Here is a 72,089-nt window from a genome sequence, read left to right on the forward strand (position 1 = left end):
AAAGGAAAAACTAACACATTGGCTGATATCACTGGAGGGACATTCTTTCTAGAGAGAAATTTGTTTTTTGTTTTTTAATTTCAAGTTGTTATTTAAATTCTAGTTAGTTAACATATACAGTAAAATTGGTTTCAGGAGTAGGATTTAGTGATTCATCACTTACATAGAACACCCAGTGCTCATCACAAGTACCCTCCTTAATGACTGTCCCCCATTTAATCCATCCCCTTCCCACCTCCCTCCAGCAACCCTCAGGTTGTTCTCTATAGTTAAGAGAGCAATTTGTAAAAGAAATAATTTGTTTCAACAATATGCTTATCCTTTCACTTGCCTTAAGGAATTTTTCCTCCAACGAAATAATTGATTATGCTTGAAACTTATTTAATCCTATATTGTTTATCTCTACTATTTCTGAACATTCGTGGGGGAAAGTAAATGTTGAAAGAAGAAAAGCAGATAGGTAAATTGCTGTGCAAGGCAATTCAATTATATTCAACTAGTAAAATATCATTAATTGTAGACGAATATTTAATTAAAAAGTTTATGAGACACATAAATGAATCCATGATGCTAATTATGGTAGTGTCTTCTTTTGAAATTGTGATGCATATATTTCTATTATGAAAACATGAGATAGGCTGTATATGATTTTGTTTTTTGTTTTTTGTTTTTTTGTATATGATTTTGGTATTGGTTTATCTTTATTTGTTATTTTAATTCCATGGAAGTTTTTCTTGATTTTTTTTTGTTGTTGTTGTTGTTGTTGTTGTTTGTAATGATAATTTGTAAATTGGTGATTCCACTGTCATCTTTCTGGGAAGCTCAATTCACTGATTGTTTCTGCTACATCTTGGCCTGATCTGACTTTCATTTTAAAAAGATTATTCAAAAAAAAAATAAAAATAAAAAAATAAAATAAAAAGATTATTCAAGTACCACAAGTGGTATGGTTTCGATAAAGAGAAATTGGGCACATGGAGAACACTTAGAGCCCTCTTTAGGAATCCCTGAGGGAGGTAATGAGGATCAGGGATGTGAGCAGTGGGAACAGAGAATAGGGAAAAGCATAGTGGATCTAGATGGGCTGTATGAAGGAAAAGCCCATGACATTCACCTGGAAAACCACAGACCAAAGTGAACATTCAGAGAAATCTACAAATGCGGCAGCATAAGCATGAAGCAGAACCGATTTCTTCCCTACTAAAAACGCCAATCTCTGCTTATACCTCAGCTTTACTATCACAATTTAAAATTATAGGATTATTTTTGTCTTCAGTTACTCCGTCTGTGTTTAATTATATACCACTGTGATGATAGGAAAATAGCAGCTATTTTGAGGACACTGTACCTTTTCAGGCTCTATATCCCCTCTCCATGTGATACTGGAGTTAAAAAGAAGAAAATGAAACAGAAGAGGCGCAGGTGGTTGTGTTTATGGGCTTCAGGGAGATATGATTACCTCACTCGGCTGATTGCTACCTGAAGGAAGTCAGATTACAATTAAGACTGTCAGGTAAAGCACACAATTAAAGTTCATTGCAAATGCTGTCGACAAACTGGTATTAGCTGGGAAATGCACTCTGGCAAACAGATGTACCTTGGAAAATAGAAAGGGAATGTTTCCTTCTAGAACAAATCTACTTTATCAAATCTGACAACTTTCACTTGAGCTCTGGGTCCTGCGCTAAAAGGAGCTTCTCATTTGATTTAAGCAATTGGCACGTAACATGCAGGTTGAAAATGAGTTGACTCATTAACTTATTTTGCTTAGTAGGAAAGGTAAAGGTGAGAGAAAGCATCCTTACATCGCTACATTTTGCTCGTTGCTCTCCAGATTTGCTTAAAATCTAGAAATATTGCATTCTACTATGTTTATTAAGAGGTGAGGTTGTGGTTCTAGAATTGGAATATTCTTATCACAAAATGTTGGAAAAAATCATACCTATCTGTTTTTAAAAATTGGCTTTTAGTCATTCTAATGATGTGGCTATACCTGGCCCATGCATTATCAATCTCTTTAAGTATCTACTTACATTTATATGACACTAATAAGAAAGAGTTCCTATAGACAAATAGCAATTCTGCTATTTGACTTTACCCCATAAGTAACTATATATATCATTTGCTCTTAATAAAGTGGAGTATTCCCTCAGCTTGCACACATCACAGACATTACTGCTAATGGAAGTTATGCATGGGGACTGAGTCGAAACTACCGCTCCCACTCTCAAGCTTCCACTCTGTGTTTTCCTATAGAAATGATATTTTTCATCTAGCCAGTAATGGGGCAGTTGCTCTGGGGAATGGCTATCACAGAGAAATTCTAATCTAGGGCAAAGGGTTTGCTTTTCTCCGTAATACTAGGAACCAATGGTCTAGATCAAACCTCTTTCTATGAGAAGCTGCTTCTGACCACCATGAGAATCTCAGGAAAACACCCAAATTAGAAATGTAGAAAGTAAAGAAACACATAGTATTCTGGTTTAGGATGAGAAGAGTTTTATGGTATAACCACTGTCTTCTCTTTCTCATGGCACATCGCTCCCTTGGGAAAATTAACCTCTCCAAGACCTGGTAGTAAGCCCTCAAGGAATGAGGGTGTTCATCCTCCTTTCCTCAGAATCTTTGGGGTCCTGAGTGCACAGCCATTGGTCCCATGCTCAGTCTTTCTAGAAGACCCCTTCACTACTAACATAAGCTGTAGTGTCTATGGAACAGCCAGTACAAGGCCTGAGTCGTGTCTAGCTCTGCTATTGGCCACTAGAGGCAGTAAGCCAGTGTGTTCTGTGGAATTCAGAAGGTGCATTGACCTACTATATTCCTTCTAAAACGTGTTTTTTTGTTTTGTTTTTGTTTTTAAACTGCAGGTTTTTTAAAAGAAAAGATTTATTTATTTATTTATTTATTTATTTATTTATTTATTTATTTATGATAGACATAGAGAGAGAGAGGCAGAGACACAGGAGGAGGAAGAAGCAGGATAGGATTGGGCTCCTCCATGCCAGGAGCCCAATGTGGGACTCGATTCCGGGACTCCAGGATCGCCCCCTAGGCCAAAGGCAGGCGCTAAACTGCTGAGGCACCCAGGGATCCCTAAAACTTGTTTTTAATTGGAGTAACCATTACTTACAATAAGGTCTGAAAAATGCACGAAGCTTAAGTGAACAGCCTGATATATTTTGGTCTATTTCTACATACCTGTCCATTCCTGTAAGCACCATCACCTCATTTTAACAAACTTTATTTCCACTTCTTTTAGTAAAATATCCAAGAATACCTCAGCTTCTACTTCCTTCAGTATATGAAAACATTATATTCCTACCTGCTCTTTTTTGAGGTGCTTTGGAATTATTGTTGCCCTCAGATATGCCCCACTTTTAGACTTCTGCTACCTGACAGGGAAGTTTGGCTATGGAAATGTAAAAAAAAAAAAAAAAAAAAAAAGCCACACCAAAAAAACAAAAAACCAAAACTCTTCCTAATCACCAAGCATTTATGTAGCAGTAGTAAAGACATTGTGATACACTCCAAAGCATGAGGGATAATACCTGCTTGTAATGTGTTCATGTTAGTCAAGGCAAGGGAAAATACAATGACACTAACATTGAATCTGTGCCTGTTCTGGATCAAAGGTTATCCTGGGTGGTTTACAGAGGTGTAACCTTTAACCTTGCAAGTATTTTCTGCAGAAAGCCACACTTAATACTCTCCTGCATCTCCATCATTTTCTTACTCTTCTAAACCCCTTTGTAGTGACTATCTTGCCACAGAACTATTCTTTGTAGGTATTGCCTTGTCCCTAGCCCTTATTTCTATCTCTCTCTCTCTCTCTCTCTCTCTCTCTCTCTTGTTTACACTCTCCCTTCATCTCTCTCTTTCTTCCAGTCTCTCTCTCTCCTCCCCCTCTCTCTGGCCCTTCTTTTAGCCTTACATTCCTCTTTGACATTCATGAGCTTCCTTTCTTGTTTTCTTATCTTCTTTTCATCTCTATCCTCTCCACTGCACTCTGATATCTCAGATTGATAAAAATCCATCTGTTATGGATTCCTGAGAACACTAGTCCTCAATCTTGAATGCCTGGCCAGCTCATAAAGTGTTTTCTTCAGTCATCTCCCACTGGTACAGGGAGACTCAGGTTCCAAAAGTAACAGTTCTTTTGTGGAAAGGAGCATATGTTGCTTTACAAATTTGGCCACTGGTCCTAGCTGAGTCATTTCCCACCCTTTTTAAATGCCTGATTTCTTCACTTGATTCCAGTTTATCTCTCTCTCTCTCAATGGTTGTAGGCATCCTTCATCATTCTGAGCCAATATCCACATTAATCTTTTCTATTATGTTAATTATCATAATTCCTTAACATCCTGTTCAAAGCAATTCAAAACAATGAAATAACATCTTACTTGAATGGAATTACTAATGTTTCTCAGGAGCTCTTTCATTTCATTCTCACCCTACACTGTAATCTAGGAAAGGTGGATATTTATTATTTTCATATTTCAGAATATTGAGGAAAGGGACACAAGAGAACTAAATAACATGCTGTGGGTCACTTAGCCCAGCCTGCAATGAGATCTATGCTGGTTTTGCATCTTCTCTCTCCTCTACTACAATATAAACTTCAGAGGACACAGGAGTATATCTGTGTAGTCCACTTTTTTATTCTCAATGCTTATCTCATGCCAAGCCCTGAGAAAGTAATAGTGGCCTGTGGATTTGAACCTGGAGCTCCAGTCTAAAATTGTGCCATCGTGGGCAGCTGGTGTGCTGATACTGCTCATCTCTGAGATTTCAGTTTCTATTTCCCTTCATCTGAATTGTCCCTTATGACCTGTAAGCCTTTTGTTGATGTGCAGGTTTTCCACGTTGTAGCTGTCTCCAGTAATACTCCTAGAGTTATTGATACTTCACCTGTTTCGCTGCTAGGTCCCTTAGACATACTATCTCTTAAATATCCAGGTTTTCTTCAGCTAATCTTCATAAGCCTGGGGAAACCAGTACTCTATAGCCTGAATATGGCCACATGGCAGAGACTCTTTCACCTTATGCTCAATAGTATGGTTACTGGGGTGAAGAGACTATCCCTAGGGTCCTTTCTGATTCCTTTTATTCCTGGTTCTCCTGCTATATCTCTGTTCCTAGTCTCTGAGACCCCATATGTCTTAATTCTCCAGGGCTGTCATTCCCTTAACCCATATTCAATATACACAAAAACAATAATGGAAACAATGGCCCCCAAGAAATAACAATTCTTATTTTTGTAATATGTTTTCAAATTATGATGTGACTATGTGAATAAATTATCCTGAATAAGTTCTTTTCTGAAAAGCATTTTTAAATGAATCATATTGCTCTCTTTCTTTCTTCCTCCAGCCTCACTTGGGATTAATCAAATCAATCATCACCAGATTAAATTCATCCATAATGTCAGTAGAGTTTTATCATGTTCCAAAATTTCCGACGTCTGCAATTATCAGGCACCTAAGAAACAAATCAGCCCTTTGAAGAGCCCCATTTTGTATGATGTTCAGCTAACGAATAGGACAAGTACCTTTGGCTTTAGGATAAAAGTCAGGCTTCCCACCAGAGTAGACTTGGCCGAGCATTGCATACAACTTCAGTTAAACTCTAACTTGCAATATGATGGTAAAATGAGATTCAGTTAGAGTGAATTTTTTGAAGAACAATCATTTTGAAAGAGCAAAACACCTGTACTGACGTTTTAGAGCTGGAAGTTCCTCTGCCCCTCCCCTACAGGCATACATGCTCTGGACTCCTGGAGATGATTGTCAATGGATTTATTAGTGCTGTTGTATCATGGACTTGCCAACTCAACCAAGCACTAGACTTAGTGCTATGAAAACGAGGAATTCAAAATTTTAAGGATATGTGTTTTCCTTAAAAATATATATATATATAGGTGGAGAAGGAGAAAATTATGGAATCCAGGTTCAGTCTGAAGTTAACACTAGGTTGGGGGTCTCTGATAAGTCCATTCATGTGCTGAATATCTCACCCCTGGTTATACCAGTGCTTTGGATTCAGGCAGACATCCATGTGAATCTTGGTTCTTCTGGTTGTTGGCTGTGTAAACTTGTTTGTATTTCTCATTCTTTCTGAACCTCTGTTTTCTTGTCCATGAAATAGGGATAGGAATACCTCCCTTGTGGTCCTGCCCAGAGGATTAATTGGAATAATGTATATATGGCACTTCACACACTGCCTTCAATGAGAAAAACATAGCAAAGGCATTGGTTATTATTATTATTTTTTGTTCAACCTTTATTGCTTTATTCATTCAACAAATATTTGTTGTTCCAGGCACCTTGTGAAATGCTATGAATAGAGATACAAATAAAAACAATAAAAATAACAATCAGTGCCCTTCATGAGCTCATGCTCTGGTTGGAAACACAGGTAAGGAAATCCTGCAATTGTAGTTCAGTAACCTAAGTGTAACGATGGGGGGAAAATAGAAACTGGAACTTCTGTGTCCCCACAACATTGCACTTGCTGCAGGGAGGAAGTTTTCCCTCTATTTAGCACCATGCTAGGAACACAGAGTGTTTGCTTTCACTTTCACCTGCTGGCCCAAGCTGTACTTGAACCGCAACAGTGGGGGGCTAGCAATGCAACCCACACACATTGTTTGCTGGGCACAGGGTCAGATTTTCCTCCCAGAATCCATATTTTCTCTCTGTGCTTACTTCTTAACCAGTTGTGAAGAAGCACCAGTCCCCTGGGAAACTTTTATCAATATGCTGGTGGTGTCCATCTCTAAAACAAGGAGAAACTGGAAACCCAAAAGATCTTCTAACAATGTGTCTCCAGTTCTTTTATCTCTATAGTTATATCTGAGGCTAACCATAGCCCTCTTAAGAAACTGAGACTCAGAGGAGAAAGTTATTTGCCTTAGATGAGACAGCTAGTTTGGGCAGAGCCAAGACTAGGACCTAGGCCTCCTAACTCCTGGTATACAGCTCCTTCTATCTGCTAAATCTGTCAGAGCAGTGTGACAGAGCAGCACTGTAGGGGAGGAATCATGAAAATCAGTGTCATAGCAACTCTTAATAACAGCATCTAAGTATTACCAAGTGCCTATTTTGTATCAGGTACTGTTCAGAGATTTTGTATAGTGCTAATTTATTTGGGTCTTATAACAACACTAAGACCTAGATCCTTGTATTCATATTTTATAAATAGAGTAATAGAGCTATTAAGTAGTTGTCCAAGATCACATGCTAGTAGCCGGCAGGGAAAGGCTTTGAGCAGCCTGTCTGACTCTCTGAATGCCTCTCTGTACTGTTCTCCCTTGGTACTATTTTCTAAATGACCACTGCCAGCTCAAACTTGTGTTAGGCACACCTGGGTCAAAGGCATCATGTGACTCCTGGTCACAGGGTTTAATCATCACCTTCATAGTGGAAAGTATTAGTGACAAAATCAGAGCAGAGTCCCATTAGACCTTGAACTGCAAGAGCTGGTCTTTAAAAATATCAGCCTTTTTGTTAAAAATAAGGAAATGGGTTGGAAGCCTTGATCAGTAAGCTGGCTAGACCCTGATTGCTTCATTCTTTTAAGCATTTACTCAATTTATACTTGGAAGTATCTTATGGGGCAGCCCTGTGGCCCAGTGGTTTAGTGCCGCCTTTGGCGCAGGGCATGATCCTGGAGACGCAGGATCGAGTCCCACGTCAGGCTCCCAGCATGGAGCCTGCTTTTCCCTCTGCCTGTGTCTCTGCCTCTCTCTGTGTGTCTCTCATGAATAAATACGTAAAATCTTTAGAAAAAAAAGTATCTTATGAAGCAGGCACTGTCCAATGCATTGGGAGAGAGTTTGAGGGGACCAGACATACCCTGGCACAGTGAGTAAAGAAAGAGAACTATAGGGTCTTGCCTTTCTGAAATGCAGGGAATCCTGATATCTACATTTGCCCTCACTTATTTTTTTTTCTTCCTGAAATGTACACCTTCCTCTTCTGGCAAACTCCAATTTGTCCTTCAAGACCAAAACAAAATATTACCTTGTCATTTCAGCTTTCCCTACATTTATGGGGAAATTATTCACTGTTGTCTCTGTGTTCCCAAACCACTTTCTATATGCAAATCTTATAGCACCTGTTGCATTATATTTTAGTGATGAATTTGTGACCCCTTCCCAAATCCCAGCTGAAATCTTATGTTGTCATCATCATATTTCTAATACCCAGAATGGAGCTTGAATCATAATGGAGTTTTAGTGAATGCTTATATTCTGTGTATTAGTCCTATCATTTCTTTGATTCTTACCATTCTCATTACTCTTTTTGTTTGTTTGTTTCCTGGGTCCTGACTGTAGATACCTTGATGTATCTTGCTCCTTGTTTTTCCTTACTAAAGTGCTGAGTGCAATGCTAGGAAGATGGCAGTTAGCATCTAAGTGCCAACAGGTGAGTGAGGGATGATATGTATATTTTCAAGTTTAATTTCTCAGACTCTTGGGTCTTTAGAAGGTGGAAGTACTAGTATGCCTCCAGCTTGTTCAAAGCTTGTGTCAACAAAGATCCCAATAGGGTCCAATACTGCAGAGAGGATTCTGACATCCAGTCTTAGAAACCATGTGTCTGGCCTCATTTGTATATACTCAGATAGTTCTGTGTCCTTGGAAGTCTTTTGACACCTTCTCTGGTTGCACTATCTCTAGGTGAGCCATTCTTGAATTACCCAGGGTTTGGTAAGGATACAGCGTCTACTCATTCTTTTATATTCTATGAAAACAACTTCCTGATTATCTCCTAAGTGCCTGGCACTATCCTACACATCTGTAATGCATGAGTGAACAAAAGCAATAAAAAATTGCCAACCACATAGAGTTTACATAGTGAGGGGACATACACTAAATAATACATGGAATAAATAAATGTATTTTATAAGATGTTAGAAAAAGGATCAGGGTAAAGAGGAAGGAAAGAGTTCAGGGATAACTAGCAAGGTGAGACAATAACGATTTTAATTCTAACGGTTAAGGTAGGTCTTCTTCTGAAGATAACATTTAAGCCAAGACTTGACGGAGGTGAGGGGTTTAGCCCATGGACATTTTTGGGGAAAGAATATCAGAACAGAAGAAACTGCCACTGAAAAGGTAATCTATCTTTCTTTCTTTCTTTCTTTCTTTCTTTCTTTCTTTCTTTCTTTCTTCTTTCCTTCTCTTTCTTTCTAATGGTGTAACAGATTTTTATAATTGTGTGCCTGCCCCTATATCTCCCTCTGAGATTTCTCCAACATTTTGAAATATAAGTTAAATTAACAGGTTTTAAATGGTAGAGTCTGTCACGATTGATAGTAAAACCCCACAAGGATGAATACTACTGCCACAAATGAGGCTTAGTCCATTTGATGGTTACAGATTTGAACACATCAGAAGTCAGAAATTGTCACAGTTATTAACACATTCCAGCCTTAGGGAAAGAGGTTTCCATGCAGAGATCTGTTCAGGCTTGCCTCCCTTCAACTGCCTTGGGTAAAAGCCCTTTGGACCCCAGATACATAAGGGAACAGGGAGGTCAAAGGGCAGGTGGTGGGTCCCTGAGCCTGATTTATTCCTTTTACTACCCATGAGGTAGCCTGATCTCATTCTGGAGTCAGTTTTATAGTAAGAGGCAATACTGCCAGGGTTTCCCAAGAGGATTCAGTCACCCTCATGCTGTACATTGTTGTGTCTGTGTCTACTCTGCTTGCCATGTCTCTGAGTCCTGGCCTATGGTATGAGGGTGAGTGGGAGAAAAGGAGCTGCAGTTACAGCAATGAGCAAATACAATCTCTATTCAGAGTGAGTCAACAAAATACTATGGAAATAAGAATCAGTCATGTAAAGGTAGTCAACAACTGAAATTCCAAATTAAGATTCTAGAAGTCACTGATATAAGAGCTCAGAAAAGAAAGAAATCTTCATGGATCTAAGGCATCAAAGAGGGCTTCCTGGGGGAGGTGAGGACCTGAATAACACATGGAGAGTAAGGGGCTGTTGAAGGAAGATACTTCCAGGCTAGATTCAGTGACTGGCAGAGTAAGAACCTGCATGAGAATTAGAGGTTGGCAATGGAAGAAGCTATGAGATCATTTAAAAGCTTCCAAAGTGCCTAATAAGTCTCCTGGTCCCACTCTGCATCTGCTATGCAATGATTGTTGTAATAAGAATCATTAGCAACAAAAACTGAGGTGCAGTCTGGTAACAGAGATTGGAATTTGTCTTTAGAGCACCTGGTTAAATCCTGGAACCATCAATTCAATACCAGCTAACAGGACCAGGGATTCAGTTTTCTTACTTATAAAATTAGGACTACTCACAGAATTTTCAGTCTGTTGGAACAATTGTGGATTCCTTATAAAGTATTAATGAGGTACATATGCCTGCTCCTAAATTAGCACTATCTTGATTATGTCACATGGGTCATTGCCTTCCAGAAACTTCTAATTTAACCTTGAGATAGCTGATAATTTGATAAAGCAAATAGACAACAACAAAAATGTAAGTGAGGTCAAGTATTAAGCTAGAATGAGATCAGATTGAATTGACGAAACCTTATTTGCAAAGCATGGTAGGGCCTTTTGTCTATGGTACAGTTTCTAAACAGTTTTTGTGTTCTCCACAAGGGTACTTCAAGCTATCCTTCTGGTTTACTTAGAAGTCTGCTGCAGGAAAATAGATGTCTGTGGCTCACCTCTGCATGTCTTTTAGAAAGAAGGGAATAGTTAAGAGTTCCCATATAGTTAATAATCTAAATAAGGACATTTTTGAGAGTGAAAAATACTAGGAACTGGAATTATCCTAGAAAAACTGGGTTATTTGGTCACCCAGAGTACAGTTCCTTTGCTTTGATGAGTATAGTAATCTCAGGGGCTCTGAAATGCACCCCAGAATTACAGAGCATTGTGTTTATAGAATTGTTGCCACAGATCATAACTACCATTATTCTGGCTCTGATGAGGTCATCTCTGGGGAGAGACAGGAATGCATATGGCATATTCAAGGTTAGGGCTATAATCAATATCTCTCTACTGATTCTGCATGAACAGGCAAATATCCAAGGATTTCTAAGATAATCCTCTGGATGATTTATATTTTCAGTCTCTACTACATTTAGTTGCCAATCCTGTGTGTATATTGTGCTATGTAAAGACTTTCTGCTTTGTTGGCATCTAAACTGCCTTTGAATCTTGTGGGTTGCCACTTTCTTAATTTACCTCTCCATCCTGTTCATAGAATCAATGGGTCAGGTAAAAAAGGAAGGTGGATCTGTATCCATTTTAAAAGCAGAGAAGCTGGGGTTTCAAGTTCACACAAAGGTTCAGATTCTTGTTAACAGTCATGACTTCCAAATATTATCTCTCCCTCAAAGACTCCCTTGTCCAAGTATTGACTTGTTTTTTTGTGTGGACCTATTATACATTGGGTATGCCTTCCTTTTGGTAGTTAATGTTTGTTACTGTGAATTCTTCTAGATAATTAACCTCTAGAAAGCAGAGACTATCTGTAAATTAGCTCATATTAAATCATTCTGCATACTCCTGTTTTCTGTATTTGTTTAATGAGTGTGTCTCAACAAGCATTGTGCCTGGAATTACTTTAGTCTCATGGCTGGTGATAATACTCCAGGTTCTGAGGTCCCCTTGGAGATAAAGAACATCAAGAACCTGGTGCAAAACAGTAGATGTAGATTTAGATAGGAAGAGTTCCAAATGCTGATGCTGCTGAATCAATAATTAGCTGAAACCCGTAAGAATGGATAGATGTGTAGCATCTTCTCTCATAATGCCAATAAAAACCTCTGGCATGCAGGAAGCACTTAATCAGCTCTGCTCAATTAATTAATGGATACATTCTATAGTAAGAGAAGAGAACTGAAGTGTCGTGGAGTTTCAAGCCATCTCCACTGTATCCACTTATTGAGGTCAATTCTCTCCTCACTGGAAGACACTCTGATGAGGCAAGATGATGACCTGTCAGGGATGATGGGAGAAGGTGAAACCAGATGACAAATAAGGCTCCCTTGGGATGAGAAAATGTATGATTTAGGTACTATTTTTATTTTTTAAATTTCTGGCTTTTAAAATTTTGTCTTATGAAGACAACTAAAGTATCTTGACTCAGAGACATTTACCTGAGGGTTTTTCATTTTCAGTAATTTCCTAATTCATGTCATTGCTTATATTTTGCTGTCAAACCTGGACTGTGATCACTGAATAATGATGGTGGAGATAGATAGAGGAACATTGTTGGTGGAGGAAAGATGGATCTAAACTTTTTCTCTTCTGAGAAGTCTTTATCTTCCTCAACACTACCTTTTTGGGGTTAGTGGGAGGGGTATAATATTTTGATATTGCCAATTGTCTGTTCTAGATCGTTTGTCTGTTAGTGACAAATATAGAACAACCGTCTTAAATCAACAAAATTTGGTATGCCAGATAAGAGGTAAGATACATGATTTATCCCTTTCTATTTTACCCTTGTTAAACTATTGTGACTAATCTCAAAGTCTGAGGGCTAGTTTTCTTCAAAAGCCCAAAAGTAGCACAGTTGCTGAATGAGGGAGAAAAGAGAGAATCATGATGTAATACCCTACCATTCAAAACATTCTGCTTTCAGGAGCCTAGAACTGAGATGCGAGAGATGAAGTGTTTGACACTTCTCTCCAAGTTTACTCACATCATATGACTGCTATTATTGTTATTGTAATCATGTGCCAACATGATCCAGTGTTTTTTTCTCCTGCTCTACACTAGATAGTCATTGGACCTGAAGCTTCTGCCTCATTCTTTAAAACTGAAGATCATATCAAAATGTACAAAATCACAGGTATGTGAGGAGAAATATCTGAAGGCAATGTCTCTTATAAAATAATCATTTTCATAAACCTAACTTAATCATATCTGTAAAAGACTAGAACCCTGGATTCCTATTATAAATGTCAAATTATAAACATGTCATTGATTTAGAGTAGAGGCTGCAATGGAGATCCTGGAAGCAGCCTAAGAGCACCAGATAGTTGGTAGGGGTTTGGAGAAGGAAAGAAGGGCAGGTAGTAGCATAGAAAGTGTTTCTTTTTATCTAGGCCAAGTCTCTGTCATTTCCCCACCCAGGGTTTCACCACCACTTATAAAAGATTATTTCCCCATCAGGGAAGGGCAGAGATTTGTGGAGTTAGTAGCCACTTAGATAATAACTTCTTCATCATTTTTTTAAAGATTTTATTCATTTATTTGAGAAAGAAAAAAAAGGAGAGCACAGAGGGAGAGTGAGAGAAGCAGACTCCCCACTGAGCAGAGCCAGACATAGGGCTTGATCCCAGGACCCTAAGATTATAACCTGAGCCAAAGGCAGATGCTTAACCAAGTGAGCCACACAGGCATCCTGGATTAAAACTTCTTCTCTTCAGCTAAGTCAATATTCATTCTTCCAACCTCTGCAAAAATGCAGAAAGTTTTACACCTGGTTGCATTCTCTTTTATTAACTTTGTCTTCCTAAGATAATACAGGTTTTTAAATGTCTGTTGTAACTTTAATGGACTCACAGAGAGAAAGGAGATAAACAATGGTAAAATGAAAGTTATTATTTGGGCTTTCTTATTTTTAATATATCCTGCTTAGTGTTGAGGTAAACATTAACAAGTTAAAGCGTTTATATGGTGTTAGTGCATAGGAAATACTCTAATGATATCACCATCATTATTATTATCCTCCTTACTTGTATAGCCCTTCTATCATATATTCAATGTGTCTCTGATTTTTGCTCTGCCCTGTGGCCTCATACCTTTGTGCCCTGACATTATAGGCAGTTCATCTATTGGATCATAATACTTAGTTGTAAAGCCTAGCTTACACTTGGAATTTATGTCTTGGCTTTTCCCTTTTAAAACAATGACACCAGACAAGTCTTCTCCCTAATCATTGACAACTCTCCCAGGTTCCTAGAACCAATACCTGGAACCTGTGCACTGATTCCCACTGGCTTGGGAGTAAATGTCTTTTCCAAAGAAGCTAGCAATCCAGCATAAAGAAAGATAAGAACAAATAAGTAGCAATAAATCATACAATGCAAACTCTACAAAAAAAGCATGCACACATTATAGTGAAAATCCAAAGAAGGTAGCAATTAACTGCATGGAAATCTTAACCTAGAGAAGATTATTTCTTGAATTGCAAGTGTCTTCCCCCAAGATTATTCTTTGTCTTTCACCCCACAGTCTAATCTTTTTCTAAAGTCTCTCATTTTTTTTTTTCTGACATACTTTCTCTTACTGCCTACTTCTCCCCATTAACACTGTCCTTATCCCAGGCCTGACCTTCATCACATTCCTAGAGCATGATACTGTTTGCCAAATGGGACTGCTTATAACTATTTTCTCCTAGTCTAACATACCCTACATATTGCTATCAAGTTAAGCAACCTTCAATACTATTTAGATCATGATACCCTATGATTGGAAAGGTAGAATTTTTCCTGATTCTATTACCATGAAAGAGACTTCTAGTATGTTTCTAATATCTTCCTAACTTGCTCTCATTTGCTACTAAATGTTCATTCCTGTATTCATTTATTAATTCATTTGTTAAATCAGTTAGCAGTCAACATATATTTAATAGTTGCCTTCTACTCATGAAACCAGTGCCATAGCCAAATTTAGGCATTCAAGTTCATGCTGCTCCTTCCCTCCTTCCTCTTTCCCTTCTCTCCCTCCCTCTCTTTCTTATGTGTGCTTATTTTTCTCTCTTCCTCTATGTATATGTGTGTGTGTGTGTCTGTCTCTTTCTCTACCTCTGTGTAATGAGAATACTTCCTTTCCATTTTGCTGCCCACTTTGCCCAGACACATGGCATCCATACCTAGGTGTTCCCTGGTCTCTTCTGGCTGGCACAAAGGCAGTAAGCAGGTGGGTGTGTGAAATATGATGAGCCAAAAGATTCATTCCTTTATTTTCTTCTAACTGCTTCAGCCTTCATAAAATCCAGTTCTATAGGTTATTGATTTTCACAAAAAGAAGAAAAACGAGTGGGGGTGGAAAATTATGATGTTATGTCCTAAATGAATTTTTCAGAGAAAAAGAAGAAGAAGAAGAAAAACAACAACTATTCTCTGTCTTGGACAGTTGGTCAGAAATGAGGTTTGGGGTATGGAACAGGAAAGGCAGGAGTCCGTCTGTCCCCAGGGGAGAACAAGCATTGATCTCTTGGGTGATTGCCCTGACTACCTCTGAAGCTGAGAATTAGGTTCAATATGTTAGTGCTAACACTTAAGTCCTTTCAAATCTCCAGGGGCAGAATCTGCTTTCTCTCCCTCTACTTCATTTATGGTTAGGTGAAAACTGACTTAACTCTTTAGTTTCCAGGTATGCTCTTTATGCAGAAACTTAGGTGTCAGGAAATCCATGAAAGCTTTGATGGGAAGTTTTAATTATTGTTTCATGAGCAATATTGAAAACTGAGATAAATAAAGCCAAGTCTCTACCTCTGTAATAATTCACTTTCTAGCTAAAATAGCAGTAACAGACCCATTTCTTTTGCTCATCATCTATGAAGAACACTCAGCAGCACGGTGTTATAAAAAGCCATACATCAGAATCACTTAGGGAGATTTTTAAATGTGCATTTGCAGATGCAGCTTCAGACCTGCAATCTGAATCTCAAGTGTGAGGCCTGAGAATCTGTATTTTAGCTTTCTTATAGTTTACATTAATTGGCTCCTAGATATAAAACAACAAAGGCAATGAAGGCAGGGGCGGGACACCAAACTCCATGGAGAAAACTGCTACAGATCAAAAATTTAAAGCTGCTTTGCCTAATTTCATGAATATAGCACCAAAGAAAGAGCATAATAAGAGGAAAATGTTCAACTGCAGACTTCTAGCAACATAAAGATGTCCCCCAAAAGCATATTTAACGATCTATTGATCAGTGTTATGAGATCTAGGGTCAGGCAAGGGGTAAGGAAGAGGTGGAAAACAGTCCTGTGGAAAAATTCCTCAATGTCTCTCAGTAGTCAGCAGGGAAGGCTTGAGAAGAAGCATACCTACCAGCTATTTCTATCACCTAAAATGCAACTTGTTCTCTTAGAAGAAAATCTGGTGAGGGAGTGCATTGAACAGAGATTTTGTAAGCTAAAGGACTTTGATTTGAGCCACACGAAGCTAGTACATACAGGAACCTGGGTAATATGTGCCCTTGAGGCAAAAGATAAATCAGATTTGGCCTGAGGACGTTTGGAACAACAAGGTCATATAGAGGCTGATAAATACACCAAATTGTTCCCCTCCAGCTTTCTGAACAGGATGTTCCAGCAAAAGCCAGAGTTACTCAAGAAAGAATAATTTCAAGAGAAATAATTAGAAATAAGCCAAGAGGAAACCTATGAACGAAAACCAGTAAGCCATATTTTAGCCAAGTTAATGAGTTCCAAGGGAAAAAGAAGAATCACAAGCCACTGACACTGTGATGGGTGGGGTGGGAACATCTGATTTCTGTATAGAGAGCAAAGAGGTCAAAAGAAAAAGTCTTCAGCCTCCATATCCATAAAAGGAGAATTCATTTATTCACTCATTAATTTATTCAACTACTATCAATTGAATATATACTATGTGCCAGTCACTATTGGAGGATTTGGGGATATAGTGCTTCACAACAGAGATATGTCCCAGCTCTCAGAGAGCCAATATTCTAATGGAGGAAAGAAACAATACAAAAAATAAACAAGAAAAAGTGTTTTGGAGTCAAAATAACCTGGTTTCAAAGCTCAGCTCTGCTACTCACCATCTGTATTGTACTTAACTTTGTTGTGACTATTTTCTTCTCTGCAAAATTGATAGGAATGCCATCCTTGAAAGGTTTTAATGAGGATAAGAGAAAATTTGCGCTGCTGACTAGTATCTGGAATATAATAAGCATTTTATAAATGTGTTGGATGAAAAATTGGCAACATGTAGGAACCAGTTAAAAGAGAGAGAATGAAATTCAAAGCACAGTAGAAGAATGTACTCTTAAGGAAGTAAAAAAAAAAACTGACTGATGCACATACACACACACACACACACACACCTCTATATACACATAAATATGAATTAATATATCTATGTCTATAGGAAAGGCAGAGAGCCACAAAGGGACAGAGAGAGGCAGAGAAAGAAGATATATGGTTGAAGATATAGGTGAGGTGATTTGGTGAGTTTGGAACAGAGAGATGAGGAACTGGTGGTTTCCATTTCATCCATAATATGGAAGGTGAGGAAGGAAGAGCTAAATGTTTAAGGAGGGTAATTATGTTGAGGAGAATAGTTGTGTAAAAGAATTCATGACAAAATGGCATAGTGAGTTGAACAGAGTTTCACTTTTGCAGGCTCGGAATCCTAATTTCATCATATGGGAAGAATTCTATCTTTCAAAGATATCTATAAGAAGTTGTTGGAGACATAGGTACCTATCAATATGTACCAAGAAATCAGATGGTCACAGAAAAGTCAGAACTCATGGGCATAACCAATCTTTTACAATCTGAAGGCCTATGTGGGAAGCCAGATGGCGATCATGGAACTATCATAGTGTCTTACAGAATCTCAGAACACATCTGGCTAAGGTAGCTCAAGGAACACTCTTTGCACTTTTAGAGAAGGTTTTGTCAGTGGGACTAGAGCATTCTCTCCTCCACCTCATCTAAATGAATACTAGCAACATTGATTTCTCTGACTGTCCTGCTAAGCTTTCATGGAACCAACACTCGTTCTGGCCAACATAATCTTTCCTAGATATGTTAATACATTCAGTTAGTCTCATAATACCATTCAATTGACCTGGAAACCTTTCATTTTCTTTAAAGTAGCTTTGTGTAACTTTATTTTCTTATTTATCTATTGATTTATTAACTTAGAATCAAGTACTACAGGAAGAGTTTTACTGTTTTCTAAAGTAATGGGATGACAGAGCCCCCACTTTTTTTGAACCCCAGGAAGAAGATAGATTCTTCATTCACTAAGGAGTGCCATCAGGGAGAATTTCTAGGTCACATGATTAATAATTAGAAAAAATAAAAAGTGGGCACAGAATCTTCCAGAAAGTCTGTAATGTCTTACTGTTTGGAATCCTAAATTGAAGTAAGCTACGGGAAAGCCAATGGCAGGTTAAGGCTGTATTCATTCAGAAAGACTCACTCTCCTGTTTACTGTGGTTAAGATTTAGCCTGTTAACCTAAAAAGGCTCCTCCCACCACCCACCAATCTGTATTGTGGTATCCTTTATAATTTGCTCTTTAGTAATAATTCTAAGGTTTTCCTGATAGCATGACTAAGGGCTTTTTCCATCCAAGATTTGAGGGTAGGATTTTTGGTTCCCAAGATGCACCAATTTCACAGTCCCTGTCATTTCCCTATTTGTGAACTTTCATTCTTCCTTACTTTTCAGTTCATAGTGTAATGAATAATCTATGTGGCTTATCACCACAGTGATGCACAAGAGTGCAATTGGGAATAATCAGTGCTAAGTACCCTAATGGAGAGGTGAACTCACTCTACAGAATTCTAGGTACCAGTAAATGTTCAATCATACCAAAACCCATAAATATGTCCACAAAAGAGAATAGAATCCAGAGGGGTCTCTCCATTACAACTTCAGAAGGTCATTATAGATCCTGGTTCCTTAGAGAGCTATGCTCCAATTTAGGAAGAATTACCTTAAATTTCCAGAGAAGCTACTTTTCTATTTGAAATCATATGTCCCCGATGTGGCTAATAATTGTGTGTATAATTAGAAAAGAAGCTCTGACTCCCAACTAGATCCTTCCCAGACATTGACTCTTAGTAACATATGCTATTTGCATGATGATGGCTCACATCATGAGATTTATTTTTTTTTAAAGATTTTATTTATTTGTTCATGAGAGACACAGAGAGAGGGGCAGAGACACAGGCAGAGGGAGAAGCAGGCTCCATGCAGGAAGCCTGATGTGGGACTTGATCCCAGGATTCTGGGATCATGCCCTGAGCTGAAGGCAGACTCTCAACTGCTGAGCCACCCAGGCATCCCTCTCACTTTCCTTTCTTTCTTTCTTTCTTTCTTTCTTTCTTTCTTTCTTTCTTTCTTTCTTTCTTTCTTTCTTTCGACTTCTTTCTCTCTTTCTTTCCTTCTTTTCTTCTCATGCAAATCCCTCCTTCCTGTTCTTTCTCCTCTATGAAGTGCTTCCTTTTTTATCCATCATGGCTCATGGGTAAAGTGAGTATAAGGGAGACTGATTCATGTGTTAGGATGATGAGTTCCCACTGATTCTCATTAGAGAGCTGCTAATCAATCAAAACCAAACCTTTGTTAGGGTTTACTGCATTAAGGGAAAACATCTTGACAGAGCCTCAGTAGTGCCTGAACTGAGGAGCCAGAATTTGAGTATTTACAAGGATTTGGGGTCTGAGTTTAAGTGGTTAAAGGCAGATCTTAAAAGGTAGGAATTGACAGGGATTGGGTATACTTTGTAATGTAATTGGTTAGAATGGTAGACATAGCAGAGTGAAAGTCTTGAAGTGAGTCTTGATATGTAAACTGTGGTTAATAAGTAAGCTGTTACCTAGGTGTCTCTTATAAACTGACCTGTGGAAGTTCCTGAAGCAAGGTGTGAAATTATTTATCAGATTATAGCTTATGTTTTCTGGGCAAAGCTTTCTTGGAACAAATGACCAAATTATTTTTAGATCAGAGGCCTATACTCTTATCTAAGTTATTGTAACACAGATGGCCTCAATTCTAATGAACTAGTTGACAAGACAAGATATCACTGACGACACATGATGAGTCTTTGAGGGTTGGATATAACTCACCAGTGCAGAAGGAAACATCTTTCAAAAAAGGTGACAATAAATCCTAATGCACTTTAGCTAGGACTTAGAGAATGGATAGGATGTGTTTAGAGGAAAGGGTGGAGTATTTCACCTGGGGTTAATGATATCAGGAAATATATGGAGGTGACAATTATGTTCATGCATTCATGGAATTCTGATGTGATGTATCTGTATGAAGCAGAGGTTAAATTTGGAGAGCTATGCTAAATAAAGTCGAGTCATGATAACTCATATTATGAAAGGCCCAGAATTCTAGATAAGTTGGTTTGAATTGGTTAAGGTTATCATGGAGGAATATGTGTCATGGGCTTCCCTGTAGTCTTTTTGGCCATTTGAGACCACGTGGTAACTTTAAAGAGAAGGCCAATCTGTTGACAATTATTGAAGATTTTGCTATCCACATGAGACCAATGAATCCAGTAAGAAATAGACAACAGAACACCTCAAACTTCCTTCAAACATGTATTTATTTATAATTTACATAATTCCCACAATACAAAATCATCATTTTAATGATTTTAAGATATATAATTCAGTGGCATTTATTATACTTATGTTGTAAAACTATCATGTCTAGTTTCAAAATATTTTATCACCTCAAAAGGAAACTCTTTTCCCAATCCCCCCCTTTCCTTAGCTCTTGGAAACCACTAATCTGCTTTCTCTCTCTATGGACTTGCGTAGTCTGAAAATTGCATATAAATGGTATCATACAATATGTGACCTTTTGTGTCTTCTTTTCCCCCTTTAGCATATTTTCAGGTTTCATCTATATCATTATATGTATCAGCACTGCATTCTCTTTCAGAAATGAATAGTATTCCATTGTATGGATATACCACTTTTGTTTATCCATTCATCAGCTGATAGACACTTGATTGCTTCCAGTTTTTGCTATCGTGAATATTGCTGACATGAAAACTTGTGAAAATGTATACTTTTCTCCAAGTATTCTACAGTTTATGAAAGCTGCACTCCTTCATAATTTTAGGATATTTCTAACCTAACATGATAGCCATCTACATCATTTAACAAAGACCCTGAATGCATATGGTATCAGGATATACATAAAAAGAATTAAGACACATTTGCCAAATTAACCTTGGTTCTAGTAGATCATCTCCTGTTTTTCCCTTGAAAGTTCTTGGAATCTTTTTATTATTAATATCTACTCTAAAGCACTAAATAATCTAGACATATTAATGCTTGATGATTTCTTAGCCATAGAAGGCTGTCAAACTTACAAAAATCTTACATGTCAAGGGAGAAGATGAAAAAAACAGGGGTTCCCTGGGTATCTCATCGGTTTAGCACCTGCCTTCAGCTCAGGATGTGATCCTGGAGTCCTGGGATCAAGTCCCACATCGGGCTCCTTGCATGGTGTTTGCTTCTCCCTCTGGCTTGTTCTCTCTCTCTCTCTCTGTCTCTCTGTCTCTCTGTCTCTCTCTGTGTCTCATGAATAAATAAATAAAATCTTAAAAAAAGAAAAAAATAAATAGTATAATTAATGGATTATCAAAAGGTGACCCTGTTAACTAGCTAACTAATGGCAAGTTAAAGTTTACACTTACATTACAGAATGGTGCAAAGTTGTGATTTGCCTCATCTGGGAAGTTCTGACTCTGGAACAATGATGGTGAATGGGAGTGTCTAAGAGAAAATGATCTGAATCTATTCTGAGAGAACTGTTGGAGCTGATGGAAGATTTGGAGTATGAGAGCAATATGATAAGAATGATATTTTGATATCATTGAATGATATTTTGAAAGATGACTGATGTGCAACAGGATGGATTCATGAGTCAATTCTTAAAAAGTGTTTAAAAGACTACCTGGCATGGGGCTCCTGAGTAGCTCATTTTGAGCATCTGACTCTTGATTTCAACTCAGGTCATGATCTCAGGGTCATGAAATAAGAGTCCCATGTTGGCTTCCCACTCAGCAAGGAGTCTGCTTGAGATTCTCTCTCTTTCCCTATCCCTACCACCCTCATACTCTGTCTCTCTAAAGTAAATAAATCTTAAAAAAAAAAAAAGACTACCTGGCAGACAGCATTAATAATAGAAATAACAATAACAATAATAATAATATTGATAATTTGGAGAAAGAGGACAGACGAGGCAGGGAGAACAGTCAGGATGTCATGAAATAACACAAAGGCACTGATGCTTGTCCAAGGGTGTAGGTAACGAGGAAAAGTCAACCCAGTGCTAAAGCAAGATAAATTAGAAAGTCAGATAAAACACTGTGCCACTTTTTCTTTGCTTACCACAGCATTTATTAGCCATAGGCCTGGTTATTCAACATGTGACACAGCAGGAGCAATTGTTTCATCTGGAAGCTTATCAGAAATGCAGATTCTCAGGCTCCACCCCAGTTGTTCTGAATCTGAATCTGCATTTTAATAACTTACCTAGATGATTCTGTGCCTCTGATTAATGAAGGAAAATTCAAGTGTTTCCTGGGTGCAAAACGTATTTTCATTTATAAAAAGTTCATGGTCTTTATTTGTTTGCCCTCTTTGATGCCTATGTCCACAACCACTGACATTTCCCAACGTCAGAAAAGATAACCTCTTCACTCCTTCTTTTAATATGAGTATTTAAAAGACAAATTACAACCCTACTTAATACCCTTCAAATTCTAAACTTCTTGTACTTATTTACTCATTTATTCTATTAGTTTAATCAGAACAGTTTCCGTACAGATCTGTTGTTCAATGCTTTTACTCTTAAGACATTTTGAGAATTTGATAAAGTCTATGGAATTCCTTCACAGAAAAATGTACATAAATACATGCAAGGATTCTTTCCCCACACAACTTATTTTTGCATTGTAAATGTATTTCCTTCACATGTATTGACTATAAAAATCTTCATAAATATTATACCTCTTGTTTTTCATGCAAAAATAAATATCTTCTTCTTGGAAAAGGGCAAATAAACCCAAACCATACAAAATAAACAGAATATAAAACACTTTATAACTGAAAAGTAAATTCCAATGAGATGCCAACTTTGACATTCAACTGATTCTAACTTTCTGTTTTGAATCCAACAAGTGCCGAAAGCTCTTGACTTACAAAGGTAAGGATAAGCAGAGAGTATCAGAGTTCCCATGGCTCACATTGCAGATGAAAGTAGGCTGTCTTCAAGTAATAAGAGAATTCTTTAAAACCCTTCATGTTGAATCTATGTCCCAGTATTTTCTTTTCTTTGTCCTCAAGTCAACAGGACAATCTTAGGCAAAGCCTGAAACACTGATGTTATCTAAATAAGTGTGAGACAGGTTATGAATTTATTACTTCTCTGAATCTACCTAACTTTTAAAATTATTGAAAAGAACCAACCTCCAAAAGAAATTCTGTAGTTTCTTTGAAGGTATAACTGACTTCCAATTGCTGAAAAGCACACACACACACACACACACACACACACACACACACACACTTCTCTCATCTTGGCTATAGCCAATGAGCCAATGGAAGTGCTTCTTTTATAGCAGCACAATCTTTCCTTCCAGAGTGGAAACTTACTTTAACCAAGAAAGATTATAGTTTTGTTTTGGATTTTATTCTCCATACCCCTACACCAGTGGGAGTCATAACAATGATTTCTAGGTTATATATTAAAATATTTGTTTTATTGATAAGGTTAAATACATGCAGCACATAAGTGAATGATTAAAGAAATTCTTCCCAAATTGCCTTTAGAGGCAGTTAGAGGATTTTTTTTGGAGGCAATTATAGACAGATTTGTTTTTCTCTCTTTCTCTCTCACCAAAATGAAAAGAAAGAGGGAGGGAGAAAGAAAGAAAGAAAAATGAAGTTCATTCAAGTTTTAAGAATTCCCCAGTAAGCCAAATGATTTCTGTATGATACTAATATTCACATTTTACTCTAATTTCTTGAAAATTGTCTTAAATAGTAACGTTTCAAAGTCAGGCTGATAAAGATAACAGTTTGCATGACAATAAGCCAAGATTTCTTTAAATTAAATTATGTGACTCTAGAAAGCAATGAATAACAGTAACTTTCCTTCAGCAAAACACCAAAATCATGTATGTTGTACTCACATATTACCGTCTTTCCTAAAAACACATGGCCATCTAGAGTATCTTGGCCTGATTCGAAAGAATCCGCTTGGAAGGAAGAAATGCCACATGGTATTTCATTGGCTGATAGAGGAAGTCAGGAAGTCTCTTCTTTCTTAACTCAGAGATAAGGGCCTCCTTCAGCACATGTGAGTTATCACATCCCTCATAACTCCCTCTGTCTCCTCCCATTCACCCCATTTCCAAACCCTGCCCTTGTAGAATGAATGAAGAAAAAGCCTTTCATGCTCTTTTGTTTGGTTCCTTTATCTCACACTTTAATAATTCAAATTTGACCTTGAGATTCAAAGAAATAAATTACTTAAAGTTTACATATAGGTGGGGCTGGGTCTCATCCAAATAATCATATAAGAGGCACACTAAAGCAACTTTGTGAGACAAAGGAAGGAAAGACAAAGGAAGGTCACATGGAACTGTCATTGACCACCTAAAAAAAACCTAGAGAGAGAAAGTGGAAGGTATGAGACTTCTTCTCTGTTGAGTTCTTGATATCCTTATAATAATAGCAGCTGCTCTGACCTATTCCTTGTGGAGTAATAAGACTTTATATTCATGGAATTCTCCTTGTCAAAGAAACCTTTTCCTTGCTATCAGCCACTTTGAATCTCTAATGTGGTTACTAATAGAAAGTCATCCATGATTTATTGAGTCTATTTAATTGATTTTATTTTAGTGTATGATTTTTGAGTGATTATCGTATGCCAGATGCTGCATGAGTCAAGGAACAAACATTCAAAAATTTTTGACATAGGTTCAATGTTATCCCCATTTCATAAATGAAGAAACTGAAGGTCAGAAAAATTAAGTAGTGTGCAGGCAGAGCTAGGATTGTGTTTTAGATTTATTTTACTTCATAATCATCAGTCCTAACTGCTGTACTTCACTACCTCCCATGAAAACATGTGTTCATCTGGCAGACAAAATTCAGGAGCTAGTTGCATGCACCAGAGAAATCCGTGAAACTCATTCAATATGTTTTTGAAAAAAAAAATCTCTACAGTCGTCCCAAATGTATGCTCTCCCTAAGATATTCTTGGACTTTTAAATATTGTTTAAAACTTGAACAAACATGCAGATGTTCATGGTAGAGTTGCCCATGTGAGAAGCCACTAAGTCACACATCATTGCCTATAATTTAAAATATCTGTGCTTGTGACTTCCAGTTTAGAGTTAACACCGTTTGTTTTTCATGTACACGATATGTTATTATGTATGACTCTTCCCTCCTGGTTGATAATCGAAGAAACCTCTCAGTAAGCCTCACTTTTAGCTGCTCTGGTGGTAAGGGTGACTTAAGAGATCCTCCAGAGCACTTTCCCCCAAACTGAATGTCATGAATGCCATATAGTCTATATTGTAAGCCAAACGCATGCTCCATGTGTGATGCCAATTTATCCAGCTTTGGGGGTTGAAGTAGTATTAGGCAAAAATAATTTTATGTGCATTGCTACTAAGTGCTCTCTACATATTTAAAAACAGCAATTGTAAGAACCAAAATACCACTACCCTGATGTCTTCACAAAAGAGTCCAGGCTCTGTGTGGGCTTCTGCTCTGTAAGACTGGTAATCCCAATAATGCCCTATTACTGTTCAATGGGCAGAAATCAGACAGTCTGAAAGTAATTTTAGTAAATGAATCTTCTCATACAGAGGGAAATCCCTCCCCTCCTATAGCATAAATATTTCATTAAGGGACATGTCTTCTGCCTTCCCAACAAGGAGACTCAGGTAGTACAATTTCCTGGAGTACACATTTGATATGTTTCTTTTCTAACCTAAATCATAGAAACTTGCCTTGATGAAGGAAGTTTTTTTTTTTCTTTTTTTCTCCAAAGGGTTTGCCTGTCAAAACTGTTTTACCACTTTATAATTTTTCATTGCTTCAATAAGTTCCTCATGCCCCCTAGGGAAAGTCCAGCCAAGCTTGTTTGCTGACGTCAGAGACTTCAATACAAATGTTCCTTTTTGTCCGCAGGAAAAATAATGGACGTGGGGAGCCACAGCTACATCCAGGCATTAAGTCTGTTTACCAAAGACGGTCATTATTCTGTAATTCTCTCTGCTAATTTTGTGTGGGAACAAAGCCTTTTGGCTCCCTGATGCTAATGAGCTTAGGGCATTTCTCTTGTTTCAGTTCCAAGGCAGGGATTTTTCTTATTTTCCTTTCCTGTCACCTTCAGGTGAGCTAATCAGCAATGAGCAGCCACTGCTTTTGGAGCCGGAGATTTTCCAGCTTCCCTCCTTCATACTTCCATCTTTAGCCAGGTCCCTTTTCTTTCCCAAGTCATTTTTGGCTCATATATCCTTTATGTTTGGCCTCCCATGTGGATGCCTGATAGCTTTCCTCCTGGAAACTGCTCTGTGGGGATTTCTTTTTGTTTTCTGAACATGACTTTTAATTACACTTGGATTATTTGGCCATCAGCTGCTATGTAAAGCCTGAGTTAGTGCCATCTAACAGCATTAGGGTAGAGAATGGCTACTAGCCAGAAAGGTGGCCTTTGCTCTTTATTCTGAAATGGGCCATCTGTGGAAGAACAGGGGCTATGGAGATATTCCCTTATATACTTGATCCAAGCTCTGCACGTAGCTTATGAGTCGTACCTGATAGGCTTGGCAAGGAAAGACTTTAGCATATTAAAATTCTTTACTATGTTCTCACTCCTCACTATACTATCTACAGTTTTTAAATACCTCAATGGGAAATATGGAGCTGTGGTTACAATTGGCATCTTATATTCTGGATACATATTTGATTAATGGAGAAATTGTGCTTTATTCATTGATGTCTGGGTATGGTATGGCCTTAAATGAGTCTCCCTAATTGATTATATGAGTTCATTGATTGTGTGCAGTGGGATCTTGTCTCAATCATCTTAGAAGAGTCTTTGAATTTTCATTTCTTCTTAAAGTTCTTACATTCTAGCACACTAGCTTGATAACAATAGACCTTTAGAAGAAGTTTGCTAACAAATCAGTGATAAAGCTCATTAATAGTAATGCAAGGCTAAGAATGTTTGTAGGAAGCTCACTTTTAAAGATCACAGTCTTCAGAAGATAATTCTTTTTAAAAATGAATGATATAGTCTAGAAACATTTATAATAACTTTTTCACTTTATCTCTCATTTGGAAAAACTAAAAATAGTCTTGTTCCTTGGTGGAGAATTACAAAGGAAATTATCAAATGATCAAAACCTGCTATTTCATGTAACTTTTAAAATTATGGTCAAAACATCTTATTTGACAAGACATATTTTGGTGTTTGTTTGTTGCTGTTGTTGTTTTGAAGTACCTTTCCATCATTTAGAACCAGGTCTTAGTGCATCATTTACTTGTTTTATAGAAACATTTACTTCTAGTTCCTATTAAAATAAATTGTAGAAGAGGAAAAATATATGCAAATGTAGCCAGATTTTTAAAATCCCTTAGCATGCATTTTGTAAATTTATCATAAATTCTTATCCATTCAATTGTATAAGATGACAATTTATTTCCCTGGTAGTTCAAAAGATACGTCAGGTCCCCTTAGGAAATCCATACTCACCAAACAAAAGCAGTACAGTGTCACAATCCTGGAATAGATAGCACAGATAACAAGGAGAGGTAAAGGCAAACACATTTCTTTGATTTCCCTGTGGACACTTCTGGTCATGGTATTTAAAAGGAGCAGCCCAATGGAAAATGTTTTTCTTGCAAAACTCAAATATCTAATACTAACATTTACCTGGACCTGGATTCACCTTTGCAAGCTGTAACTGACTGATCTCATAAACTTGAAACATACCCAGTAAGTTCAAGGTGACATCTGTCTGCACACTCCTTCTCTCTCTGTCTCTCTAGGTAGTCTGTGTCAAGATCTTTTGTTATGTGGAAACTAACATGCCAAAGAAGCCAAGAGAATTGTTCATGTAGCACTAGTATTTTGGCTAGAACAGAAAAGAAGCTTTAGATTGAATTTTTAAAATATTCATTTGATCACTGGCATTAATGCAACTAAAATGGAGACTAAACTTGTCATTATAACTCTTTCTTGTACAATGAGCTAAGCTGTTCTTTTTTTTGCTAGATCATTTCACAAACTAGTATTGGCTTCCCACCATGTATTAGGAGCTGGTTGAAAAAAAAAACTAGATAAAATATATTCTCTGCTCTCAAGGTGTACACTGTCTGATGAGGGGGACAAACAAATATTTCCAAAACATTGTGGAAATGAATAGATAGCTCTATGTTGAAAGCACCACGGGAATGGAGAGAATAGAAGAAATGCAATGAAACTAGATGTCAGTATCAATCAAGACTGATTTTCTAATTATTTTCTAGGAAATAAATGCTCATTTTAACTTCAAAGAATAAGGAGGAATAAGTCATGTTCAGTTTGCTTATATGCAGTAGGTATGGGAATGGTCAAAGAAGCAGAGAAAAGATCAGGAGAAAAGAGACAAAACCTAAAATGACATGATGTATTAAGCAGCAAACAAAAAGATTGGTGTTGCTGGAGTATAAACTATATAATAGTAAGTTCTGAACATGTTGCTAGATAGATAAAACCAGCAATAGAGAGTTTTGTATATATAAACACTGTAAATATTATCCTGAAGGTTACAGTAAGGAAAAACCTTCAAATAAGGAATTGAGTCATCAAATTTGTGTTTTAGGATTAATTCTTCAGTGGTTATGTGGAGAGTGGTTGGGGGATGCAAGAAGATCAAATCAGGTAAGGACACTTAGGAGGTCCCAAATCCAGGCATGATGAAGAGGGTGTACCTAAACTAGAGAAAAGGTAGAGAGATGAAGAGAGGAAATGAAGAGCTATTTAGAAACCAAAACCAACAGAAAATAGTACTTTGATAAAGGTATAAAAGAGAAGCCAGAGGGAAGTTTTGATCTTATGTGTTTAGCTTGAGGACTGAATAGATAGATCTCAGTGATACAAATAGAGCATCAACAGTTTGCTAACGTCAGGTGCCTCAGTTTTATACCTCTGCTGAAATAACTGGCATTTAGTAGATGAAATACTTTCTCAAAAGGTGATAGTTGAGTGAGGCCTTCAAAGGTGAATATTGTTTTAATTGATGGAGACCAGAAATTATTTAGACTAGTGGAATTAAACCAGGTAAACTGGAGATTAGAACCTAATCTCCATTCAATTGTATAAGATGACTACTGAGTAGTAATGATGAGAGAAGACAGCAGTGCTGATCTTGAAGAAAGACCCATATAATGGCAAGCGATTTATAATCTATAAGTAAGAAAGTGGTTGTTTATTTAGGTTTCCATTATTTTTCCTAATCAATAGGGGCAAGATATCATGAAAGAAGTAGTTTAGGGAAGCTATCTTGTGCAATATCTAAGATGAGAGGACAGAGGCTGCTGTCAAGCAATAAAAATATGATACATTGAGATAGTGGGACAAGGGGGGCTTAGTTTTGGGGGGTGGTAATAGAAATGATGGGCAGGCAGAGCTGGTGGTTGAATAGAATTGGTTTCTTTGAGAGAGGAAGTCGAAGAGAGAGAGAGAGCGAGAGCGAGAGCTATTTCTTCTATTTTGGTAGTATTGTGCAAGCTTTTAGCAATCCCATCATAAGGCCCAAGGGTGAACCATATGTTAACTACATTTCCACAACAGAAACATCAATTGCTCTCTGGCAGTGAAGACTGGCTACTCAGATTTGTAAGATGCTTGAACACCCGTAACAGGACATCACCTGGAAGACACAGAGCTAGCCAAAAATACCTTTCTATGCCAGTTTCATCTTTTTATTCTAGTTTTCTTAATTGTGAAAACAATACTATAATATCAATAAGGGGGATTTTGAAGAAGAAAAACAATTCCTTTAAAATTTTATTTCCCTTATAAAAATTATCTTTCACATTATCTTCCAGTTAATTTTTCTGTCCAAATACTTTTTTGTGAAGTTCTATATGTATTACACACACAATTCTTTTGTTCCCTTTTCCACTGATACATGTATTCTACATATTGCCGTTTCTATCACCTGCATACCATGAATCACTTCTACATTGTAATGCTTATAGCCATTCTTTCTGAATGAAGATATTCTGAAAAATATTTCAGTTGTATACTGAAATGCCTACATCATGAGCTATTAAATGTATAATAGTAAACATCTTTATAAGCTTGTAGCTCCCCTTTTTTTTATTTTTAGGACATTTGTCCAATAGGAATAAAATGTAAAACACAAAGGCAAGCCGCACACACAACTTTAAATTTCCTAATAGCCACATTAAAAAGGTAAAAAGAGACAGGGGATATTAAATCTAATAATATATTTTATTTGAACCAATATCTTAAAAATATTTCATTTCCACATATGTCTAAATTAAAATTACTAAGATTATCTCCTATATTCTGTTTTTTTAAAAATTGTCTACAAAATCCAGTGTGTATTTTATTTCTATACGATAGCACATCTCAGTCTGACTAGCCAAATATCAGGCACTCATTGTGGTTTATGGCTACTGTGTCGAACAGCATGTTTTTAACATGTACCCTAAAGAGAATTTCATAGTCATAGAACCAAAGGTTCAAAAAGTTGAACTAAAATAAGACTTTTGCTTCATATAGTTATTCATTTTTTCCTAGTAAATCTATAAACTTAAGCATTATGTTTATTTTAATTGGCTAACTCAATATTTCCTATATATTGATCCTGAGCCAGATGTTACAGAAAAAGTCCTAGAGAAGAAAATGTTGCCATTCAACTCCAATATGAAATCATACAGAAAGGAAGGTTGAGATGCCACAGCTTTACTTCAGAACCAAACACAACCAAGTGTTATGTTGTAAAAGTAAAATAAACATATAAATACACTTGCAAATTTTAAAATTTGGCCACATAAACAAACTGACTCAAGAAATACATTCAGCATTGTTTAAAGTTCCTTATAAAAATCTATCCTCCTAATAATTATATGCCATTATCATAATAAAAAAAATAACCTAAGTCTACACAAACATAATCAGAGAAAAACTGTTCAGTATGGCCCATCCAAATAATTCCAGTCCACCCTAAATAAAACATGTGTCTTCATCCTACCCCTACAGATGGCTGGTGTCTATAATTCCCTCAGCAGCAAATACCACTTTGCCCAGGTAGATGTTTTCAAACAGCACATATCTGGGGCTGTTCCACTCCACAGGCATGAATTGCCAATCCTATCATAGCAGCTTCCGCGTGAATTTTCGGCTGTAATTGTTCACATTCTTGCAGTACTTATGCTACGAGGGCAACAGCATCAACAAACAGAAGCATTTGCAGTTTCTCTCCATCTACTGGGAAGCCGCCTTCCTAATCAATTCTCCTCAGCAAATGCTCCAGGACAGTGGAAAATTCCTTGGGCGAGAGATAATACCACCCAAGGGAAAATGCATTTATAATTGATGTGGTAAAAAGCTGTCAGACAGACATGGGTTTTCTCAACCATTTTTGTAAACACTGTTAGCAGCACTTCCTACAACAGCAGAAGTCTACAATCTCTCTACCTCTGGGTAGAAAATTGTCTGCAGCAAGGAAGAGCCCACATGCCACATCTTGTGCTGCTGCGTATCAGAGTCTCCCCCAAACTGAATAAGTACCGTAGATACTCATGGCTCACATTTACCCAGCCATACGTTTATTTTTAAAGTATGCTTTTAAATGAAATGGTTGATTTACTATTGAGTACATTGCCAAGGATGGGAAAGAAAGAGAAAAATGGAAAGGAGCTCTATCCAAAATTGAGGTTTCCTTCTTAAATGGTCTTAGAAGTTATCAGGAAAAGGACATGCTTTGTCATATTTTTGGGTTATAAAAGATTTCAGAGATCTGTGCCTTACATAAAGCCAGGTATATTCTGCAAGTGTCAGAGTTTTATAGCGCTAACAAGTTTAAATTATTTCAGCTATTGGATGTTAAAATCCCAACTGTATATACGGAGTCGTGTTCTATTCTTACCTCTCTTGTGTCTGCTTTCAGGGTACCTTAAAAAAGAAAACAAATAAATTTTTATTATATCTGCATAATATCAAAAGTCAGCCAAAATAACATACATATTACAGAACTAGGAAAAGCTTAAGTAGAATTCAAGGTGTTTTTCACCTTTCCAAGGACATTGAATTTTGAATTACTGTGTAGTTCTGCACCTTTGAGTACAATAATTCAAAAAACATGCAACATTGTGAGTCATATTTGGAGTTTGAATCCTAGTTTTCCACTCACATTTTGAGTCTGAGAAAAAAAACTTAATTAGTCTGATCCTCTACTCTCCACCTGATAAATGGGACTAATAATATCTACCTTTAAAGGATATGGAGAAAGTTAACAATAATTTGTAGGTAAAGTGCTTCAAATATAGTAGGCATTTAATATGCAGTGAGATTAAAATAATATTGAATTTATGGGTAATTTATGACCTGCTGTAGGATTTGAGTTGAGTATCCCATCAACTATATTGACTTCATGGGAGTCTCCTTTCCAAAGTTCCTTTTGTAATTAAAATTCAATCTCACTATTGGTTTTAGTTTGGGCAATGGACTGGCTTCAGTCTTGGAAGTGTCCAGTTGGGGTTTTGATCTTATACTATAGTTCTTTATTACTCCCTTGTCTTATGTTTTTAATTGTGTGATATCCTTAGTTTATCTTAAATCCATGTGTCTATCTCTACTGTTTAAATGCAAAACAGGCAATAGTAGAACCCAGAAGATCATATGAAAACCATGGCCAAAAGACATGAACAGAAATCTCACAGAGAAAGACATAGACATGGCCAACACGCACATGAGAAAATGCTCCGCATCACTTGCCATCAGGGAAATACAAATCAAAACCACAATGAGATACCACCTCACACCAGTGAGAATGGGGAAAATTAACAAGGCAGGAAACTACAATGTTGGAGAGGATGTGGAGAAAAGGGAACCCTCTTACACTGTTGGTGGGAATGTGAACTGGTGCAGCCACTCTGGAAAACTGTGTAGAGGTTTGTCAAAGAGTTAAAAATAGACCGGCCCTATGACCCAGCAATTGCACTGTTGGGGATTTACCTCAAAGATACAGATGCAATGAAATGCCGGGACACCTGCACCCCAGCGTTTATAGCAGCAATGTCCACAATAGCCAAACTGTGGAAGGAGCCTCAGTGTCCATCCAGTGTCCATCGAAAGATGAATGGATAAAGAAGATGTGGTCTATGTATACAATGGAATATTACTCAGCCATTAGAAACGACAAATACCCACCATTTGCTTCAACATGGATGGAACTGGAGGGTATTATGCTGAGTGAAATGAGTCAGTCTGAGAAGGACAAACATTATATGGTCTCATTCATTTGGGGAATATAAATAATAGTAAAAGGGAATAGAAGGGAAGGGAGAAGAAATGGGTAGGAAATATCAGAAAGGGAGACAGAACATAAAGACTCCTAACTCTGGGAAATGAACTAGGGGTGGTGGAAGGGGAGGAGGGCGGGGGGTGGGGGTGACTGGGTGATGGGCACTGAGGGGGACACTTGACGGGATGAACACTGGGTGTTATTCTGTATGTTGGCAAATTGAACACCAATAAAAAAATAAATTTATTATTTAAAAAAAAAGAAAACCATGGCCAAATGCAATACTTTCTCATAGTTCACTTTCCCCACACCCTTTCTGAAATTGATCTGATGATATTTAGCTCCTGGCAAAAAAGAAACCTTTGCTCTTGGTTTCAGCCAATGAGAAGAAATTGAAAGCCTATATTCATGTTAAAACCATTTATCTGGCTAAATTTGGAGACCCAGAGACAGTGTAGGGTAGTCATAGGAGCACAGATTGTAGATCCAGACAGCTCAGATTTGAATCCTAGCATGGCTACTCACTAGCTGTATGATCTTGAGCAAGTAACTTAATATCATCATGCCTCAGTTACCTTACTTGTAAAAGTTGGTGTCCAGGAAGTAAGATATGTGCTCAAAAGGGACAATTTAACAGAGTTTAAATGGAGGAATATTTACAAAGCCATGAAAAGACTTAAGGAAAACTAACAATAATACACTCTGACAATAGAAAAATCTTACCCTTCCCAGGTATGAAGGGGCCAGGGAGAGAATGGTTAATGGAATCTTAGGAGAGTTATTGCTTATAGAGGTGGGCCAGCTGTGGAGATTATGGGCTTGGTGGAGAAAAGTATCTATTGTCAGAATGCAGCCTGGCATAAAAGAAACTGATGGAGTAAAAATATTGACCTTTCTCTCCTCCTACTTTCTCACATATTTCTGGTATCTCTCATGGCTAGATTTAAGGACAAACCAGAGGGCAAGGAGCCTGAAGCAGATGAAGAATGAAGGAGACATGACATAGGGTGGTGAAGGGAGACTATTCAGTGGAGTAATAGTATCTATTTCATGACATTTGTATACAAGTTAAATGAGTTAACATCTATCAAGCTCTAGGAATTATACCCAATACACAGTTGGCATTATATAAGAGTTTTTTTAACACAACATTTACTATTAACTTTAGTATTACCAATAACTTCCTAAGTGATCAGATCTAAAGATAGCTCAAGATTCTATAAGAATAGGATTGTCTCATCTTTAGAAAAATTTAAAATCTTTATTATGAAATTTAGGAACAAGATGCTAGTCTCTGAGATACCAGAATGTGTGAGTAAACCTCAGAAAGGAAAAGCGTGCCCATTAGCATGCCCATATCTCAGCCAGGATTACATTAGCTATTTTAGCTTGATTTTTCTTTGTTTAATAACAGGTACTCACCCTAAAAGATGAAACTATAGTCAGGATGGGTAAAAGAAGAACAGGATGGAAATGCAGAAGTTACTGGACTGAGTTCCTCAGCTTAAAAGGAGAGCAGGGTCCTGGAGGAGATTGGTCAACTTTGCTTAACATGACATTAGCAAGAGGTTTGAGTGCAAGCATACCTATACTATTGATTCAGTTTTCATTAGGTAACTACATGCAGTCAATAAGCTACATGGGTCAAATATACATAAGATACCCCCAACACAGCCCCAGATCATCAGGTGTCATTATTTTGTTGGGGAGCAAACACAGAAAACTAACCATGCTAGAAAGACATAAAAAGACTCCTAATTATTGCTAACGAGAATAAGTGCTGGAGGATTTTGGCACCTGGACAATCTCCTTAGAGTAATGGGGTTAAAGGCTTAATGGAAGAATAGAAAATATAGTCTTGGGCACGGCTTTTATTACAGGATGATCTGTTTAGACAGGAAAGAGATGGAAAGGACATTTATGACAATGATGGAGTTGAAAGGTAAAGGGTTGCTATTTGTGGATACTGGAAAATATGCACAAAGAAGTACATATTGCAGGGCAAGGCAAATTAGACCAGTCCAACATAAATGTCTGGAAAGAAGACATGATGAAGTCTGAAGAGATAACACGGATCCAGAAAATGTAATATTTTTAGTACAGAGCCAAGAATTTTGTCATGTCCTATTTTCTATTCAGCTAAAGATGTAGCTCGAGGAGTTGATTTCCCTATTGGCTTTTAGATGTGGATACAAACACATTAGCTCTGGACTACCTATATCTGAATCAATGACTAACACAGAGAAATCCATGCATGCTAACCGGTTCATATACACTATGTATTTTCTGACTTGTTGTTTGGAATTTATTGATCCCTCTCAACTTTCTATCTACTCTGTGATAGACAGAGAAGTCAATGTAACTATATTAGAATTGATCTTGTATTCAAAAAGCTAACTTCGAGCCAATACTAATGGATTGGGGATATAGAACTGAAGCTGGACATGAGTGCCTGTCAGTCCTGCATTGGGAATGACATTGTTTGGTGTGATGAAGTACAAGACAAGAGAAGGCTGCAATCTTGTAGTCAGTCTTCTTGGTTAATACACACAGCACTTAGAACCTTTCAAATCAATAAATGTGGATGAGTGCTTATGCCTTGCTTCTCTCTTCCTGGTGGTTGGAACCATCTCAAATAATAGCATGAAACAGCAAAACAAAACATTCCAGTACCGTTTTTTCCAGTGGGAGATTATGTCAAACCTACTACCTTCCTGTGCTTAGGAGTTATAGGGTACAGCATAGCTCATACTGGGGATAGAAACAGACCTTGAAGAAGACAGACATTATTACAAGACAAAACAACCCAAGAGAAAAATAAGAAAAGAAAAGAAAAAGCATCACAAAATAGAAAATCTGAATGGATATAAACATGTAAAGAGTTGCCAAACATGATTAATAACCAGGGGTTGTTGAGTTACCATTCCATAACCGCAAAATGGATAACAACTGAAGTCTGAGAATTCCAGGTGTTGATGATGTTTTGAAGCGGTGAAAACCATCAGACACTGGAACAGGGGGTATAAATTAGTACGTTTTGAAAAACAGTGTGTTTTTACCAAACACCATTGAAGATGGGTGAATGCTATAACCCACAAATTTGATTCCTGGACATATATCCTAGAAAAAGTAATGCATTTGTTTTGTCTATTAGCAATAAAATAGGTAAAACAATTTTATTATATCCATATATCATAATAAATACTACACAGCAGCAAAACTGAATGGGCCATAGCTACATAAATTAAAATAGGTGAATCTCAAAAATACAATGTCTATTGAAAAAGTAAGTCAAAGATATTTAGAGAGTGTGTTCCCACTTAAATACAAATTATTATGAATATTGGAGTAAACAGTAATACTGTTTGGGGATATATATGAGGAGAGGCACCTGGGTGGCTCATTAGGTTAAGACTCTTGATTTCAGCTCAGGTCATGATCTCAGGGTTCTATGCTCAGAGGAGAGTCTGCTTCTCTCCTTTTCCCTCTCCCTTGGCCCCTCCCTCTGCCCACACTACTCTCTCTCTCTCTCTAGTAAATAAGTAAATCTTAAAGAATATATGATTAAACTATTTTTATAGAATTTTTTTTAATTTTTATTTATTTATGATAGTCACACAGAGAGAGAGAGAGAGAGGCAGAGACACAGGCAGAGGGAGAAGCAGGCTCCATGCACCGGGAGCCCGACGTGGGACTCGATCCCGGGTCTCCAGGATCGCGCCCTGGGCCAAAGGCAGGCGCTAAACCGCTGCGCCACCCAGGGATCCCCTGATTAAACTATTTTTAAAAAGCAATGGTATGATTAATACAAAACTCAAAGTAGCGGGATAAAGGAGAGAGAGATGCAATCAATGAGGGGCATGCTTGTAGTATATTCAGTTCCGCTAATGTTCTGTATCTAAAGTTGGGCAATAGGTAAATGATATTCCTTTTTAATTTATGATAGTCATACAGAGAGAGAGAGGCAGAGACACAGGTAGAGGGAGAAGCAGGCTCCATGCACCGGGAGCCTGACGTGGGATTCGATCCCGGGTCTCCAGGATCACGCCCTGGGCCAAAGGCAGGCGCCAAACCGCTGCGCCACCCAGGGATCCCGATATTCCCTTTCATACTAATGTGTAAATGCATTCTCCTCTCTCTCAGTGTCTTTCTCTACACATATGTACATTCATACATACAAATATATGTATATGCAAATGTAAATACATATAATTGCTTTTCTATGGAAGATATATTTAATAATAGAAAGCCTCTTACATTCATTACATTGAATCTAGACAATGGCTAGTTTGGGTTTGGATTTTGCCCACTTGAGGAGACGTACTTGCTTTAATTCCATTGGTATAAGTTGTCTACTTCCCACACAGAACAAACTGGAAAGCAAGGTTTGCCTCTAGTTGTCTTCCTATTCTCCTCTCTTTATCACATAAAATCTTGAGCTTTCCATTCTCTCTGGTTTTTTAACTCACTTCAATCAGATTTTTGTCGCCATATCACCACTGAAACTTTTTTTTCCTAATACCAATCAAGTCCATCAGCAACATGAATCATTATTTCTTAGTCCTGGTCTTATTTGATGTATCCATTTTAGGTGGTACACTAATAACCTCATTTTTTTTTGAAGCAAGATGAACACCCTGACCTCTGGACAGCTCTCAGTAATCATAATTTTCTGATCTATATTCTCAGTCTCCTTGGCCAATTTCTATTCAATTTGAAACTTCTTAATTTTGGAATGCCCCAGGTTTGGTCCTGAATTTCTTCTATATCTACACTCATTTTGGATGAATTCTCCACCAGTACCATTGTTTTAAATAACCATCTACATTCTGAAGGCTCTAAAGTCTTCTTTCCAGTCCAAAACACCAGACTTATAATCAAGTGCCTACTCACTGTATCTACTTTTCAATGCCATTCCTGCCAGTGTGCTCTTCTTCCTGGGTCCCCATCAGGACATGGTGCTACCATTAATTCAACTGTTAAAGCCAGAAACTAGATATTCCTTGATGCCTTTTTTTTTTACTCTTCCAGTATTCGATCCATCCTGTTGGCCTTAACTTCAAAATCTATCCCCAAGCTGATCATTTTTCACCATACCCAAGTTTCCACATCTCTTGCTTGGACTATTACTGTAGTCTCTTATGTCCCTACTCCTATACTTTCTTCCTTCAGTCTATTTTTTCACAAAACAACTGGAATGAATCCTCTAAAGGACAAATCAAATTATATCAACTTTATAAAACAAAACAAAACAAAAAAACCTTCCTAAGGCTTTTCATCATATATTGATTCAAATTTAAGGTCCTTAACTTAAACTAAGTGCTTCTGTTATTTGACCCTCTGGCTAACTCTCCAGCCTCATCACCACTCTTCTCTATCTCACTATACTCTAGCTTCATTGACTTTTTTCTCTTCCTCCATTGCAGGAAACATAATCCTGTATTAAAATTTTATACTTACTAATACTTTTACCTTTAATAATCTTCCCCTAGATATGTGCAAGACCATCTTCTTCTCATAGGTCTGATTTCTTCCTAAATGTTACATAGGCTTTCCTTGACCACCGTATTTAACAAAATGCCTGGTGAAACTCTTTATCCTTCCACTCTGCTTATTTTTTTCTTTAAGGAATTTACCATTACCTGACATAACACTAACTTCGTTTTTTGTTTGTTTCTTATTATCTGCCTCCTTCTAGAATTAATACTTCATGGATACATACTATTTTTGTTCATTGCTACATGTTCAATACTTAGAATGATGCTTACCATATCATAGGCCTCAATAAATATTTAATTGAATGAATGAATCTCTGGATGAAGTGAGTATATAGTTTAAAATTTCATTCCCAATTTTTACTATGATTTTTTTCTTCTTAGCCATTCTGAGAGGAGGCTCATCAGTTGCTTATAATATCTAGGTAACTTGTGTATTCTTGGCAAATATTAGTGGACAATTCTCTGGATAAACAATTCTAATAAATTCATGCTTAAGTGCTAAAATTATATTTGTTTCGTCCTTTGTATGTCTTGTATTCTTAAATGGCAAGAATTTGATCAGAACAGACTGAGTGGATTCTGACTCACCACTTGACACATGATTGGTTATGCGTCCCTCTCCTACAGTCACTATGAGAGTGTGATATACACAGTGATATGCAATATAATCTTGGGCTCCACTATGACCCATCTATGGCCCAAGATTACACATCATGCTGACTTTTTGCCCGAAATTACTTTGATGACTAATGATTTGTTAGAGTGTAGATGTAATTCAATTAGCTTTTTGATAGTTTATTCAAAATGATTTAAAATCTTGTTGAAGTTTTGGCAAGTCAACCCATTGCTGACTCTTTCAGAGTCTTTATTATCTCTATGAGATAATAAAATTATTCAACAAAATTAAATTGCCACGAAGTAAAGCTAGGTTTCCACAAGCTTATCTAATAACTATTAAAGTACTGAATACTGTAATGAATTTAAAACATATAAAATCACATTTAATTGTCTGGCAGCCTCTGTAAGAAACCAACATTTCAGATATTCTCTGAGATTAATCTTCCTTTCATTCAGTTATTAGGGCCAATGTTGGAACTGCTTGATGCTGTGCATGATGACTGAATCTCTCCTCCTTAATCCTCATGGTCCTTCCTTTTATTCTGGTAATGAAGGACCTCTGTAATCTTGCCAAATGGCTCTTTTCAAGATTTACCTGCTTTTATCTTCTGCACAGATCCTTTGCTCCCACTTAAGTGATCCCATGGTCTTCTACACAGGATTGCTCAGTTTGTCTTTAAAGTCTTCAATAATGATATTCCCAACTGATCTGGCTATATGTTTCCCTTTTACACAAACACACACACACACACGTGCACGAGCACACACACAAACATACACAAATACACGCCTGTGGTTTAAGGTAAACCTAATCAAGGCCTCCTCCATGGAACCTTGCCTGCTCCTCAGCAGGAAGGAATTCCTTCATTCTCTGAAATCTTAGAGCCTGTTTATGCATGAGCACCTATATATTTGACAGCTGATCAAACATATTATTACTTTGTAATGTTAATTCTCTCTACATACACAAATGTGCCTATGTTCTTGTGTGTATAAACTCCTAGAAGACATTTGAATTTTCTTGTTAACAAGGGCTATCTTTTAATTCCACAAAGTATTCATATAATTCATCTTCACAGGTTTTTGAACCTTTTTTCTAAAAAGCTTTCCAACATGCCTTTGCAACTTAAGAGACTGTTGTCTGTGTTTCACTTTGGAAATGAGGTATTCCAAGCTTATTGCTCCTCATTATCTTTGTGGTCTATGGCAGCTGACAAAGAGACCCTGTACTTGCTACATACAGCTTTTTATGACTTTGATGCATCCAGGGTGGGGCTCCGTTAGTTCAGGACACTCCCGGTTGCTTTGGTGGCAGATGGCACCACTCTTTCATTCCTTACATATCTGCCAAAATATTTAGAGGAGATGAAAACAGGAAGGCTAGGGATGATTAACTATCTAGTGGTATTAAAAACAAATAAACAAAAAAATATAAGATGTGGCAATCCCCCAAGTGGAATTGCTACAGAAAGAATGGTGTCAGTGGATTATCCAACAAGCAGGAGAATCTGCTAACCTTCCAGCCCTGATTAATAACACAGTCCCCAGGACACGTCTGCTTTCCTCACATCTGTCAGGATTCTGGGTTCACAAAGCATTTTTCCATGATCTCAAATTCTGTCACAGCAGCCTTATGAGTAAGAAAAAGTAGAAATTGTCCCAATTTTTATATTATCCCTATCAAACAATGTTTTCTGATTCAAAAATCCCTTTCCCTATCAGAAATGGTTTTTTCTCCCCCTTTGAAATCTTTTCTTATGAAGTCCTACAAGCCAGGAGTATGCCCATTGTGGCTTCTGAAAGCCTTCAACTGATTGGCTTGCCTCTCAGACCTTCTCCTGCTGTGTGCTTCTTTTCAGCACCAAATAAGTGTCAGACAATTAGAGATGGGACTGGAGATGTGTAAATTGTACTGTCGCCAGCAACAAATTAGTAATTTCGTGATAATACACTGTCCTTGTAACATGGTTAGAGTTAGCACAGTTACCTGCCTCTATTTGTGCTAAAAGGCCATGGGTAAGATTGATGAAGATCCTGTGTGGTAATTCATTTTCCTTCTTGACACTCTCCCTCACCACCCCCCTCCCAAGAAATGAGATGTTAACCAGCCTCTGGGAGTTGAATGAACAAAGCCTCTAACCTGGCTTTCCCAAACTCATCATGCTTTCCTTGTAGTCCTTACCTGGAAGGTATTGTACCACCCATGTTGAATGGGTGCAGGCAAAAAAGCTCATGACGCAGTGGAGGGAGTTAACATCCCACATCTCTTGATCTAGCCTTCTTTTATTCCATGATACCGGGGCCTTAGTGGGAACAGATAGTGGGTTCAGAAATCGCAGTTACTGCTTAAACTTGAAAGCTTATAAATATGAATGGAGGGTATCCTGGTCTTTGTCCTTCCTTAATAGGTAGATATGGGAATAAGTCCTCCACAGAGTTGCTGTTCCCAGGCCTTGACGCTTTCCAGCCTTGACCTTTCTGCAGGGGGAATTTGTGCATTTCTGAAAGGTCCTCCCATTGATGGATAGGTGCCTGCTCACTTGCCTTGTTAGCACTCTGATTGCTCTTCTAAGGAACAAGAGAACAGAAGTGGAACCATTTACTCTAGAAGGTCCCGGTTAAACTGTGCCTGGTGCTCTGATACAATTTAGGAATGAGGCAGTCTTATCAGTGGGATTGGTCATGGTGCTATTATAATATTGTGATTTATAAGAAATACATTCAGATGACCAAACATATTTCTCATATATATTTGGTCTTTGTCCACAGTTTCTGGCTCACAGCTCCCAAACCCTTGTAATTTCTGAAGTGTTAAGGTCAATAAAGGTATCTTTTGCTGTGTTAATGAAGGTGAGATTTTTATCTTGTCCTAGGCAGGGAGAGTGGGGGGCTTGTTGCCAGGAGGAAATCATGTGATTAGAGCGTTGGAACTTTCAGTCCCCCCTGGTTTCAGAACCCCAGGCCCTCTGGGAGGAGGAGAGGAGCTGGAGGCTGAATCAGCCAATGGCCAATGATTTAGTTAATCATGACCATACAATGAAACCTTCATAAAACCCAAAAAAGAGAGCTTCAGATTGGTGAACACGTGGAGATGCAGGGAGGAGGGCATGCCTGGAAAGGGTATGAAGGTTACTTGCCCTTTCCCCTACCTTGCCCTCTATATCTCTTTATGTGACTATTGATTCATAACCTTTATCATATCCTTTAATAAACTGGTAAAGGTAAGTGTTTCCCTAAGTTCTGTGGGCCACTCTAACAAATTAATGGAACCCAAAAGGTGTCGGTCATTAGAACTTCCAACCTGCAACTGGTGGGTTTGAAGTGGAGGTAACAGCTTAAGCTTGTAACTAGCATCCAGAGAATGGGATAGGTGGGCACTCTTACAGGACTAAATCCTTAACCTATAGAATCTGATACTAGCTCCAGGTAGATAGTATTGAGTTGAATTGTTGGACACCCAGCTGGAGTCTGCGAATTAATTGTGTGTGGAAGGGAATGGTTCCCCTATTGAAAACGGGCCTGGGAACCCTAAGAGAGCCATCAACACACTATTTGCTACCTACGTATAATTTTCTATACCTTTGTGGCAATGATTTGCCCATAATCATGATAAATTTACCACACACTAACTCCACCACAATTCCCACAGGAAAGTAAAGGTTCAAGAATAGCCAGGGAATTTTAAATAGGAAAGGAGAATGAATCTTGCTGTTTTTTAAAATTAGGATGTTACGTAGTTATACTAATGTGTGGCAATAATGTAGCAGTAACCAATATCTAAGGTGAAGAGAAAGAGAGTCAGGAGACTGACCCAGACATCTATAGGGAAATGGAATATGATTGGTCTAGTTACAAATCAGTTGGGAAGTGAACTGGTAAAATAAAAGTTTATGAACTAAGTAGAACTGGGAAGGAAACTTCAATCTCATATTCTCAATTCAAAACTCATAGCAAATATCAAAAATAAGACTACTTTTCTTCCTTCCCTCCCTTCCTTCCTCCTTTGCTCCCTCTTCTTTCCCTCCTTCCCTCCTTCCTTCCTTACCTCTCTCCCTCCTTCCCCCTCCCTCCCTCAGGTTTTTTCTTTTCTTCCTTTTTTTCCCTCTTTGTCTATATCTTTCTTTTCTGTTTCTCTCTCTTCCTTTCCCCTCTTCTCTCTCCCTCTCTCTGTATCATATATATTATGCATGCATGTATGTACCTATCCATCTGAAGAAATTTAGAAAGCATAATATTGAAGAATATAAGCCAGTTATAAAACAATATTTAAAATATGCACTAAGTATATACATATTTAAAACATATGCTAAAAGCCCTTGGTGTCTAATTAATAAAGTGTGTGTTTATGTACATATAGGTGAAGCAAATAGAGGGAAAAAAAACAAGCAGAATAAGCAACATACTAACAGGAAAGATACCCGTATATTTCATAATAGGGTGCACCTCGAGGGAGTCAGGACAGAAATGGAGCAATGGATATGGGACAAGGGATGATACTTATTCCTTAGGAAAAGTTATAGTGGATATAACACAAAAAGTTCACATTTCCTCTCTGAGCATTGGGTATATGACATATGTAATAAATATTTTTTCTCTATTTCAATAACGAGAGAAAAATGTCTCTGCTGACCTGCCAGCTTACTAGAATATATATTCTGAGTATTGTCCTCTAATTGGCAGGGCTGTGTTTATATACACACACATACACACACACATACAACCAGCCAGATTTAGGAGTATTTTCAAAGTCCACAGAATTCGGAAAAACAATCTGCTTTTACTCTAACTTTCCTAGTCACTTTGTCTTCAGAAGGAACTTACTGGGAGGAAAGTAAAGTGGCATTCATATATATTTCTCCTCTACTTTTAAAAAAATCTCTAATAAATCTTCGATAAATTCTATACCACCTCAGCTTTTTGATAAGGATATGGAAAAGTATTTAGATTTGCTTCACACTGAAGAAGAAAGGAAAGCTTTAGATCAAGCCTGATGAAAGCTGTGTGTGTGTGTGTGTGTGTGTGTGTGTGTGTGTGTGATGTGGCAGCTGGGATGGTGATGGTGGTGGATTGATGAGTGATGATAGTGATCAGAGGAGGAAGACTTGGTGGGAAAGCAGAAAGAGTCCTCTAGATTTTTCCTATAGCTACTTATCTGTTCAAGCCACGAAACTTTTTCCAGCTTTAAACCAAGCCAGAGACATTAACCCAATCTCTCAAGTATTCACTGGTGTTTATGTTGTTCATGGAAGGGGTGCAGCAGACGGAGGTTTGCTGAAAGAATAGTTATCAGAATTTTTGATAAATGGAGGGCAACATAGCAGGAGGGAAGTCTTTGTTGCTGAGTGTCCAGGAGAGGGGAGGGGAAAGCAAATATATTCTCCTGGATATGTGGAGGCAAAATGCCCAGTGTTCTAGAGACCAATTTCACTGACTTTCTCAACTTTAGCAAAGCCATTCATTTTCCTCTAAGTAAGAACCATTGTCATTTTCTGCATTGCAGGATAATTAACTAACATGGATAAAGAGCTATTGAAATGTTGAGTGTCATTACCCCGATGACTCATTTTTTAGAGTAGCTTTGGAACATGATTGGCGAAGTTTGTGAGTCATGGTAGGGAAAGTTTCCAGAGTAATAAAGCCCTAGATTTCTAACTATGCCGAACTCAGGGTGCAGGGCAGAAATAAAACTTAAGGGTGACAAGTTTGAAGCTTTTGTCACCTGTCTGAAGATATTAAGCTGCCTGTGGAGAAGCGCTGAAAATTCTAGGTGCTTCCTAAGATCGGCTGTTACCCCGACTAATGAAGCAGCTTCAGATCTAATCATCAGCAAATGATCTCACTCCATCCCTTTTTTTCCCCAGTAGGTGTGATGTGAATCATTTGACCATCAAAAATGAAATTTAGATATAAATACTCTGTTATTATTAAGTATTAACTATGGAAGTTAACACTTACTTATTTAAAGTATGGAAAGGTCAGTGGTCTTAACCTTCAAAATGTTGATTTTATTTGTACAGAAGAAACTATCTTAAAACAGAAAAGGACAATAGCACAATTTAACCAAGCATTTATATTTGATTTTTTAAAATGATGCCTGTGTTTTAATACAGACTGAGTATCAGAGAAGGATCTGCAGATAATGGACAATGCCCACATATGGGTAAGGAGATAAAAAGCAATTATTTCAGAAGTAGAAGCCCGTGATATAACATAAATAGTGAAAGCTTCCTTTCCCTCCATTTTCTTTATTTTCTCCACTCATGTTATTTTAGGAACTGCAGGGAATATGTAGTTGGATCATAAATGCTGTTCAAAGATCATATGGTTAATGTTGCAATTTTTTAAATATAGAAATGGCTTCGGGCTGGCTCTAATTGAGCAGTCTCTGCAAAACATACTAAACCACAGAGAACTTATGCAGAGAAGGAGTTTTTAATTTATTTGTATGGCCTCTTTGGTGTGGAGGCGGAGGCATTAACAACTTAGAATGGCATTTTTTTTTTTTGTAAAATCAACATAAATATGGGCAGTTGGATTAGAGGATTAATGGTGCCCTCATTGCCTGATCTTTTTTTTTTTTTAATATTCTTTTCAGACAGCATATTGTCCATAAGGGTTTCTGATTATCTTTCCTGTTACACTTAGCAAGAACTTTGAAAAACTATGAAATTGGACTCAGTAGGTGTTAAAAAAGTTTATTAAATGCTGATGGGAATCTGTCTAATTCTGGAGACTTTCCAGTTCTAAGGAAATTGCCTTATTTGCAGCATTTCCATTCCATTGTTAAGTGATTGTGTTTGTATCTTTTAAATATATGTCACTTGATAGGGAAAAAAATCAGAAAGACAAGTTATGACAAAGAATTATTACTGCCTTTCTCTGTTGCTTATTCCTTTGTTTGTGCATGTGCTATTTACCAGAGGACTGGACTCCTTTATAGGTCTCTGGATTAGTCATTAACACCTTCATGTGGGGGCGAGATACATGGGCATCCTGTGGGGAAGATAACGAGTTTGGGATTTTATTGCAGGGACTGCATTCCAGTTCCCAATTTTTTCTATAGGTCACTCATATTGCAAGTAATTCTTGAGCAAACCATTCCCCATCTGTTCAGATCTTGTTATAACAAAATCAGCCATGACAGATTATGGTACATAAAACAGAATAAACTTTGCCCAGCTGGATGTACAAAGTAAGGAGAGGAAGGATATACAGGGCCCTCTGGCTACAGAAAACTGCAATCAGGAGAACATTCTCCATCAGAAAGGGTGAAAGGTGTGAAAATGTTACGGGGAGAGAAAAGAAGGGTTGCCTTTTTGGAAAACCACTTCTCACTGCTAATGAGTGATGAGTGTAAACAGGCAAATTAGAGCTTTTTCTTTTAAATTTTATTTTATTTTTTTGTGGTAAGGACACTTAACACGAGACCTACTCTCCTAATACATTTTAAGTGTATAATATAGAATTGTTGACTATAGATCCATTGTTGTACGATAGATCTCTAGGTCCTATTCGTCCTGTTTAACTGAAACTTTATGCCCATTTATTAGTGACTGCTCATTTCCCTTCCCTTACCCCCAGCCCCTGGCAACCCACTATTTAACTCTTTGATTGTACGATTTTGACTATTTTAGACACCTCATATTTAAGTGGAATCATGTAGTATTTGCCTTTCTGTGACTGGCTTATTTCACTGAGCATGCTGTTCTCAAGTTTTATCCATGTTGTTGTGTAAGATTGGGTTTCCTTTTTGTTTAAGATTGAATAGTATTCCATTGTGTATCTATACCACATTTTCTTTATCCATTCATCTGTTGATGAGCATTTAGATTATTGCCATAGTTACTCCATGTTTTGACTATCATACTTAATGCTGCCATGAACATTGGAATGCTAGTATTCCTTTGAGATCCTGATTTCAGTTCTTTTGGGTAAACATCCAGAAGTGGGATTTTTGGATCATATGGTAGTTCTAGTTTAATTTCTGAAGAACCTCTGTACTGTTTCCTGTAGTGGCTACACTACTTCACATTCCTAGCAACAGCGTGCAAGGGTTCCAATTTCTCTCATCTTCACCTAGGCTTCTTGTCTTTTGTTTTTTGTTAATTACTTTGTCTTGCTATTCATGTCCCCAGGACCAGCCCTTTGCTCCCTCACCTCAAAAATGTGTGCATGGAGCCTGATTTCCTCAGTGGGCATATCCCATTTTAGGGAACATACACTAGCCACTCTGGCTGTAGTCGCTAGCAATGACAGAATTCCATCATCATGAGTTGAAAAATCTCTAAGGGATTCTAATGAAAAAGTCATTTTGTTCATGACTGATCTAAGAATCCCAGAGTCTGCCTCTGAAGATCTGCTTTCAACTTTAAGGCAGCCATGGGTTCACTTTGGTGGGGACTATTCTGGAGAGTAGGCTTGTTTATAATATTTGCTCTGAATTTTTCACCTTTAATGTGAAAGGAACAGCCTAAGTTATGGAAGTCAAACTAAAGGTGGCATTTCTGATGTCCATGTTCTTTTTTTTTTTAAGATTTTATTTATTTATTCATGAGAGATACAGAGAGAGAGAGAGGCAGAGACACAGGCAGAGGGAGAAGCAGGCTCCATGCAGGGAACATGATGTGGGACTCGATCCCGGGACTCCAGGATCACGCCCTGGGCCAGAGGCAGGCACTAAACCACTGAGCCACCCAGGGATTCCCAGATGTCTATGTTATTGAAGAAATTCTGTGCAGGCCACCCATAGGCCTCCCATGTCTCCCAAGTGCCCTTTTTCGGAGATAAGCTGTAGCATCTGGTTGGTGATGGTGTGACACAACCACTATTTCTTTCTAGTCCTAAAGTAGTGGGGCCGTTGGGTCTTTTTACATTGCTTTGGCAAGAAAAGCAAGAACTCCACTTTTCATTCCTTTCTCAGTTTGGTGGGCGTTTTTGATTCATAGACCTTCTTTAGAGAAATCCACTGACCCACTGCCTTCCTTCTCGCCCAAACTTTCCTACCTGTCACCAGGTTCATTCTTTAGTGTTCTTCAGAACCAGTCAAGTCAGTTGCTCCTTAAATCGAAAAACAAAAGAGCAAATAAATCAAAACCGCAACAATCAATCAGGTGCTCTGGCCTTTCCTCTTCTTTGCTTTCTTCAACTCACTGTCAGCTTCATAGATGGGGAAAGGCCAATTATTTGCTATTGTGTTTTCATAGTTATAGAGGTTATTGCTATGTGGTCCTTAGGTAGTTCTTTGAAGTGATCTAGAATATTTCTTTTGAGAGGTGTGTTATGCCTGACCAATAAGATAGGCTTTCAGGGGGCAAATGGGTGGCTCAGTTAAGTGTCTGCCTTCAGCTCAGGTCATGATCTCTTTGTCCTGGGATGGAGCCTGAGTAGAATTCCTTGCTCAGCAGGGAGTCGGCTTCTCCCTCTGTCTGCCCAATTCCCTGTGCTCTCTTGCTCTCTCAAGTGAATAAATAAAATATTTAAAAAAAATTATTGGAGGTCAATTTGCCAACATATAGGATAACGCCATTCTCATCCTGCCAAGTGTCCCCCTCAATGCCCATCACCCAGTCACCCCAACCCCCTGCCCACCTCCCCTTCCACTACCCCTTGTTCATTTCCCAGAGTTAGGTGTCTCTCATATTCTGTCTCCCTCACTGATATTTCCACCATTTTCTCTCCTTTCCCTTTATTCCCTTTCACTATTTTTATAATCCCCAATAGAATGAGACCATATAATGTTTGTCCTTCTCCGATTGACTTATTTCACTCAGCATAATAGCCTCCAGGTCCATCCACATCGAAGCAAATGGTGGGTATTTGTCGTTTCTCATGGCTGAGTAATATTCCATTGTATACATAAACCACATCTTCTTTATCCATTCATCTTTCGATGGACACCGAGGCTCCTTCCACAGTTTGGCTATTGTGGACATTGCTGCTATAAACGCTGGGGTGCAGGTGTCCCGGCATTTCACTGCATCTATATCTTTGGGGTAAATCCCCAGCAGTGCAATTGCTGGGTCGTAGGGCAGGTCTATTTTTAACTCTTTGACAAACCTCTACACAGTTTTCCAGAGTGGCTGCACCAGTTCACATTCCCACCAACAGTGCAAGAGGGTTCCCTTTTCTCCACATCTTCTCCAACATTTGTGGTTTCCTGCCTTGTTAATGTTCCCCATTCTCACTGGTGTGAGGTGGTATCTCATTGTGGTTTTGATTTGTATTTCCCTGATGGCAAGTGATGCAGAGCATTTTCTCATGTGCATGTTGGCCATGTCTATGTCTTCCTCTGTGAGATTTCTGTTCATGTCTTTTGCCCATTTCATGATTGGATTGTTTGTTTCTTTGCTGTTGAGTTTAATTAGTTCTTTCTAGATCTTGGATACTAGCCCTTTATCTGATACGTCCTTTGCAAATATCTTCTCCCATTCTGTAGGTTGTCGTTTAGTTTTGTTGACTGTTTTTTTTTTTTTTTTTCTGTGCAGAAGCTTTTTATCTTGATGAAGTCCCAATAATTCATTTTTGCTTGTTTCTCTTGCCTTCATGGATGTATCTTGCAAGAAGTTGCTGTGGCCAGATTCAAAAAGGGTGATGCCTGTGTTCTCCTCTAAAATTTTGATGGAATCTTGTCTCACATTTAGATCTTTCATCCATTTTGGGTTTATCTTTGTGGATGGTGTAAGAGAATGGTCTAGTTTCATTCTTCTTCATGTGGCTGTACAATTTTCCCAGCACCATTTATTGAAGAGACTGTCTTTTTTCCAGTGGATAGTCTTTCCTGCTTTGTCGAATATTAGTTGACCATAAGTTGAAGATCCACTTCTGGGTTTTCTCTTCTGTTCCATTGATCTATGTGTCTGATTTTGTGTCAGTACTACACTGTCTTGATGACCACAGCTTTGTAGTGCAACCTGAAATCTGGCATTGTGATGCCCCCAGATATGGTTTTCTTTTTTATTTTTTTTTTTTATTTTTTTTATTTTTTTTATTTTATTTTTTTTTTTTTTGGTTTTCTTTTTTAAAATTCCTCTGTCTATTCGAGGTCTTTTCTGATTCCACACAAATCTTAAGATGATTTGTTCCAACTCTCAGAAGAAAGTCCATGGTATTTTGATAGGGATTGCATTAAATGTGTAAATTGCCCTGGGTAGCATTGACATTTTCACAATATTAATTCTTCCAATCCATGAGCATGGAATATTTTTCCATCTTTTTGTGTCTTCCTCAATTTCTTTCAGAAGTGTTCTATAGTTTTTAGGGTATAGATCCTTTACCTCTTTGGTTAGGTTTATTCCTAGGTATCTTATGCTTTTGGGTGCAATTGTAAATGGGACTGACTCCTTAATTTCTCTTTCTTCAGTCTCATTGTTAGCGTATAGAGAGGCCACTGATTTCTGGGTATTGATGTTGTATCCTGCCATACTGCCGAATTGCTGTATGAGTTCTGGCAATCTCGGGGCGGAGTCTTTTGGGTTTTCTATGTACAGTATAATGTCATCTGTGAAGAGGGAGAGTTTGACTTCTTCTTTGCTGATTTGAATGCCTTTTATTTCTTTTTGTTGTCTGATTGCTGAGGCTAGGACTTCCAATACTATGTTGTATAACAGTGGTGAGAGTGGACATCCCTGTCTTGTTCCTGATCTTAGGGGAAAGGCTCCCAGTGTTTCCCCATTGAGAATGATATTTTCTGTGGGCTTTTCATAGATGGCTTTCAAGATGTTGAGGAATGTTCCCTCTATCCCTACACTCTCAAGAGTTTTGATCAGGAATGGATGCTGTATTTTGTCAAATTCTTTCTCTGCATCTATTGAGAGGATCATATGGTTCTTGTTTTTTCTCTTGCTGATATGATCAATCACATTGATTGCTTTATGAGTGTTGAACCAGCCTTGAATCCTGGGGATAAATCCCACTTCGTCATGGTGAATAATCTTCTTAATGTATTTTTGGATCCTATTGGCTAGTATCTTGTTGAGAATTTTTGCATCTGTGTTCATCAGGGATATTGGTCTATAATTCTCCTTTTTGGTGTGGTCTTTGTCTGGTTTTGGAACTAAGGTGATGCTAGCTTCATAGAATGAGTTTGGAAGTACTCCATCTCTTTCTATCTTTCCTAACAGCTTTAGTAGAATAGGTATGGTTTCTTCTTTAAACGTTTGATAGAATTCCCCTGGGAGGCCATCTGGCCCTGGACTTTTGTGTCTTGGGAGGTTTTTGATGACTGCTTCAAATTCCTCCCTGGTTATCGGCCTGTTCAGGTTTTCTATTTCTTCCTGTTCCAGTTTTAGTAGTTTGTGGTTTTCCAGAAATCCATCCATTTCTTCTAGATTGCCTAATTTATTGGCATATAGCTGCTCATAATAAGTTTTTAAAATCGTTTGTATTTTCTTGGTATTTGTGGTAATCTCTCCTTTCTCATTCATGATTTTATTTTATTTTTTTATAGATTTTATTTATTTATTCATGAGAGACACACACAGAGAGGCAGAGACATAGGCAGAGGGAGAAGCAGGCTCCATGCAGGGAACCTTGACGTGGGACTCGATCTCGGGACTCCAGGATCACACCCTGGGCTGAAAGCAAGGCTAAACTGCTAAGCAACCTGGGCTGCCCTCATTCATGATTTTACTAATTTGAGTCTTTTCTCTCTTCTTTTTAATAAGGCTGGCTAATGGTTTATCTTATTAATTCTTTCAAAGAACCAACTCCTGGTTTTGTTGATCGGTTCCACAGTTCTTCTGTTCTCTATTTCATTGAATTCTGCTTGAATCTTTATTAATTCTCTTCTTCTGCTGGGGTGGGATCTATTTGCTGTTTTTTCTCCAGCTCCTTTAGGTGCAAGGTTAGCTTTTGTATATGAGTTCTTTCCAGTTTTTGGATGGCTGCTTATATTGCGATGTATTTCCCCCTCAGGACTGCTTTTGCTGTATCCCAAAGATTTTGAATGGTTGTATCTTCATTCTCATTAGTTTCCACAAATCTTTTTAATTCTTCCCTAATTTCCTGGTTGACCCTTTCATCTTTTAGCAGGATGGTCCTTAACCTCCACATGTTTGAAATCCTTCCAAACTTCTTCTTGTGATTTAGTTCTAGTTTCAAAGCATTATGGTCTGAAAATATGCAGGGTATGATCCCAATCTTTTGGTATCAGTTAAGACTTGATTTATAACCGAGTATGTGGTCTATTCTGGAGAAAGTTCCATGTGCACTTGAGAAGAATGTGTATTCAGTTGCATTTGGATGTAAAGTTCTGTAAATACCTGTGAAATCCATCTGGTCCAGTGTATCATTTAAAGCTCTTATTTCTTTGGAGATGTGCTTAGAATATCTGTCAATTATAGAAAGCGCTATGTTCAAGTCACCAAGTATAAGTGTATTATTATCTAAGTATGTCTTAACTTTGGTTATTAATTGATTGATATATTTGGCAGCTCCCACATTCGGGGCATAAATATGCATGATTGTTAGGTCCTCTTTTTGGATAGATCCTTTAAGTATGATATAGTGTCCCTCTTCATATCTCACTACAGTCTTTGGGATAAACTTTAATTTATTTGATAAAAGGATGGATAACCCTGCTTTCTTTTGAGGACCATTTGAATGGTACATGGTTCCCCAACCTTTTATTTTCAGGTTGTAGGTGTCCTTAGGTCTAAAATGAGTCTCTTGTAGCAAATAGATGGGTCTTGCTTTTTTATCCAGTCTGAAACCCTGCGCCTTTTGATGAGGTCATTAAGCCCATTCACATTCAGAGTTACTATTGAAAGATATGAATTTAGAATCTTTAAAAAAAAATAGACAGGCTTTCAGGATTCTAGCCAAAAGAAAATGGGCTAATAACATTCTTTAATACATCGGTTATGTACATTATTTTTACGCAATGATACGCAATGATGAAGAGAAATGTGCATCTGAAATGTATATCTGCTATATTTATTTATTTATTTATTTATTTATTTATTTATTTATTTATTTATTTGAATTTCCCTATTTACTTACTGCTCCTGATCTTAGGACATTTATCTAATGGGATTAAAATGCTTAAAGTTATAAATATTTATACATTTCTTATTAATATTTATTACCTTAAATATTTAATTTAATGTTTTTATTTTTTCTGTTTGTTTTAGATTTTTAGGAAATAAATATTTCATTGTTAATATGTCAATATATTAATTAATTTATTTTTTTCTTTGAAAATGTAGTCACATTATTATGAAAATGTATGAAAATAAATGTACAGTATATTCGTTTGTTTATTTATTTATTTTAAGGTTTTAAATTTTAATTCCAGTTTAATTAACTTACTGTGTTATGTTAGTTTCAAGTACACAATATAGTGATTCAACAATGCTATGTATTACTCAGTGCTCATCATGATAGTGTACTCTTTAATCCCCTTCACATGGGGTGGCTGGGTGGCTCAGTGGGTTAAGCATCCAACTCTTGATTTTGGCTAAAATCATGATCTCAAGGTTGTGAGATTGAACCCTGCATCAGGCTTCATGCTGGGTGTAGAACCTGCTTAAGATCCTCTCTCTCCCTCACCCTCTGGACTACCTTTCATCTTTCTTCTCCTCTCTCAAAAAAAAAAAAATGCCCTTCACCTATTTAACCCATTCCTTTATTATTTTTAAACTTAGATTATCCTGCTCCAATCAAATATATTTTTGACTTTTGAAAATATTTTCTATAATTTTCATAATTGAAAATTAATCTGAATACCAATATAGAATTTTTTCTTGATATGTTTTTTGAGATTTTATGTAAGATTTGATGGCTTACTCAAATAACCAATTTTCTAGTATCATTTAATAAATTATTTTTGTCTTTTCCAGTGATTTATAATTTTTCCTCTGTGGATATGAAGTTCTTAGATAACGTAAGACATACACAGATGTGCACTATTCTGGCACACTCACTACTCTTCTGTAAACATTCATTAATGGATAAAATAATACATGGGAATTTCTGGACTAATATCTTTCCATCTACTTCCAAAATGATCTTCTAGCTGTGACCAATTCAAACTATGTTTTAATATCTGAAAGTAGAAGTTGCTTATGATAACTTCATAAAATGATTTATATACCAGTGTCCACTGGTTATTCATTCAAGGGAACATGAGAATCACTTTAAGATTAACACTGAATTGCTACTGGGATTTTGACTTTTATTAGGTTAAACCAATTAATTAGCACATTTTTCCAAGATGTTATTCTGCACAACACTGTGTCATAGGTTAATAAGGTGCTACCAGAGACATGTATTCAATAAGTCTTGGTTAAACAAAGCTGCATATACTGTAGATTTACATATGGTGGATTATCTGAGAACTACCAACATTTGAATTCCTGTATGATTATCCAGTAAAGAAAGAGAATAAGTAACATTTCCCAAACTTCTTTGTTATGAAATGTGTGCATATGTGTGTGTACTTGTGTGTATATATATTTCATCCATACTGACATACTTAAATTGATGTCCTCAGCATTGGCATTTGGAAACACTGACATAAATAAATTTGAAAATAAATGTCATTTTTATAAGACCCAGCCTTCTTAGTCAGGGATGTAATAGTTCTCCATTCCTTTTATTTTTTTAATGTCTCAACAAAGTTTTATTTTATGCTTGGTTCCCATAAGTTTTCTTTAAAGCATTTCAACATATTATTTGAATCTGTTATTATGAATAATTTTTCTAATGTATTTTCCAAATGACTATTGTTAGTATATAGAAATATTTTCTAATTAAGTTTGTGTTTATTTTATTTAACTTTCTTGTTAATTTTCATGGATTTTCAGCAGATAGTCCAATGTTTTCTCAGCAGAAAACTATAATATGTAAAATAATTGTTTTTTATTAATTTCTCTTTATATTTTTGCTTTAAATAGGAGTTCTAAAATTATGTTATATAATAATACTTTTAAGCAGTATAGTGTAGTATAAAAGAGGTAGAATAGAGCACAAAATAAGCATTTAATAAATGTTAATTCAGTTTATTCCTACTTTAATAGATACACTCGTAGTCTTCCACCATTATGATAGGATCATTTTTATTTCTTAATTTGATGAGTATAACTGAATTTGTAGTATATATCATTCAGAATTTTATACAGATACTTTATTCTTATATTTTTCAGAGGTGTTATTTTTACTCAGTCAGAATACTCTGTAGAATTTATTAGGTTAAATGCCTTTTTAGTGTCCTAGAAATACAGCAATAAAAAAAGCTTAAAATCTATACCCAAAGTAGCATACATTTGAATGAAAGAAAAATGGATAAAAATAAAATTAAAAAGTCAAATTCAAAGAACACGATATAGATGGGAAAGGGTAATAATGTTCATGATATATCTAACCAGATTTCACAGGTGACAATGGGGAAGAGACAATAGCTGAGAAAAAGGCCTGAAATATTGAGAGATATTGAAGAAACTCGATAACCCTAGGAAGATTAATGTGCTTAAAATAGTCATTTCAACATTCTTGTCTCCTGAAATCAATATTTAGATTATCTGTTCATCTTCCATTATGTGTCTTTTGCTTGATTTTCAGATCCTTTTTCCTGGCTTTTCATCTTTCATGACTTTTTACGATACCAAGAACCACAGAGACTGTGAATGATATTATTTTCTCAGAGAGACTGTCCACTCTGTGCTCTGTTATAAGCAGAGGGTGGTGGGCAAGTAATCATCACAGCTAGGGATTAGAATGTTCCATGTTGGGCTTCAGTATTAGTAACAATGTCCATCTTGAATTCATCTGTTTCTAGAATGTGGGGTTTTGAATTTAGCTTCAGAAGAATGAGAGATTCACTTATACCCTTTAGTTCTAATCTTAGCTCTTTAATTTCTTTTCCAAAGTCTTCAGAAAAGACTAGTCATAACTTGAGTACTTTTGATTGAACTTTATTTTCAAAATAGTATGAGACCACGAGGCATTTTTTTCTGCCTTTTACAAGTTTCTGGTCTAGCTCCCTAAATTCGCATGCCACCTAGAACTTAACAGATGGGGATCCCTGGGTGGCGCAGCAGTTTGGCGCCTGCCTTTGGCCCAGGGCGCGATCCTGGAGACCTGGGATGGAATCCCACATCAGGCTCCCGGTGCATGGATCCTGCTTCTCCCTCTGCCTGTGTCTCTGCCTCTCTCTCTCTCTCTCTGTGTGTGCGACTATCATAAATAAATAAAAATTAAAAAAAAAAGAACTTAACAAATGCTCTGTAGGGAAACCAGCTGTGTTTTTGTGCCCCCCCTCCCCCAGTCTGTTTCATCAGCCTGTGCAAACTTCAAAAACTTCACTGTTTTCTATTTCCTTCAGCAGAATCCTTCTGCCCAGGTAAAGTCTGATCATTGGTTAATGTCTAGAATGGACAAATGCCTTCAGGAGAGAATAATAGGCAGTGAATGTTAACTCACTAAAAATCCCACTCTTTTCTTTCTGGGATTTTAATTTATCTAGTCTTCATTACTTTCACAACCCTCTTCTGTCTTTTAAAATATAATATTTGTACGTCATGTATTTTTTAGGTGTTATGAACATTGTTGACCTGGTGTGATCTACTGCATTCTATCCAAAAATAATAATTAAAAAGTAACCACACCTAGACACATTGTACTGAAATAATAGCAAACCAACAGTGTTAAATGGGAATAGAGATGGAAGAAGGGCTTGTGCCTACTAATTTACTCTGCAACCAAGTGGGACACATTCAAATTGAGTAGACACCCAATTTCTTGAAAAGCTTTTCAAAGTCAATTGGCATAAAGCAAATGCAATGAGAATATATGGACAAGTGTTCAAATAGAAAGTAAAAAACCAGACACAGAAGGATGATGAATTTTAGAAAATAACATACAGGAAAACATTAGGAAAAATTCTCAAGTAATAGGTTCCAAAAACTTTGCTGGGTTTTAGGCATCTTCCTACCATGGAAGACCCTAAAATAAGCAAGTTGTGACCTGTGACCTCATGTCTAAAGTTGCTATACCACTGACAGGTGATTGAAGCAAGTCTCGTTGTAAGAATAGGTGTTAAAGGCACAAGCCGTGTTTCTAGGACTGTTACATAGATCAGAGTGGAATCAGGATACAACTGACTTCATCCTGAATTTTCTGAATCCCTTAGCTGAAATTCTGCAAAGTCAAATTCTCTTGTCTAAGGGTACGATTATTCTCAGAGCCTGAAACAGACCTGAGAGGAAAAACATGGACCTGGGCACCACGCTTTGCTTTTCTTCCTAACTCTGCCTTGATGTGCTTTCCTACAACTTACCCTTGATCAGTCGTCTTTTGACCCTTATCTGTCACTTGTCTTATTACTTACTAGTGTGTTTTAAAGTGTTACAACTTAGAAAGAAGCCAACCCTGAATAGCATTTCCCTTGGTCAAAAACTTTCTCTGGCAAAGAGAAAAGACTGTAAAGATCAAAATAAATGGAAATCAATACAATGAAGACATTGAAATTCCAGCCCATTTGCTACTGTCACCTGCACAGGGCAGACGGCCTGGTAGCAAAGAGGAAGCGAGAATTGTTGAAAACAAGTTAGAAACAATAAAGTTTGCCAACTCAGGGGTCCTCTGTGGATTTGAGTGGTCCCTGCTACGGCTGTAGGACCTTTTCTCACTGCTGAACATTATGAGTGCATGGGGTCTTAACAGAACTTGGGTTCACTTAGATGCCTGCTTCCCTCTCATACTCCTGCAGAGGTGAAGAATGAGGGAGAAGCTCCTGAGCTCTCTCACTGACACAGACAATCAGAGCTCTGAGAAGCAGTCAGAGAGGGACAGACAGGGCCCCAAGAAAATAGCCTGACAATTTTTTAGAAAGTATGGCTAGGATCAAGTGACTAAAATTCAAGAATAACTGGACATACTTTGAGTGGAATGAGAGAGATGATTAATCTGCCAAGAATGCTACTACATTAGGGGAGGGTTGGATTACAAGCATTGAAATAAGATAGGGTTTTGTTTTGTTTTGTTTTGTTAATAGGACAGGGTTTCTGGAGAGTGAATTGAAGGTGAAGGTAACCAGATGTTTCCTGTTTTATAGTTAGGAAATGTTTATTATGCTAATCTTTGAAGGCACAATTTATAGTCAGAGGTGCTACATTTTCACCCTTTCTGGTGTTAGGATAGTTACCAACTGGTATTCTTCTTCAGGAAAAAAACCCAAATCATTTGGTTAATTCCTCTAGGTTAACTTCCCCTGTAACCAGCAATCCTACACTGAACTTAGAAGTGCACTACAGATACAAGTAGACAAATAATCAACAGACTAACCCCACCTACTCACCACCATCACAAGTATTGATTCCAGATCACAAACTGGATGTCCACCAGCCAAATGCTGGCAAAAAAAAGATGTGTTTGTGACACATCTTTTTTTTAGATGATTATAGATTAATTATAATTATTTAAATACTAGAATATTTCACAAGTGCAGAATTTCCACTTAAAAAAAAAGACTTAGGCATTCTTGGAATATGGGGGCTAACATTTTGCAAGACAACAATTAGATAGAGGGTGCTTGCTTTACGTGGGGCATGCACTATACATTATTTTCTTTTACATCCAGCTTCTTTATTCATTCATATTCCTGGCTGGATAGTATCAGAAATTAAGTTTACAAACCAGGTAAACATTAATTATTAAAGTTGATATATATCAAGAAGTTCATCTTGATAGTTTCATAAAATTTTTGGAGGTAAATAGAATTTCCATAGTACCAAGCACTGCCATCACTAATCAAGAAATTTCTATCTTTTCAGTCATGTTTTTTGTTTTGTTTTACTTTGTCTGTAGCTCAGTTTATTTAATAGTCAAAAGTAATGGCTACAGATCAATTTCTTCATCTATAAGATAAGGTCATAACTCAGAAGATATTAATAATTAAATAAAAGTAATGCACATACAATTTTTGGAGTAGTTACTATAATCTCATAAGTGTAAAATGATATTATTTGTGTATCTATTAACTTTATTCCATAAAAAAACTGCCTCAAAACTCTGTGGATTAAAACCACCATGTATTTAACAGTTATTTGGATTGGTTGCTTAGTATTCCTGGTCTGGAGTAATCCGGTTGGTCTTTTCTGGATACTTCTAAAGTCAGCTGTCAGGTCACCAAATCACATCATGGCTTGGCTAGTGGCTGGATGATCTAGGATGGCCTCACTCACATACATGGCTAGTAACAGGCTGATGGGGCAACAGGGTAACTGCGAAATATGTCTCTGATTATCCAAGAGGCCAGACCAGACTGCTTCACATACAGTTTGAGGTTTTCAAGAGCAACAGGAGTAAGGAGCCTCTCTATTAAAGCCATTTCTAAGTCTCTGAGGGCTCTGATGGTTGAATTAACCAAAGGATATCAAGAATATCGCATACCAAGCAAAGACTCAATGATTAGAGAAACTCAGTTTGACTCATTAAAAAAAAATATTTATTTGAGAGAGAGAGAGAGAGATAGTGAGTGAACAAGCCTGGGAAGAGGCAGAGGAAAAGGGAAAAGCAGGCTCCCCGCTGAGCAGGGAGCCCAATGTGGGGCTCAATCTCAGGACCCTGGGATCATGACCTGAGACAAAGGCAGATGCTTAACTACTGAACCATCCAGGTGACCCTATTTTGCCTCTTGATAGGTGTTGCTGCAGAGTTATTTTTCAAAGGGACACACATACAGGGATGGAGAAATTTTGTGGCCAGTTTTGCAACCTACCATTATTGCTTTTGCAGTCAGACTATTATTATTATTATTATTATTATTATTATTATTATTATCCAAATAAGAATATCTGGACACCTGGCCATTTAACTTCCCCGTGTCGCTCCTCTCACCAGCTCTCCATTACCATAGATAAAAAGCCCTCTAAACTCTTTATGCTAACATTCGGAGGATCCTCTGGGATTTGATTCCATGTACCTTTCTAGTCTCATACCCTCCTCACCATATATTGGATAGGCTTCACTCATTCTGAACTACTTGCTAGTGTCCCAATACTATACTTTGAAAACTGTGTACTTTTTATATATCACCTGCTACTCAATGACCACCTAAGAAACTCTAATTCAGGGATCCCTGGGTGGCGCAGCGGTTTGGCACCTGCCTTTGGCCCAGGGCGCGATCCTGAAGACCCTGGATCGAATCCCACATCGGGCTCCCGGTGCATGGAGCCTGCTTCTCCCTCTGCCTGTGTCTCTGCCTCTCTCTCTCTCTCTCTCTCTCTCTCTCCCTGTGTGTGTGTGACTATCATAAATAAATAAAAATTAAAAAAAAAAAAAAAGAAACTCTAATTCAGGTCTCAAATTTTGCTCAAATTTTAATTCCTCCATAACAGTTTTCCTGACCCCTTTTTTTCTCACCCAGAGTAAGTTTCTCCTTGCTTAATAAGACCTTTATTTCATTTTAATGAAAATGCCCACATAACTGCAAATATTGTGTAACTATAAGCGGGGACCTCTATCTTCTCTATGTCTGAAATTTTATCATTTGCCAAAGTATCTAGAATCTAACTGGTTCTCCATGAATGCTTGGGGGAATGAGAAAACAAATAACAGAGTGACATAAATAACATGTCTTTAAATGTCCCCTAGAATCAGGGTTGAAGAAACCACCATTATGCATCCTATAGTATATGAAAGGCCTAAATATCGAGGTCATATTTGTGTGGCCAGATTTCCTTAGCCTCAGATAACCTGCTCTTTACTCATCCAAATTTATTTCATAACAAAGGAAACTCTCTCTCCTTTCACTCTCAGTGAGAATAAATGCTTTGTCTAAAGTAGACCATTCCCTGCTATGAATTGATAGGATAGGGTCAAGCATTTTCCAGATCCTGAAACTAAGTTTTGTGTGCAAGTGCATAAATGCTGTTAGTAATGTATCTGGAGAGTAGAATGTAGTCAGTCTGTGCCAGGGGACAGACTGCTCTATGAGAAGGATTTATGATCTGTCAGGTGAGAACTTTTATGGTGCTGTGCTAAGAGACAAAGAAATTTTAGGAGCTGCTAAAAGCAACACAAAATATGCTTTCAAGCTTAATGAGGAGAGGCGATAAAATCGGGTTGGCATGTATGGCTGGCTCCATGTGTTAGAGAAAAGCTGAAATGTTCTTAGTGTTACATATTTTGATTTTGCTAAATTTGTTTTGGGCAGAATGGATATTTATGTCCCTGCACGATGAGCAGCAATTTCAATGTCTATCAATATAATAGAGTTTTATTTGAAAATTGTGCCCCACGAACAGTTTTTATGTGAGTTTGTCATAATTTTTTTCCCACAAAAGCTTTTTTTTTTAAGGAAAACTAGATAATAAATCCATTTTTCATTGTCTTGGCTAAAGAAAATAGCCATACACTGGCTGAATATCATTTTTATTTCACTGATTGAAAAACATTCCCACAGGAATGGGTTTAAATAGGTAAAGTGTTCAGATTGGCAATATTTCTAAACTTTTTCTCTACAGTCCTTTGATCTAACCACTAACCAATAGTCTCTAGAATATAATAAACTTCAGGATGGACAGGAGTAACAGACAGACTCAAACAGACCACACTCATAAAAGTTAAAATAGAAAAGCACTGTTTTTAACATTTTAATCTGAACCAATATATTAAGGATAGAGATCAAAGCAGTTTAAATGATAGATTAAGGTTCAAATTGCTCAAATATATGTTGAGCATAAGGGGTGAATTCTTTCCACACTTTGGGACTGTTTGATGTCTGAATTAAAAGTTGACAAAGCCATATTTCTAGTTATTCTAATCAGGCTGCATAGTATACTCTCAACTTCACTATAAACTAGTGGAAGAAATTATTGATTTGGTAGAATTCACTTCAATATCATTTGCAATGTTAAAGGCACCCAAACAACCACATCTCTTACTTTAAACCATAATACCACAGGTATGCATAAAAATTTGTGTTTATTGATCTAGGGAGCAATGAAAAGTATCAATAGCTCACAAAAATTACATTTCTTTTCTTTTATGACAAAAAGAAGAGGCATGATTAATGTTTTCCAAATCTTGATGCCATATATAAAATTATATATATATAATTTTCAAAGATAAATGTGAAGTGTTGTATTCATCCATTCATACAGCCATCTGAAAAAGCACTTACTTGTATGTTTAAGTTGTCCTGCAATAATGCATATTGGTATATGAAAACTGCTTAGAACTGTAGGGTGACCATTAAACAGGTAGCTAAATCCTAAACCAGGAATCCTGACTCTCCCCTTGAATCGAAAAGTCTTCAAGTGTAAGCAGTCTTGTTTCATTAGCTGGTGACCATCCAAGTGGTGCAGATGGAAATGCTTCAACTCCTTGGATTAATGGGTGCAGTAGATTGCAGAGATTTTGATTCAGTGTATCTGCAGTGTTGTGAGGGAGTACAAAATTTCTCACTTTTTAGATTATCACAGGTGGAAACTGAAATTTGGTCCATAGTACTTTGAGAATCATTGCTCCAAGCTTTAAATGAGGAAGTATATGGATTCCTGGGTCAGAGGTTTTCTTATAGCCTGATGAATTGTTGTGCATTTGGAATAAGAGAAGGTGAGTGGTAGAGAAATAAAGATAGAGAGAGAAAGAGAGAGAGAAAGCAATCATAGGAGCTGCACAACTATGTTTGTGTCAGAACTCCACCACAAATTAGCTCTGTGACCTTAGGCAAATAAACTAATCTCCTTGAATATCAAATTTCTTGGCACAACAGAGCTAATAACAATACTTACAAGGTTGTTTTGCTGATTAAATTAATTGACAGAAAGAAAAAGAATATTTTAAAAAGTGTCTGCCACATAATAAATTCATAGTACAGCTCTTCCTTGACTTATGAAGAGGTTTTGTCCAGAAAAATCCCTCATAAATTGAAAATATCATAAGTTGAATATGAATTTCATATACTTAACCTACCAAACATCATCATGCTTAGCTTTGCCTATCTCACATATATTCAGAAATCCCATTAGCTTTTGTCGGCCAAATCATCTAATACAAAACCTATTTTATACTAAAGTGTTGATTATCTCATGTAATTTATTGAAGACTGTACAGAAAATGAGGAACAGAATGGTTGTATGGGTGCAGAAGTGTTGTTGTCAGTGTGTTGGTTATTCACCCTAAGGGTCATGTGGTTGACTGGGTGCTGTGCTTTCTGACACTGACCAGCATCATGAGAGAGGGTCATCCACATATCACCAGCCAAGAGAAAAGATCCAAATTCAAAATTCGATACATAGTTTCTACCAAATGCATATTGCTTTCACACCATTGTAAAGTTGAAAAATTATAAATTTAACCATTATAAATCAGGGACCATCTATGATATAGAAATTAAATTAAGGTATAAATGTAGGGAGAAGTACTAGAAGAGTTCTTGTGAACTCCTTTATTTTGTGGACAATGAATTTACTTAGAAAATAAGAAAGTAAGAAGACAACAGAAAGCCTTTCCCATGACCTGAAAAAAGAATCAATGTGCATGGGAGAAGATTAGAGAAAGTCATAAAGGATTCACCATCATGCAAGATTGACTATCTTGATCCTTTTTTGTGTTCTCCTCTGCAAATCCATGGGTAGACACCTGCCCTTTAGAGAGCATATTCAAGGGAGCACCCCTTCAATATCTAGCAATTATTTTCCAAATAGACATGGTCTTGTAGGAAGTTGAAGTAATTGAGAGATGGAGCTATAGTGTGTGTATTTTTTATAGGCTGTGATCCTGAGTCTGACATCTAGCTCTGGTTATATCAAACAGTAGAAGAAAGGGATTATGAACCGAAATTCAACAAAAGCAATATAGATGTGTTTCTCCTCAGTGAGGAAGATTCTCTCTCTAAGATTATATAGGGATATACTTTGAAAAATGCATTGGCAGATACAAAGGGATTTGCACTGAGAAAACAGACAGTATATTGTTTTTTAAACAATCTTTCACTGAAACAATACTTATTCTTAAACAAAAAAAAAATAATGTGCTGCAGTAGCAGAGATATACTCATGCATTTTCCAATACTGAGAAATTATACAATTGATAACATTTGAGGGTGCGTCAGGTCTTTTGAAAAACCTCACTATATAGCCATCTATGAAGATTATACTGGATATTTGATTTGTATCCCATATTGTTCATTAAACATGGCCTCATGGCTAGGCTTCTGTGTCTTTAAAATTAGTTGAAAACCTAATTTATATTGATGCCCTCTAATGGGTATGGAAGCCTTCTGATTTTGGAAAAGTATATTGTTTCTAATTCTTCTCTAATACAAATAATTATTTGTGTAATAAATTGTTCTAGAAATGCAATTCCAATTTATCAAGTTATAGCACAAGGGAAAGTCCATTTTTCTGCACCCTTGCTAACACTGAGTATAGATGAATTTTTTAAATTTGTAAATTAGCGAGTTAAATAAAAAGACTCTCATTATTGTTTTGTTCTGAATCCATTGTTTACTAGAGAAGTAAACTTAGTTTTAGCCAATCAAGGGTATAGAATTTGGAAATGAAAATTTGATGCCAACTTTTATGATCTGCCTTGGATTCTTGACTTCTATCCCTGCTGGTTGGGATTAAAAATGAGCCTGTCACCATCTGTCCGTGTCTGCCCCATTTCTGTTTCTCGGAGTCATGCATGGGCGCAATCACACAGACACCCCTTGATTCCACACATAATCAAGAGGAAAATTTAAAACCCCAGGAAAAAAGCTTTTCACAGAACAGGAATTGTGTCCTCGATCTTTACATGCTAGAAACAGTCTTCAATTTTCTCCATGGAGATCTGTTTTATGTGTTATTTTGGTTTGCTTCTAACCCTGTTTTCTACTGCAAAAAGGCAATTTCTATTACTGGACTCTTGATTCGATGTGCAGTTAAATGCTACATCACAGCTGAGTTTCGATATTTCACAGTGGATAGGAAAAGTATTAACAAAGTTTGTGTTTTCCTCCGCATGTAATAACCACTAATTCACGGGAGTTAGGGGTTTCAGTGGGCTGACTCTGTACTTCCATAACAGTAGATTTTCTACCTTTTTCATCAGAATTTCACCCAAATATAGTGTTTGTCAGAAAACCCTCTGGTTTGACTATTTGACAGAATGTCAATCTCTTAGTCATTTAACTCAAGTACTTCAAACTTCTGACCCCTTTGGCCAAAAAAACCACTCAAGGACAAGAGTCAATTCCTGGCTCAGTCTATTATTAACAAAGTTTTACGTTTCATCATGCAGTTGTGCTATCATTGTCTGTTCTCTGTGGTAGGTAGTTTTTATTTTAAAAAAGTCACTTATATGGGCCAGTAAAATCCAACTGGTATTTGTAAATTTGTCTCAAAGATGGTGGTAGAAGAATTCACTCTCTGAAAGCTATCAGGGTTCTTTCTTGTCAAGAAACTTCATTTTATATATTCAAATTTAGGAGTACTAAGTGACCTTAAATATCAACATACATTCTGAATGATACAAATCAGTGAAAGGTGTGGACTATTAGGGGCGTCTGGGTGGCTCACTGGTTGAGCATCTGCCTTTGGCTCTGGTCGAGATCCTGGGGTGCTGTGACTGAGTCTCACATTAGGCTCTCTGCAGGCAGCCTGCTTCTCCCTCTGCCTATATCTCTGCCTCTCTGTCTCTCATGATAAATAAATAAAATCTTTTTAAAAATATAATAAGATGTGGACTATTAGTCGAAGTCCAAGAGCAGAGAATGAACTCAAAAATGAGAAAACAGAACCTGAGATGAAATGGATAAATGAAGGAGCAAGTATTTCCTTAGCAACATTCCTAAGGGAAATGTTTTAATGTTGTTGTTATGTTTGATTTGTACTATTTTCTCACTGATTTCTCTTTACATTCTATAGTCTCCAAAACTACACTAAATTTTTCTAGGGCGGTTTGGATCCTGATAGATTTGGATTGTAAACCAAGATTCACCAACTAGTAGCTGTGTGACATCAACAAATATATTTAACATTTTTCTATTAATCTCAGTTTCCCCATGGACTAAAAAAATATATAATAACATTGCTATGGGTATTAAATGCCTACTGTATAGCTTGGAACTAATGAACATTAATATATGGTTGCTGTTTTTAAATATTATTCTTTTGAATCTCTACAACCTCAAAATTAGGTTGGCCATAAGATCAGTATTTAATTGGGGGGGGGGGGTCTGAAATGAACTGGGATATTTTAATCTGTCTTATTAATGTATTTATCCTTTAAATACCCATGCCTTCATATTTGAAAGATTTGTTTGAAATATGTCGTAAAAACAGAAATGATAGGAGAGAGAAAAACAAATGATATCATTTTGAAAATAGTGGCTGGCACACAGTTGGCATTAAATAAATATTTGCTGAATGAATAAACGTATATGCATATTCCCAAGCTACTCAGCTCAGTAGAGGAAATTATGTATTTTAATCATGGGTCTCAAGTATGGTAGAGAGGTGAGGAATGCAAGGGATTTCAAGTTACCAGATAAGTGCTAGAAATTTTAGATGCAGAGCATCTAACAAATTATAAGTTTGTTTTACTGAAAAATTAGTCTCCCTAAAGGGGAACCTTAAACAAAGCTCTATCTCTGTCAAACAAGGAAGATTTATGGATTAAAAGCCAAAGTACCTTGGAAGACAGCATAATGTCCAAAACTTATGATAGCTGGGAAAAGAGGACTGTATTTGGGGAGTCTAAGATATTAAGAACCAAGAGGAAAAAATTCACAATACAAGGTTTTAGATGGGGAGGTGATTCAGTCTTGCATAGAATATTATGAAAATTAATTCTAAGTCTACAATGGTAAATGCTCTAGATGAGCAATACAGTGAAAATTCCTCAGCATCCCTATAAACATGCCAAGGATCTCAGAGACAGAATCGGATTTTGAAAGGTACATAAGAAATGGTGTGAGAAAAGCACACAACAAAGATCATTCACAACGATGTGCAAATTCTTTTTTCTCCTTAATAAGTTAACTTTTAAGAATTACCTAGATTTCCTAACATTTGACTTACCTTCTTTGTCTATTTTGATCCTGCTACCACTCCCACCCTTCCATTGGCATTGTCTCATTTACAAACATTAATCAAAAAGAAAAAAATTCAGTCCTTGACTTGCTTGTCCTTGCATCTTTAACTGTTTTATGCTTTCTCCTCAGTCTTCAGTGCCAATTCTTGACATTAATTTCTTTAGCAAGTCTTGAAATGTTGGTATTTCTCAATGCTTTGTCCTAGGCCTTCTATCTTCCCTTTCTTTTGCAACAAACTTTTCACGAGCCCATTTATTTCTATTTTCTACTTGTTAATTTAATATAGATCTGCTTCTGCTTCTTAAATTCATGTTTGCAACTCAGTTTTCTCTTCTTAGATGCTACTTGGCAGCTCCATTCAAATTCAACAAATTCTGCAGATCCAAAATTGAATTCATGACTCCAATGGTCTTTTAATGGCTGAAGCTCATTCTCTTCTCTGTATTCACAACTATCTACTCAGTCATGCAAACTAGAAACATTTGAGCTATTCTTGACCACTCACAGTGATTATCACCAGATATTTCCCTTCTGAATATGTCTTAATTAAGGCCAAGTCTCCTCAGGTTACTGATCACCCGATTCCTAAACTATCATCCCTCACTTGAACTAAATTGAGAGGCTGAAAAATCTACATTCTGTCTTTATAGTTGAATAATTTGAAGGCATTGCTTCCAGGGTTGCTACTGAACAACTGATGTCATTCTGTCTCTTGATTCTTTTTCTGTAATCTATTCTTTCCCTGCTCTGGAAGCTTTGAAGGTCTTCTATTCATTACTGGTGTTTTGAAATTTCATAATGAAATATCTTTGTGTCAGGTCTCGATTTATTTTGCCGGGAATTCAATGGTTCCTTTTAATTCAAAGATAACTTAAAGATACAGGACAATTTCTTAAATTATTTCATGTGTAATGTTCTTTGGTCAAAATCCTCTAACCAAAGACAATCAGCACTCATCTGTAATTGAAAAAGTTGGTTTTATTGACTTTTGTCAGTGTTGAAGAACATATACCATGATGAAACATGGGGCATCTCAGGAATAGGGTATAATAAAGGATAAATTATAGATTTTTGTCTTGTGGCAAGAGAGTCTGGGGAAGGTAAAATGAGATGGACTCTGCTCTAGGGTGCTGTCAGGAAGTAGGGATAATTTTTTGGGGGGGTTTTCCTAATCATTCTCATCTCAGATGAAGCCTTGCTCAAATGCAATTGATAAAGAACCAGCAATTTTTATTAGTTAGGAAAAGAAGTTGTTTGGGTATTTTTGTGGTTTAGACAATGTTCTCATTTCTGTTTGTGCTTATCATGCTTATGGAGTAGTCTTGTCTTTTTCTTGCTCCATCATGGAGCAAGAGTAGCCTATTCTGATGTTAAATTTTTGTGAAATTATTTATGCTCAATAGGAGAGCAACAAAGCCTAGCCTACCCTGAGCATTTGAACACCTCCTCCCAGTACCACCGTTCAGCTCTCAGCTGCTTTTCTCTTTCTCACTACTATTTTTTCTTCATTGTGGAATTTATATTGTTTTGTTGTTGAACAAGGTGGGCTAGCCCTTTAATTATCATCCACTTTTGTTTTGTCTTTGCTACTTTCCATCTTTGTCTATTTTTGTTTTCTTTCTGGGAGATTTCCTAAATTTAACTTGCATCTTTTCCAGTGAATTTAATCTTTAAGAGTTCTTTGTGGATCTCCAGACATTTCTTTTCATGGCATTCTGTTCTTGTTCATGCATGGAATAGCTTATTTTATTGCCATAAAGAAAGGAGAATTTTAAAAAGGCTGTGCCTTTGTTTTGCTTTATTTTTGTTTTAAGTTTTCTCTCTCTGCATTTTTATCTTTATTCATACATCCTATTCTCTAGTTAATTCTTCCCTCTTCTATTGATTCTTGTTTCTTTTTTCATCTTTAACAGTGAAACACTAGAAAGCTCTATACATGGGAGTGTTTTTCATATTGGTAGACTTCACGGTAGGGTGATATAGTTGGTCTGTTTTATTGGACCATCTACAACTGTTGCTATCTATAACTCTAGTTAGTTAGTTTAGTTATTTAATTTTGTCTGAATCTAAACATTATGTCTGTCTAGGAATCCACCTATGGCTGATAGGGATTAAGGGGAAGCAAATCAGGCAGGAAGCTTCAGGTTTCATACTCATTATGTACGTTTTTATTAATTTCCCTTTTGAGTACAGCATCCCTGCCTTATGCTGGTCAAAGTGTTCCAAATCCATAATCACATGATAGAAAGAGTAGGAGCAGTTTCCCATTATTACCTAGTCAGTTAGGTGGGAGAGTTTCTTAGAAAATCTAGTTTCTTCTCATAGATTTTCAGCCAATTCTCCTGAGCTTCACTTGGACCTCGCTTTTAGAAATTACTGAACTTCTAATGTGTTTTCTTTTTTTCTGGCATATATCCACATTCATTTGATTGTTTTTATTCTCATTGCTAGCTTATATATTTATTCTCTGTGTACATTGAGTTACTACCTGTTCATCTATTCTCTACCTTATAATTTTTTTGTGATTCCTTAATTTTCCTTTTGCTTTGTCACTGAGGACTTGAGGGTTACCAAAAGGAATCAAGGGAGCTCAAGCCTCTGTGTTTAACTAGAAGTTTCAGTTCCTACTTTAGAAACAAGAAAAAATGAGATTCTGAAATTTGAGATGGTTATGGCATGGACACTGAACTAGAATCTAAAATGAGATATTAAAAAGAAAATCTATGCAATTGTTGTATATTACATAATTGCATATAATTATATATATTATATATTAAATGATTATATTATTATGTAAATATAATGGATAGTGCGGAGTAATGTGGAAAAAAGAATTGACCATGAGTTGATAATCCCATAACCAGATAACTTAATGCTCTATTCTTGACACAATATCCCAAAACGTATATACTAAAGCACTAGGACAAATGAAAGTATTACACTTATTAGAGTGTAAATATAACACAGGACTTAGGTCAAAAAAGGAAGATAATGGAATCCATAGATTATAATTATTCTGTCTTGGCTCAATCAAAGAAAGTTTTAATAAAGATTTTTAAAGTTTGTTAGTATTCTAATGAACCTGTCATCTTTTTTGTGTTTGCCCTGGATCTGTGTCTTATTTGAGCAAGTGACCTTGTACTATGGAGCTCCACATTTCCCTCAGCACTTAGCACAGAGCCAACCATGTAAAATATCCTCACAAAGACTTATTAAATTAATTTTCTTAAATCCCTTCTGGACTGCCCATTTGCCTTCATTAATTATGTTAGACCAAGAGGAGATGACCTCTACTTGCTGTCATGATTGAATTACATCTTAGACTTGTGGATTCTTTGAACAATAAAATTTTTGAGGGGACGAGATAAACTACAAGCATTAGAGCGTATTCATTTCACATATGAGCATACATTCTTCCTCAAGCATGGATTTTTCTACCTCCCTCTCCCAAGCACATATATGCATTCATGTCTTCCTTACACACTTTCTCTCACAATTATTTCTAGCTGCAAAAGAATGGACTTGGAATAAGAATGGAGATATGCCTTATCTTTTGTCTTTTCAGCTGGTAAACTACAAATAAACATCAGTCTTAACTATTGTAATGCAAAATACAAATATGTCAAGCTATTTTTTTAAATGATAGATTTTCATTTTTTAATTACACCAAGTATTTCTTTTGAGATTTAAGAGATTTTAAGCTTTATGAGCATTAATACCTTTGTGATTGTGATTTGCTTGCCCCTAATTAAAAAGAATCAGGAGCATAGTTGGGAGAGAATATTGATGCACTAGGAAAAATTATGAAGAATACAGCTACTTATTTTTTTCCTTTTGTGTCAAAGATCAAAAACCTAGCACGTGGCAGAAATGAGGCAAATCTGTTATGATGGGATAATTGTGACTGTAGCCTCTGTTCCATCATTCATTAACAACAGGATAAATATGAATCCTGGATTTTGCTAATCTGATGGTCTTGGCTCTGTTTTCAATAAACAGTATAAATTATTTCCCGAAGAGCTGTGGAGAAAAGTGTGAGATATTATTGCAAAATCCAACATTCTCATAAATCTTACAGAATTTCTGTCTGGCCCAGGAGACACTAACTACCAATGTGTCTTCAGGAGCCTAGGGGAAGACATCAGACAGGCTCTCTCACACTCAGTACCCTCATCCCCAGTTCTAGTTGCACCTGGATGAAAGAGAGTCTGCCAGAATTTCTTTAGCAGGCTTCTGGCTGTCAAAACAAACTAAAGCCTCATGGGGATGCTCACACTTGCCTGCTGAGGAGAAAACACTGTGTTAAGTGTTTTACACACATTATCCTATTATATCCTTACAAAGCCTTTTGAGTAGAGTCTCCATTAAACAAATGAGATTGTTAATACTGTATGTCTTTTCAATGGAAAAGCTGGGATTTGAGTCTCTATGGCTTGGTACTGAAGAAGGAAGTGTAATATACCACTTTCCAGTAATGGTCTGTTGTTAACATGAGCCCTAGGACCCTCCTCATTCCATTCCATTCCTTTGATGCTTGAGATTATCTGGTGAATGAATTAAGGTATTTCAAGTGATGTAAAGAAAGTCTTTCTAGCCCACTGTGTCCTAAGAATGCTGCTGTTACATGATAATATTGGCAGTTAATTAAAATATTATTAC

At 37.0% G+C, this 72,089-nt stretch overlaps 1 long non-coding RNA gene across 1 annotated transcript; it reads left to right on the forward strand.

The window, feature by feature from the left end:
* The first annotated feature begins 11,699 nt into the window (after window positions 1–11,699).
* On the forward strand, window positions 11,700–29,887 carry LOC140600726 (uncharacterized). The gene is made up of 5 exons (XR_012003887.1): window positions 11,700–12,052; window positions 12,377–12,448; window positions 12,760–12,832; window positions 28,614–28,672; window positions 29,585–29,887. It is a non-coding gene; the product is annotated as an uncharacterized lncRNA (long non-coding RNA).
* Window positions 29,888–72,089: the final 42,202 nt, after the last annotated feature.

The sequence above is a fragment of the Canis lupus genome, chromosome 12 (genome assembly GCF_048164855.1).
Source record: "Canis lupus baileyi chromosome 12, mCanLup2.hap1, whole genome shotgun sequence".
In the NCBI taxonomy this organism is placed as follows: domain Eukaryota; kingdom Metazoa; phylum Chordata; class Mammalia; order Carnivora; family Canidae; genus Canis; species Canis lupus.